The 72,089-nt window shown below is 33.4% G+C and overlaps 2 protein-coding genes across 3 annotated transcripts; one reads left to right on the top strand and one right to left on the bottom strand.

Moving 5' to 3' along the window:
* Positions 1-27,151: 27,151 nt before the first annotated feature.
* Positions 27,152-36,982, top strand: LOC115986814 (signal recognition particle 54 kDa protein 2-like). 2 transcript variants are annotated; one of them, XR_004090896.1, is made up of 10 exons: positions 27,152-27,563; positions 28,728-28,827; positions 29,084-29,237; positions 30,814-30,964; positions 31,049-31,197; positions 35,314-35,414; positions 35,512-35,669; positions 35,972-36,086; positions 36,202-36,632; positions 36,732-36,982. XR_004090896.1 is itself a non-coding variant. In XM_031110144.1 (9 exons), exons 1-9 carry the CDS (start codon positions 27,333-27,335, stop codon positions 36,528-36,530), a joined length of 1,488 nt encoding a protein of 495 aa, XP_030966004.1. In that variant the 5' UTR covers positions 27,152-27,332; the 3' UTR covers positions 36,531-36,982. The 2 variants fall into 2 exon arrangements, 1 of the variants encoding a protein (XP_030966004.1); XM_031110144.1 differs by having other exon boundaries at positions 36,202-36,982.
* Positions 36,983-46,934: 9,952 nt separating this feature from the next.
* Positions 46,935-53,049, bottom strand: LOC115987273 (glyceraldehyde-3-phosphate dehydrogenase GAPCP1, chloroplastic-like). The gene is made up of 14 exons (XM_031110785.1): positions 52,820-53,049; positions 52,068-52,162; positions 51,854-51,921; positions 51,710-51,748; positions 50,333-50,433; positions 49,234-49,346; positions 49,020-49,119; positions 48,744-48,890; positions 48,528-48,588; positions 48,353-48,450; positions 48,105-48,247; positions 47,863-47,946; positions 47,381-47,470; positions 46,935-47,251 (listed from the first exon to the last, which is right to left on the bottom strand). Exons 1-14 carry the CDS (start codon positions 52,907-52,909, stop codon positions 47,197-47,199), a joined length of 1,284 nt encoding a protein of 427 aa, XP_030966645.1. The 5' UTR covers positions 52,910-53,049; the 3' UTR covers positions 46,935-47,196.
* Positions 53,050-72,089: the final 19,040 nt, after the last annotated feature.

Genomic DNA, 72,089 nt, shown 5'->3' with positions numbered 1-72,089 from the left:
GCATCACTGTGTGCAAACTTGAAGATTCTCAAAGTCTCCAATATATTAAAACCAGGCCAGGCAAAAAAAAATAAAAAATAAAAATAAGATTGCATAGAACAAGTTCTATGGCTCTCATCAATTACACTAGGTTAAACTTTTTGTAATTGTAAGGTAGTCAAGATAATTACAACCAATATTTATTAGAGATGGTTTGGAGGTGTCCTGTTTTACATGGAATTTGGGATTGACAGATGAACTAAATAGAAGGCAGGAAAAGGGAAGAAGGAGAGACTTGTGGGGTTCCAATTTCAAGGGTGGTGCTAATCTATTTTCTGCTTTCGCTTCTACTGTGCCTGTGCCTGTGCTTGTTGTGCTGCCGCTACCTAGCCCCTCACACTCTCAGGTCTCACATATAAAGTTAGGTTTTCGCAATGAATTTAGATGATCTAATTGTATTTCATTTATATACAAAAATTTGACATATTTAATGTTATGTTTATTGTTATTGTTATTAATATTGATATAATAAAAATCAAAGTAATAATAATAATTTTTAGAACCACAACAACAATTATATTGAAGATGATCATATGCATAATAACAATGTTATACGTGATTGCTATTTTGGTCCCGAAACTTGATATCAACAACTTCACAACATCATAACAATGGTCATAAATGATTCCTTGACTTTGCATTACAGAATTAATAGAAAACATAACAATATGTTTTGTTTACATTCAAAGTAGTTGGGTAGGATGTTAAGTTGCAAGGGTCTGGTCAAGTTCTCAAATTGGAAAGAGATTTGGTCATGAATGCCAAATGTTATAGAAAATAATTCCCCCAAAAAAGCAGAAGAACCAATGCCCCAAAAAATATTAAAAAAAGACAAGCCCAACCCAAGTTTGGTTTCTTACCAAGTCTCATTATGGGTAACTCCAAACCCAACTAGACCCATTCTTTGATGATAGTTGTTGTATAGGATGTTTGTTAATTATCTATACTACTATTGAAGGGGCTTCTCTTGTTTGGATTGGATTTTTTGGTGGTTTAAAAATACCCCTACATCTTAAGTATAAACAGAGACAAAACTAAAGGATAATCTAATAAAAACACATCTCTAACTCTCACCTACAATATTTCCTACAATTAGGACCATTTTCCTGTTGGTTTTCAAACTTAACTTCAAATGTATTCTGTTTCACAATTTTAAATTTTGACAAAGATAGTATCCAAAACATAGGCAAAGAAGCTGCATAAGGCAAGCATGAACCCATTAAAGGTGATGAGGGTACCTTTCAACTTGGATGAACTGGTTTCAAGGAATAGAACATTGAAGCAGCAACTAAATTTGAAACCAACAATGCTCCTATTACTACTCCCAAATAAAAACACCACATTGAAGTATTTAGGAAGCCCTCTTTACTATGAATTTCGAAGTGAGATAAAATTTGAATAATAGACGCATCAAAGGATCCTTTTTCTAACAATAAGACCAATAACCCCAAATATCAAAGTTGTGACAACACTTCCCTTTTGCTCTACCCGATCCCCCCATCATTAATAATAATTGTAATAAAAAAATGACAATATGATTTTTCTACAAATTTATCCAAAACTAGCCTCTAAGCACAAGCTCAAATGTGTGCTTAGAGGCTAGTATGAATTGAAATATTGTTGTAGGCATTTGAATTGACTGAACATCTCCAAATGTTTCTTTTGTCTAGAATGTAAATGTTTTTTATTACTGATATTGCCTACTAGGCAGTAAAAATTCTTATTATAGATGCAAAAAATGCACCAAGATTCTACTATAGAGAATAAGTTCCACATGCTCTATCCACGACATGATCTCCATAGCAAGAATGTTTAGTAAAACATTGAGGTTGTATAAAAAGTAAGAAAAAAATCCATTGAGGTGGGATATCAATAATATTCACACAAAAAAAAAATTTAATAAAAAAAAGGTAAAATTATTACTGAACCAAAAATATTATAATAATAATAATAATATATCAAAATATGGAAAATTTGCATGATGAGTTTTTTTTTTTTTTTTTGAAAAAAAATTACATCAAATTTTTCAATGAGGATATGTAATCTAATTTTATTACTTACATATAATTTTATCTAGTTATTGTTATTGCTTTTGTTATTGTAATTGTTATTGTTATAATAACAATAATAAAGTTTGTGGCAGATTCGAATTTAGGATTGAGGTCAATCTCGATGCCATGGTTAGTTTTCTATATCGTATGTACTTTGCGTATAGTTTATTGTTTATGATGCTTTGTTTACTCACCTATTTAGAGTAATGTTCATGTTACAGACACATCTAAGAATTTGGAAGCCCATTTTGAAGAATGCTAGCACTCTAGCAAAGAAGTTCTCCATGGAAGTCACACAAGATCTATGTTTATATGTACTCCCTCAAATAGCAGCATAATTAGGTAGGATTTCTTACGATTTGTGTTATCATTGTTGCTAGGTTGAAAGTATTCTATGATATATGCAGATAGCTAATTACTGATTAATAAGCCTACAAGTTGCGTGAGAACTTATTTGGAAATACATGGTAATGGTGGAAGCATTTTTTAGATGGAAATTATGGGAAAATTTTGCTAATAATAATAGATAATTTTTCTGGGCGGTGATTGTTTAATGCAAATTGTTGGGATGGGTTTTAGGGCCAAGAAAGTTGAGAGTTATGGACACAAACTTAAGTTATGCAAGGTTACATGTATTGGTAGAATTGGTTGCGTGTTTAAGTTTGGAATAGGTGTGTATCATAGTGTTTACTAATTGAATTTGAGACATTAACATTAACTTGGCATTTGTTTAGAGAAATTAAACAACTATATGAAAGATTATGTGTTTTGTATGTTTGCTTTTGTTTACTGTGTGTTTTAATATGGATGCAGGTGGGATAATAAATTTGTGCTGTCCTACTAGGCAAGAAGCAAAGGCAACCATGAGATTTCAAAGGGTGATTGGAGATGATAATTTAAATGGAAGTTTTAGCTAGATGACATGACTAACAATTCCTATTAAGAAGAGTATTTAGTAAACCGTATATCAATGATATGTTATAAATGACTAAGTTTGGTTATATATATAGCAAAAAATTGTAAAAGAGTCATGAAGGTAAAATTGAAAAGCTACATACTAATGCTTTTGTAATTACTTATTTGAAATTCAAACCGGTTTCAAAAATATAGTTTGTGGTTTAGAGCATTTTCTGTTTTCACTAATTGTGTTTTGCTTCCATGTACCTGTTTTTAAAATACATGTAAATTTGGTCAAATATTAATTTTTATGCCTTACAGGGAGGAGTACATAAATTTGATTTTGGAAGATGTTGGAAAAGTCAATATCAAGAGGGAGAGCAAAAAATTTAGGTGGGTTCATTTTCTTATTTTCCTTTACTTTTAATCTCAGAAATGTGCATACTCTAAATGTGGTACATCTATTTTGTTATTTGTCGATTACATATAAAAAAAAAAAAAAAAATGTACAGGGTAGATTCTTCTTAAGAGATGCAACACAACAGTCACCTTTCTCTCTCTCTCTCTCAATAGTGGAAATAATAATTTCAGAAATTGTGTAAATTGGCATTATGTTGCCTTTTTAATCCCATTGAGGTCTAGCATCTTTGTTTGCTGGCAATGTTAGAATTTAGATACATCTTGGACATTAAGAACGATTAATGTAATTTATGAAAGATATTTGATTGAATGAGTATGGAATTAACTATATTCGTGTAATTAATTGTATTGGAGTGTACTTATATCAGTTATATATTTTCTAAATATGATCTCATGATATCTCATTGTATGTGATAGGTTTTATTACTTTGTAAATGATAGATTTTATTGGTTTGGTATATAATTTATACCATGATATAAATATATATATATATATATATATTTTTTTTTTTTTTTTCATATTAAGTTATTAATAGTTTTCCCGTGCATCGCACGGGTTAGCGACTAGTATTAACAAATACAGAAACTATAATGATTATAATAACTAACGATGATGATTAAAATTTTGGAGTTTTATTTAGAGTCCATAGATTAAATGGCTTGGAAGCCCCTTAAATAATAGTATAAATAATAAATTAGTTCGGTTAATGAGTGCCCTTAGGATATTTGTTAATATACCATTTTGGGAAAGTTTTTATACAACTGTATGGGAAATATAAAAAGCCGTCAAAATATTAGTAATTTTGAAAAATATTTCCAAACTTAGGACATATGTTAAATTTTTTTCATAATAAAGCTATTAATTATTGCTACTAAAATTAATTATTGTTGTTAAGTGAATTCTAATTATTATTGCTTATTAATATAACTTTCCATGATTGTCAAAACCTTGGGGATTTTTTCGTTAGCTTATCGGTAGTCACAAATTGTGATGAAAATATAGTTGAATCAAATATTTTGATGAAGCCCGATTCCTTTCCCTCATTGATGTATCCAGATCTAAAAGACTCTAATATTGTTACAAACCCAAGAAGCATTAGTAGATTTGCTAGATTATGAAAACTTTACATGTACATTCACAAGAATCTTCAAGAAATTCCATGGCTTCCATAGTCTATAAGAAGTGTGGATGCAATAGACTGCATGTTGTTAGATATACCATCATCATGTAGATTATTGAATCAGGTGAGCTCTCTCTCTCTCTCTCTATATATATATATATATACACACACACACACACATACAAGTTAAAGCGAGGGAGTCAATTTCATATAGGAGGCTATTTTAGTCTGACCAAAGGAACGAAATATTTTGATACCAGTTGATAATAGTGTACCGTTTCGGGATTACGACTATTTATATATTTTTAAACACACACACACACATATATACATATATATATATATATATATATAAATATATATATATATATATATTTGTATTATTCATGTAAGTATGAATTTATTAATTTTTATGTTTATCAACATAAAATATAAAATTCACAAATTTTATAAACCTACATATTAGCTTAAGTACATTAACCAATATTTAGATTAAATATATGTAGTTATTTATTTATATGTTCATTAACCAAAGCCCATGAACTTTGTTTTAAAAAAAAAAATTTCCTTTTTCGATAATCTTTGTTGAAAAATATTTAAGATTATAAGCCCATGTCTTTTAATATCCTAATCTCTAACTAAAGTATAAGTAGAATATATAATAGACATATATATTTTGATGATGGTCAATTGTTTTCTTTTTTAAATGTGGCATGCGGTATCATTAAAAAAAAAAAAGCATATGATGGTCATGTTCCCCTGACTTAGTCTCAACCAATACCCCACACACACACACTGCAGGAAACATTTAAAATAGATCATATAGGGACTCATACACACACTATATTTATAGGGGACCCACCTCCAACCTTTATTACTCAATCTTAAATACAAAGGAAACCTTTTACAAGCTTGGAGAAATACATAGAATTTTCTCTAAGGAAAAATACACTTTGTTGTTGTAACCCCCAACAACCTTAGAATCATATACACATAATTAATTACTATGGCAGTTACTGCCTAGTAACTACCCAGGTCTTGGATATTCTGCCACTTGTGATCTAACTTAGGACACCTTTGACTGACGTTGTCTTGGTCTGCTCTCCATGTTTTCAATCCCTACATAGCAAGTTTGATCATCAGGAAAATAAGGCACTACTTGATAACTACTTGTAACTGCCACTGCACATGTTGCACATGCACAACCTATGTCTCAGCAAATCACAAAGCATTTGCCCATCCTCCTTGAGCCCACACAACATGTTCCCCATACGTTGGGAGGCTTGGCCCATGCCCAAGCCCTCCTCCATTAGCAACATGACATGCCCACATGCAGCACTCATCAAGTAACTGTTATCAACCCATTAGCATCTGTCCATGCATCAAGCCAGAACCCTCCAGCCTAATTCTTTGCACATAGGATCTGATTGCACATCATCATAGTAGCTCAGCCCTACCTTGCACACAAGCCACCAAGCCCACACACAAGCAACCAGCCAACAAGCCACCAATGCCATGCACCACCACATAGGGTTGACACCACCTGTTGCCATCCATGATCAAAACTCACCATGGCCCCAATCTGCCATGGCTTTAGGGCATCATGTGGAGTAAGGTGCCTCTACATGCTACCCCCTCACACTACTCATAGATCCAACTCGAGCAAGGAGACTGGGCATGTCCCCCTCAAAGAGCCTTTCTGAGCATTACTAATCTGGCATGAGAAGCCATCAGTGTGTTGAGAAAGCATGCAGCCAAGTAACTGGCCTAATGTTGCCCAAGCACCCCTATTCCTTATGCCATCATTAGCAATAAGCAAAACTCCTAACAAACCACCCCCACCAGAAGAAGTTAACGTCCTCATTGGTAGGGTATCTTCAAATGCCTTCACTTCCTTTTCAAGCTACCACAGAGTTGACGTCTTCTTCCAACTTGTTTCTAATTTAGTTTCCCCTTTCCACTTTACTAAGTAATAAGTTATCATATTTCCTCCCTTTCGATAACTCGTTACCTTCTTGTCAAGAATTCTATCTACTTCTTGGTCAAACTGCACCATGATAGTAGGTGGGGCATGTCTTGCTTCATTCCTTGTAGGATCTTCCTCGTCCCCATGATAAGGCTTTAGAAAACTCACTTGAATTGTTGGTTGAATCTGCAACCTTTCAGCTATCTTCAACTTGTAAGCAACACTACCAACTCTCTTCATAATTTCATAGGGACCATCATACTTTGGAATTAATCCTCGATACACACTCTCACTTCTAAACTTCCTCCAAATCTATGGATTTAGCTTCAACAGAACTTTGTCCCTAAATTGGAACTCAAGAGGCCTCCTCCTTTTATCCACATACTTCTTCATTCTCTGTTATGCTTTCAACAAACTTTATTGTGCTTCTTGCATTAGCCATAGCAAATATGTATGCTAAAGGACATCTACCCCTTGAACGCTATTCTGCAATCTCATGAGGGGTCAAGGGCTGCTACCCCATTGCCGACTCAAATGGACTCATTCCTATTGAAGAAGATTTATGCAAATTGTAAGTAAATTGTGTTGAATCCAACAAGTCCATCCAGTTTTTCTGACTTATAGTCACATAGTGCCTTAAGTAATCTTCTAACGCAGCATTGATCCTCTCAGTCTGACCATTTGTTTGTGGGTGATTAGCAATAGAAAACTTTAGCTGTGAACCCAACAACCCAAACAAAACTGTCCAAAACTGACCAGTGAAACACGAGTCTCTATCACTCACAATATCTTCAAGCAAACCAAAGTACTTTACCACATTTCTGTAAGACAGATCAGCAGCCACCTCTGTTGTATAAGTACTTGGTTCAACAATGAACACTGCATACTTTTAAAATCGATCAAGCACTACAAAAATTGAATCCATCTCCTTCACTTTAGGCAAACCAGTAATGAAATCCAATGAAACAGAAATCCATGGACTCTTCGATATAGGAAGAGGTTGCAACAAACCAACTTCCTTTTGAGTTAATCCTTTATCTTGTTGATAGACAAGACAAGTTTTAACATGCAACTCAATGTCTAACTCCATCTTAGGCTAATAGTAAGAATGGGATAGCAAAGCATACATTCTTTCCTTACCAAGATGTCCTGCCTATTGTGGATCATAAGTCTCTTTCATCAACTCCCTACAGATCTTCCCACTAGGAACATATAGCTTGCCACCCTTTGCATACAGCAACCCATCCTTAAGCCAAAAGTGACACACTAGGCTTACAGTCACTTCTTGCACCAATTTCTAGTAGATAGCATCAAGCTTTGAACTCTCCTTGATCCTTTTCACAAAATCTTACTCAACTCTGGTCAAGGGAGCAACATACTCTTACACTTGTTTACGATTAAGTGCATCTTCACAAGACCTTTACTGACCTTATGCCCTAGGAACATAATCTCTTGCTGGGCAAAAGCACACTTCTTCTTCTTGACATACAATTTATGTTCCCTCAATCTGGACAACAACTTCCTAAAGTGTTCCAAGTGATCCTCCAGGAACTCGCTATATTTTATTATGTCATCTAAGTAAACCACAACAAAATGGTCTAACTCATAGAATACATCATTCATCAAATTGCAGAATGTGGGAGAGGCATTTGTTAAACAAAAAGGCATAACCAGAAATTCATAGGAACCATACTGAGTTACATAAGTCATCTTTGGTTCATCCCCTTCAGCAATCCTCACTTGCCACAAGCCTGACCTTAAGTCCAGTTTGGTGAAGTAAATGGCCTTGCACAATCTATCAGACAGGTCTTGAATCAAAGGGACCAGATACTTGTTCTTTACCGTTACTTTGTTCAAGGCTCTATTATCTACTCACATTCACAATAAGCCATATTTAGATGGTGAATGTAACCTGCATCAAGCAATTCAGTCAATATCTTTCTCGTCTCAACCAGCTCTATAAGGGACATTCTATATGGAGCCTTCAAAGGAGGCTTGGAACCAAGAACCAACTTGATCCTGTGATCAACAAAATACCTTAATGGAAGGGTCTTAGGCAATTCTGGCATCACATCAACAAACTCCTCTAGCAGTCCAGCAACAACATCTAAAACTTTAATGAACTTGTCCGACTTAACCTCGATCATTGCAGCCAAGTAAGTCATCTCCCCTTTCTTCAGCCCATGCTCAACCTGCATGGCTGACACCATTAGTTTTTTCCCCTTGCTAGTCTTACTATTTCTGATCACATGTCTAGCAGGAACATAGCAGGGCTGCTTCTCATCAAAGATCAACATCACCCTAATGAATGGCAACAAGGCTGCCTTTGCAACCACAAATAACTCATCACCCAAAATTACATCAAAATCATCCAATTGCATGATTAGAAAATTCACCTTTCTTGTCCACTCGCCAACCTTAAACTTCACACCAAAAGCAATTCCAAAAATAGGTTTTGCCTTTAAGTTGACTGCCTTGATCTTACTTGGACGCTTACTCACTTTCAAACCCAATTGTTGGACCATGTACTCAACAACAAAATTATGAGTAGCACCAGTATCAAGCATTACTTTAACCCCATTCCCATTCATCTCCACTTGAACATAAGACAGCCCCGTAGAAATACTTCTTGCACTAAATGCATTCGGCAATTGTAAGAGGTTCACATGACTTGGAACTTCTTCATCAGACTACCCCTTACCATCTTTAGCAACCATGACATTAAGTTTCTCATGCTTAGGGCAATCTCTTACTCGATGAGGGTAGAACTTTCCCCTTTACTCTTGTTACCCCAATTCTTCTTCTACTTATCCTTGTTCTTCTTACCATCTTTATTCTGCTTGTCTTTGCCTTTGTCCTTGTACTTACGTTTCTCATCTTCACCACTTGGCTTAGTGTATTTGTAGTCCACTAAGGCATCTACAACAGACATGGTAGTAGGTAGATCACAAGGCTGCAACCCAGACAAGAAATTGAACAACTTGTCCTACTCAGACATGTTCTTGATATCCAACATTAAAGAACTAAATCTCTTAACATACTCTTGCACCATACTAGTGTGTTTCAATTCTTCAAGGAGTCTCTTGCAACCTAGGTAATGTTGATAGGCAAGAACTGGTCCTTCAATTTTTTCTTTAATGCATCCCACGAGTCAATCTTCCCTCTACCAACATTTGCATCACCTTCCACATGGGTTCTCTACCATAACTTGGCATCTCTTGACAGATACATGCTAGTAATTGTCACTTTCTCTTGATCAAGCAGCCTTGAAGTATTGCTCCATGAACCAAAGGAAATTTTCTAAATCTTTGGCACTCTTAGCACCATTAAAGGGTTTTGGTTTCAAGCACCTTCGCTTTTGTGACCACTTCTCCCTCTCAAGGAAGTCCACTAATTGCCCTTTTCAATAAGGCAATCTCAGCCTCAAGTTGGCTTGTTATCTCTCTTATTGCCCATGCAACAGCCAACACTTCAACTCAAATTAACGCAATATCCCTCTATTTAGTAAGTTCCCTCCTTATCACAGAATTTGTTGTAGAAAGCGCATCCAATCTGGAGAAATACACAAAATTCTCTCTAAGGAAAAATACACTTTTGTTGATACTCCCAACGGCCTTAGGGTCGTATACACAGAAATAACTATTATGGCAGTTACTGTCTAATAACTGCCTGAGTCTTGGACATTCTGCCACTTGTGGTTTGACTTAAGGCACCTTGAACTGATGTTGTATTAGTCTGCTTTCCACATTTTTAGCCCCTACCCAGTAAGTTTGATCATCAAGAAAACTAGGCACTGCTTAATGATTGCTTATAACTGCCACTACACACGTTACACATGCACAACCCATGTCTCAGCAAATCATGGGGCCTTTGCCTATCCTCCAACAACCACAACATGTTTCCCCACGTTTTAGGAGGCTTGATCTATGCCCAAGCTCTCCTTCATCAACAACATAGCTCACACAGCATGCCCATATGCAGCACTTATCAAGTAAATGCTATCAGCCCACTAGCATTTGTCCATGCATTTAACCAGAACCCACCAGCCCAATGCTTTGCATATAGAATCTAATTACACATCATCATAGCAGCTCAGCCCTACTTTTCACACAAGCCACCAAGCCCACACACAAGCAACCAGCCAACAAGCCACCAATGTCATACACCATCACACAAGGTCGACACCACCTGTTTTTGCCCATGATCAAAACCAACTCTGCCCACCATGGCCCCTCTTTGCCATGGCTTTGGGGCATCATCTGGAGCAAGATGCCTCAACATGCTGCCCCCTAACACTACTCATCGATCCAACTCGAGTAGGGAGACTGGGCATGTCCCCCTCAAAGAGCCCTTAAGAGCATTACTAATCTGGCATGAGGAGCCATCAGTATGTTGAGAAAGCATGCAACCAAGTAACTGGCCTAATGTTGCCCAAGCACCCCTATTCCTTATACCATCATCAGCAACAAGTAAAGCTCCAAACAACATGTGTGGTTGTGGTTGAAGCACATAAAATAAAAAAGCTAAATGACAAAAAGAAACTAAAGAGGCACATTGAAAAAGAAACATAAGAAATACTATGAAATAAGGGGCACTAGGTGAACGAAGAAAGAAGAAAAAGTAGAGGAACAGATGCACGAATAGGATGAAGAAAAAGAAGAAGAAAGGGCATTTGGTATAGGAAACATGGAAAAAATGTTCTGGCGATAAAGGTAGTGACATGAGCACAAAAAGCTAATAAGTCACTGAGAGTTTCAGTGCTAAAACTTGATTATTTTTTTTTTCTAATTTGGTTCGGTACTAATATTTAGGTTGAAATTTGATATATACTCCAGTATGGCCAAAATGACCCGGTACAAGCCAGCATTTTAACTGGAACGAAACAAATCATTTTCTGTATCGACTTAGCCATCGGTACAAAAAATTTTGACCGTACCGACTGATACAAAATTAATTCGTTGAGTTAAAGGTCCGTGCATTGCACAGTTTTATTATAAATTTATAAAATATATATTTTATAAGATAAACAATAACAAAATAAATAACTATTATAATAACAAAAGACATAAATTGTATTGGTATAATAACTATCAATTATAAAATGATAACACTTATATAAAAATATATATATATATATATATATATATATAAAATTATGTAACATACCAATTGTGCTCTAATGAGAATTTTGTATTTTTGGGAGATTGTTGAATACTTCTTTGTACACTATATTTTAAGTGTATCATTGTTCTTTATTGGAATATTTAATGATTGATAAAAATCATATCAAACCATATTTAATGATTGATAATATATATCTATATATATATATATATATATATATATAACACTTGTAGGGGCAAAGGCCCAAGGCCCAAAATCATACAGTGGGCCTTAGGCCTCATACGGGATGGTCAACCATGTTCGAGGAGAGGGCGTAGATACCGAAAGGGCTCTCGGCCTAGTTTTTGTGGGCCTGAAGATGTTTAGAAGGCAGTCTGAGGAGGAATGTCTCCTCAGACGTAATAAATATGGCTCAAACATGCATTCTACCTACTAGAAGGACCCATCCCTACGGGCATTAGTAACAAGGATGAGTCCCACAGGCCCATAGGAAGGAAGGAAGCATAGGGTGTCCAAGGAGAGACTGCAACTACCACATTAAATGCATTACAGCTACTTTTCTAGCCACATTAATGTAGAGGGGACCTATGAACAGTGCTGCCTTGACTACCACCACTCACAGAAAGATGGGGGGATGTCTGATGGGACAAGCACTCAAGTGAGGGTCCAGATAATCAACAAGTGTAAGGCCATGATGGCTTCAAAAGGACTATATAAGAAAGGTGAGTCCCCATGAAGAAGGGGACAGAGAAAAAAGAAAATTAAAATAGAAGAACAGTGCAAGAACCATAGTCTTTGATCAAGGACCCGTATAATTCCACGCGTCTCCTCGGACTGAGAATCTATGGACATGAAGGGGATTTTCCCACTTTCAATTGTTGTATGGCCCAACTCTAGTTAGAATACACTTTGTTAAGGCCTAGTTCTATAGCCCACTCTCTACGAATTCATTGTTTCTGGGCTCCTTGGACCAGAACCCCATATTTGTTAGGCCTAGGCTCTAAATTGTGACCCTACAACACTAAATGGGCAAACTGCCTTCTTTTATAGGTCAAGTGTACAACTTTGATAATTAGCTATTTCAATTATATAAAAAAAAAAAAAAAAATCAAATTGTTATGAATAATTTATCATTAAATTTATATCAACAACAAATCTTAGGAAATAGTATGGTTAACACTTAGAATTAACCAAATCTTACTCTCTTTTTCCCACAAATGATGCCAACTGATAGTGTTGAAAAATCAATGGGCTAAACGGGCCAAGCTTCAACAGCAATTTTGTGACCTGAAAAGAAAAAAACTATTAAAGGAAACTGGGATGAAACGGGCAAGGACCCTCCAATGGTTAAGTTAGTTCTCTTTTTTGGGAAATAAGTATGGAGAGTGTATAATTGGTTTAACATACCTTAGTTTGTTGAGGGTGGATCCCTTTTATAGAGAACTTGGAGTGGGTCTACTTGTTTGGTTTCACTAATATCACAAAAGATGTGTGGATTTCGTGGAGCATTGCATAAGAGACAAGTGCACTTAGTAGAATGTGGGAGAGAACTTTGAGGAGTTTATCCCACATTTAGGAAACTGAAATCTGGTTACTCATATTGAACAATCAGGATGCTTAATATTTTTCTAAGTTTTTATACTCAAGTATATTCTGCTCTTGAACTACTATCAAGACCCTTTCAATCTCTTTGTGCACTTGCTCCTTGTTATTTCTCTAAATTTTCCTTTAGGGTTCATCCTAGATGTTGTTGGGTTTAGACGATCTTTATGGACGAACTAGACTTTGTATTTTACTATCAGTTGCCCCCTTATCCATAATTTGTCTTACATTTTTATGTTGTTTTCTAATATGTTATTTTACAAGTGGCACTTAATGATTTGTTGACAACTTGTAGATGTGGCATCATAGATGGCGTTGGATTTTTTAGTGGAGCTGATGAAACGTGGCGGAGTATCATTGGCTAAGAAGTCGAGATACTTTGTTCTTCGAGCAATCATGATACGTGGCATTTTTTTATTAGCTTGTGTCACGTTAGTGTCCCACCTGATCACCTGTAAATAGTTCAATACCTCTGATACCCTCTTCACTTCAAATTTTCTCTTCTAACATTTTTGTCTCAACTCATCCTTCGCACTTCATCTAGTTCTCTTTCATCCTTAGTCATTTTTGTCTAACTCTAGGTATCTTTTCCTCCTCATTTGTAGGTTTTTCTTCTTTCCTTTAAAATGGCTGAAATTGAAATTTTATTTTCTAGTGATAGGGATGATAAGAAGATAGACAAGTATTATGATGAGAGCAATAATAGCAATGATAATAGTAGTGATAGTGAGAATAGTATTGGAGATGAGTCATCAGACGAGCAGTATCATTCTGGGGTCCCTATAATTCCTTTAGAGGTATTCCAGGGAGAGATGAGAAAAAGGACGATGTCTAGCTCATCTGCTAGCTCCTCTTCTATTCCTTCTCCTATTTCTTTGTATGTTCCTCAATCCTCTCCTTCTCTTCATCTTTCCATTAACACCATCTCTTCTTATGCTTTAAAAATCTTGCCTACACCAAATTCTGAAAAATTATGCAAAATTAGAGGTAAATACCAAATTCTTGATGATGTACATACCCGTCTTACTATTGAGGGGGAGTGGTGTTGTACCCTCAACTCCTCATGGGTTGGCTTTTATGAAGCCTATTTCCTAGGTAGCCTTAGGCTGCCTTTGAATGCTTCTACTAGGGTGCTTTTGTTTAGATTAGGTGTTGCCCCCAACCAACTTAATCCCAATGGTTGGAGAATAATCACGGCAGTGCAAGTTTTGTGAAGAAAGGTGTTTGAAGGAAATCATCCTCTTACTGTAGTCGAATTCCTTTATTGCTACAAACCCTCTAAAATTAATCAATCCATAGGTTTTTATCAATTCTCCGCTAGGCACAATGACTGTAGAATGATTAGATCCCTTTCCTCATCTGATAGAGAGTGGAAGAAGGAATTCTTTTTAGTTTCTAGTTTCTAGGTTGGTGACCGCATTGAGGTTGGTAGGGATTGGTTTCCCCTTACAATTGGTGCTTTAGGTCGTTTTTGTCCTGAGGGTAGGTAACTTTCTAATGTTTTGTCTTATCTTTCTTTTCCTCATCTAACCTACTGTTTCTTTTCAGCTCTCACTCATCCAAGTTTAAGCAATCACCATTCAAACTGCATTTGACGAGCTCATGCTTTCCTTGATAAGATCTTTCATTCATTAGTCACCCTTAATCGTTTAGCTTCTTGGGGACTCGAAACAGAACCGTCAAAGGAAGCTCGTTCTTACGTGATTAGAATTTATCAAAGTGAGCTCTTTTCTCCCCTCATCTTTCTTTTTAGTTGGTACAAATTTTTCATAGCTTGTTATTCTTATTCATTCATCAATTTTTTTAGGGATGGCAACGATGAATAAAAACAAGGAAAAGGAGATCATTGGTAGGGAGGACGTTACTCGTCTAGAAAAGGCTACCCCTATTGAGACTCGTCTAGCTCGTGTAAGTCTAAAACCTTCAATTCCCAATTCTTTTGGAAAGAGAAAATTTGCAGCCAAGGCTGTAGACAAGTCAAATCTCCCTAGCCATCGTAATCCCAAAAAAACAAAAAATAGATCCATCCAACACAAACAAGGCTCCATTCATCAAACTTAATACTTTAAACCTTGAAGCTCCAGCTATCGATGCTCCTCCTGTTAATCAGGACATTGGACCATCTGCTAAACCTACCATAAAAGAGTCTATGACTCTTCTAAGGAGTGAAACCTTAGCTTGGCACAGATTCAAGCAAATAGTGAAGACTAAGGATGTGTCTATTTGCTATGACATGTTAATGAGGGAATTTGAGCGGTCAACGATTCATGACCTTTCCAAGGTACAAAAATATTCATTCTTATTTTTATTGAATATGTATATGTCAGTTCAAGCCCTAAATGTTTATGTTTCAAGTTATGTCTAAGTTTTTGACTGCATCCATGCAAGCTAAGGATTTGGACAAAGAAAAGAAAAGGTTGGACATTCAAGTTCGTGAACTGGAAGGAGATCTTAGATGAAATTCCAAGAAAACATGAAGCTTAAGCATACGTCTAAGAAGTTGTCAACGAAGGTAAAGGAGTTGAAAGAACTGGTGGAGGAGTTAAAGATTGACATCGTCGAGAAGGAGACTCGTCTTGACCATCTTCAGAGAACAAATGACGATTTGTCCAAAACCAAGGAAGAAATTATAGCTGAGTTCAAAGCGTCCAGCGCTTTTTCAAAGATTACGGATGAACACTATGCAACTAGTTTTAAGGATTTTCACCAAGATACTGAAGACCTTTTCCTCAGGGTTGATTTTAGCCTGATTAAGCTTCATGTAGCTAGTGAAGACTCTATTCTCATCAGTGGGTCAGACGATGTGGATGTGGAAGACGATGCAACTACCAATGACAATGTTGTTCCCTAGTCAGAAACTCTAGTTATCAACAATGATGAAGCCCAGTAGTTTTATTTCTCCTTTCTATTTTTTTTTTTAATTTTATTTAATCGTTCTTGCAAATAGTTTATAGGGTCTGTTGTTTTGGACCATGTTAACTCCATTTAAGTACATTTACTTCATCCAAGGTTTCTATATATTGGCCTTTTTTAGCTTTAACTTATAAGGGTTTTTGGACAATGGTCATCTACCCCTTTTATTTATGAAGTTAATTTCATTTATCATGTATGTTAGGACATATGTGGAACATGTTATGAACATATGTCATTTAGAATTGGCTAATCCTTTGACAAAACGCACTTTACTTGTAATTGGGTAGATTTAGGATGTGTTTAATACTTCAAGGAATAAGAGTTCAAGTCCAAGTATTGAAGCTATGCAAATCTGTCCAAGAATCAAGTGAAGAAGTGTTGTTCATTAAAGCTCCACAAATAGCCCGACAGATGTATCTATCGAGATTTAATTATTCAAAACTCAACAGATAGCTCGACAGATGTATCTATCAAGAATTATGAAATCCAGATTTTCAAATAAGTTTTTCACGCATATCCAAGCTATGTGTTTAGGTTTTTTTTTCTCACAACCCTAAACATATATAAGGATTATTTTAAGGGCCGTCTAAGGGAATAAAAAGGTTGTGGTACTTCTTGTTACATGCAAATTGTGACCGGAGACAATTTGCCCTAATTCATCTTTCTCTTGATGAAGCTGCTGCGTTTGTACGTCGTATAGTTTTGTAACCAATGAGCTTCTTGATCTTCATTGTATGGATGAACTAAAGAACTTTGCAGCCAACATCTTTCTCAAGTTGGTGTGTTAGTCACGTACTTGGATCCGTGCATCGATTGGTTAGTCACATACTTGGAGCCATGCATTGAAAGGAGAGATTATCACTACATTACAAGTCCAATTGTGTATTAAGGTAAGAGTTCAATTGTAGGTTGGTATATGATACTGGGATTCCTTTATTTGTAACTGCTTATTTTAATAATAGTGGATTCTCAGGAGTGATGACCTTAAATTCACACGTTGAGATTTTTGCCTCAGAGATTTTCTCCATTCGTAAACAAATCACCATGTCAAATTTAATTTCCACTGCATTTAGTTATTTGGTGATTTATTTGTGTTACCACGCATATTGCATGTTGAATTAACTTAATTAATTCACTTGGCTAATTAATTGGTTAATTTACCTAAAAGGTTAATACATTCTTGGCCTATCAATGTACATGCTTGTTCGTCCATAATTTGGACAATCGTTCTATCCCTTTGTTTTTTATGTTTTATTCATCCATTATTTGGACTTAAATAATTTAAGGATAATAGATGATTCTTGTTTATATCCATCATCTAGTTATTGCATGCTTATATTCATCTTTAATAGTATTTTGACAAATATATGAGGGAGGTATTTGTTCCTTCCTTTTTGCCTTAAGGTTTTATTTCTAATTTATGATATTGTGCCTTTCTTCATCTAAAGGCGGCTTATGACGAGACATCCCCGCATCCATAGATTTTATTCATCTATGGCTTTTTGCCTTTTAATTGTGGGTTGATTTCACAAAAGATTTATAAAACACTTAATAGAAATCCACACTACTTTATATAAAAGTCAACAACTTTGTACATCACATCGTCCACAATCATGGCACATGCAAACAACCAGTGCCTTCTAGGGAATGAAAATACTTAATACATAAACATGTCCATAGCACATGCTAATAGCTATTGCTTTTTAGGGAATTCAAATACTTAGGAAATAAAATACTTAAAATAAACAACTTTTAAACACATACATTTCATAGAAAATAGGGTGATTCCATGATCCTCCTCATCTATGACCTTCTACTGGTAGTACTTCCTCAAGTGCTCCGCATTCCACGGATGATTAAGCCATCATCCATCTAGGACTTCTAGATAGTAGGTCCTTCATCTCCTTAGTGGAAAGAGAGACCCTTTTCAGAATGAGGTCTTCAATATTGAACTACCTAGGCTTGACCATTACATCGTGGTACTTGTTTATCAGATTCTTATATTGTGCTACCTTCTACTCTGCATCCATTCTTACCTCTTCAATGAGGTCAAGATTTAAATGGAATTGCTTCTCATTCTCCTCATCTTTATAGTTAGCAACCTTGTAGCTTGCCAATCCTACCTCTGCAAGTATCATTGCATCGCTTCCATATGCTAACTTGAAGGGTGTTTCTCCAGTAGGTATTCTCATCGTTGTCCTATATGCCTAAAGGATACTAGGTAACTCGTTAGGCTATATCCCTTTCACCCCCTCAAGTTGAGTCTTGATAATTTTTAATAATGATCAAGTTGCAACTTCTGCTTGCCCATTTGCCTGCAAGTGAGATGGTGAGGAGTAATGATTTCTGATTCCAAGTTATTCACAGATTTCTTAAAAGGAGTATTATCAAATTGTCATCCATTATCTAAAACAAGCACTCTAGGAATCCCAAAACAACAAATAATGTTCTTCTAGATGAATTTCCTTATGTTCTGCTCGATAATCTTAGCCAAGGGTTCAGCTTCCACCCATTTAGTGAAATAATCAATGCCCACCACTAGAAACTTCATTTGCCTAGTTCTTATTAGGAAAGGACCAAGGATATCCAATCCCCATTAGGCAAAAGGCCAAGGAGCTATCATTGGTGTGAGGTACTCCGATGGTCTCTAGGCACTTTGCTAAAATGCTAGCATTTGTCACATGCCTAGACATAAGAATTAGCATCTACTTGCCTTGATGACCAATAGTAGCCTGCACGAATAGCTTTATGGACTAGGGCCCTTTCTCCGGAATGACTTCCACATGCTCCTTCGTGTATATCTGTTAGATCGTAGTTAGACTCGTCTGGAGTTAAACACCTTAGATAGGGTTAAGAGAGAACTCTTTTAATAAAACTTCGTCCATAAGAATGAACTTCGTGGCCTTAATTCTCAATTTTCAAGCTTCTTCTTTATCTTCTGGAGCAATTCATCTCTGAGATAAGACACAATTGTTGTCGTCTAATTGGCCTCTCCATCTACCTGTTGTACTTCAGGAATATCTATGCTTGGGACTTGAATGAACTCTACCTTTGTAAAGGCGGTTATACAATGCTTCACTTTGCTCAGGTACTTCTTCATGCACTCTTCTTTAGCTTCACACATTCTATTCACTTGTCCTACAACTAGCTGCGAATCACTCTGGACAACTATTGACTCAACTCCCAGTGTTTTGGACAAATTTAATCCCATTATGAGAGCTTCATATGTGGCTTCATTACTAGTTGTCTAAAACTGTAGACAAGCTACATACTCCAATCGATCTCCTTCTGGTGATTGCAAGACTACTCTAACTCCTCCTGCATGTTAAGTAGACGATCGATCTAAAGGAAGTTGGAGTAGATGATCCATCTAAAGGAAGTAATGCATTTGACATTCCATATCGTCCAAATGGAATAGTCTGCATTTGGACTACTCCAACTCCTCCTGAGTAGACGATCTAAGGGAAGTAATGCAGGAGGAGTTATATCGTCCAAATGCATTACTTCCTTTGTGCTTTTGACCAACATATCATCCATGTATACTTCGACATTCCATCCTATCTGTGGACAAAACATTTGATTGACCAACCTCTGATAAGTATCTCCTGCATTTTTCAACCCAAAAGACATCACCTTATAGCAAAACAAGCCTTGGCTTGTTACAAAAGATGTTTTCTCTTAATCTAACTCGTCCATCCTGATTTGATTATATCCTAAGAATGTGTCCATAAAGCTAAGTAACTGATGCCCGGTTGTTGAGTCCACTAGTTGATCAATCCGTGGGAGAGGATAACTATCCTTACAACAGGCTTTATTCAACTCAATGAAATCCACACACATCTTCCACTTTCCATTAGCTTTCTTCACTATTACCACATTGGCTAGCCAATCAAGGTAGTAAACTTCCTAAATGAACTTGGCTACTTTTAACTTCTGGACTTTCTCTTTTATGGCATTGTCTTATTTTAGGGTAAACACTCTTTTCTTCTGACGAATAAGGCTTATAGGACAAGGTCACATTCAGACGATGAGTAATCACACTTGGATTAATCCCCGGCATATATTCATGGCTCTAAGCAAACACATCCGTACTCTTCTTGAGAAATTGGATGAGTTTTTACTTCGTCTTCTCCTCCATGCTAGTCCCAATTCTAGTGAACTTCTCTAGATTGGATTCATCTAAAGGAATATCTTCCAATACCTCAATCAGCTCTACAACTGTCCTTTTTTTCTCAAATATTCATCGTCGATATTTGTTCATCCATGTGCAGCATGGCCAAGTAGCATTCTAGGGTTGCATACTGATCCCCTTATACTTCTCCCACACCTTATTCTGTTGGGAACTTAACAGATAAGTGGTAAGTGGATGTGGCAACTCTCCACCTATTCAGGGTTAGTCGTCCTACGATAGCATTATATGAGGATGAGTAGTCGATGACTAGAAAGTTCACTTCTTTGATAATCTGCTAGGGATAGGCACCAACCACAACCGACAAAGAAATGGTGCCTATTGGTAAAACCTTCATTCCTCCAAAACCAATTGAAGGAACAGTAGCTAGTCGAAGCAAATCTTTATCAATTTTCATCTGCTAAAAGGCTAAGTAGTAAAGGATGTCTGTTGAGCTTCCATTATCTACTAGCACCATTCTCGTCGTGTAGTTTGCAATCATCAAAGTAATAACAATCACATCATTATAGGGATGGTGTAATCTCCTTGCATCTTCATCTATGAAAGTGATTGTTGGTTTGTCCATCCTAGAAATTCTAGGTCGATGACCAATATGTTGGACTTTCTGCACTACCTGAAGGTAGATCTTCTTGGATCTTGATGAGTTAGCTACAGAAGTACCTCCCACAATGACCCATACTTCTCCCAGAGGTGGACGAGTAGTTTCTTCCATTTTGCCCTTCATTGGCAATCTCTAGTCCTTATGGTCTCATCCAACAAAGTTCCTCAGCTTCCCCTGCTTAATGAAAACCTCAATTTGCTGCTTCAAAATATAAACACTCATTTATGTTGTGACCATTAGGGGTGTCCAACAAAAACCGAGACCTGACTCACCTGCCCAACCCGTCCGATCCGGCCCAAGAACCGACCGCTCGACGCCAGTGATGGTCAACAGTGGGTCTCTACCTCCAGAACTTGAAAACGATTGGTCGGTTGGCGGGTTTTCTCCCTAAAACCCGAAGAAACCCGACCGAATAGAGATATGACCAAGTCTCAGTCTCATAATCTGCTCTTCGTCGATGTCTAACCTTCGTCGATCCTGCTCGTTGTCGATCTCGGCCTCTCCATCGTCGATCTCTGCCTCTTCATCGTTGATCTGTGCTCTTCATCGTCGACGTTTGCTCTTCGTCGTCGACGTTTCTAGCTTGTCTTCGCCTCCATCTCTCAGATTCATCTTCACCTCCATCTCTCAGATTCATCTTCGCCTCCTTGAAATTTTCATCTCTTAGGTTCAGTTATCTATGAAATTGCTGTCTATTGTTGTTTTTGTTCTCTGGATTTATGGATTTGTTCTTTGGGTTTGTAGATCTTCTCTTTGGGTTTGTAGATCTATTGATTTTGTTCTTCAAGAATCGAAGTTCAATGTTTGATCTTTGTATTTCGATCAAAATCAAAGTCGACCGTCACCCACCCGAGCTCGATCCGACTCGACCCAGTGGCTTTTCGAGGTCGACGGTGGGTCTGGAACTCCTCCACCCATTTAGATCGGGTCGGTTGCGGGTTGGGCACAAACCCAACCCGGACCGACCCATGGATAGCCCTAGTGACCATGGTTTCAGTGAAAACGACAGTATTTGCACTTATTCCACTTACTAGGATCTCCCTTCATCTTATTTGGCCACTTTAAGGATGGGTTGTCCTTAGTTTGCATTAACACCTAATCGAGTGAAGTGTTTAAAGGCATATAATTAGAATATCTCCCTGAGGATGAATCTACCATTTTACCATCTCGGTCTCTTTTATCTCTCGTCTTAGCCTTCTTTGGACAAGGGCCTTGTTCTAGGTGATGTACATACCTAGTTTCTACTCGTCAATCTTCTTCTTCTTTTTTGCAGTGATCGTGTCCTCCACAGTCGCAGTGATCGTGTCCTCCACAGTCATGAAACTCGGGGCTGAATGTATGAGTTCAATCATCGTTTGTAGCTCTTGCTCATATAGTCTATGGATGAAAAAATCCTAGGTAACCCTATTATAAAAGGCTGCCAAAAGAATTTTTTCATCCATCTCATCTACTAGTAAAGACTCCTTGTTAAAATTACTGATGAAATTCTGTAGGCTTTCATTATCTACTTGCTCTATGTTCAATAGTCTAGATGAGGATCGTATGTATTGTTGACCTTTGATGAAGTTGTTGACAAATAATTTGCTCAACTCCTGAAATGAAGCTATAGTATTTGGTGGCAATTTGCCAAACCTAATCCTGGCTGACCCCTTCAAAGTGGTAGGGATGGCCCTACGCATGATCTCATCTGGGCCATCTCGAAGGTGCATGGTTGTCTTAAATGTAGTGATCACAAGGATCTCTCATCCCATCATAAGAATAAAGAGTTGGCATCTTGAATTTTGAGGGCAAAAAGTGACTGGTAATAGACGCTGTAAAAGGAGAATCTATCCTATGGATGAGATCATCCATATGATGAGTTCTTTTCATGGAATCATTCATCTCTTCCATGGCCTTTTCCATTTGGTCCATTTCTTTTTCCAAGTGAGGCACCCTTCTAGTGACAATGCCCCTTAATGGATCTCCTCCTTTAGCGCTATTTTCCACCCTTACTTCTTTTGAGTTTTGTCTTGGTTCGTCTACATGCCTCTGTTGACATTGCCACCTCCTATTGACCTCCCTCGTCAACTCTTGGTTTTGCTATGTTAAGTTTGCCATGGCAGCCGCCATGGATTGCAAGTACTATTCGAGGTTTGTTGGTGATGCTGGTGCATGGTTTGGATGACTAGAAGCATTTCCATCCTCCTAGTGCTCTGGACTTGTAGCCATTGACCTAGTCTAGACCATACAACCCTTTTTTTCTTAGGAAACAATATGGTTAACACTTAGAATTAACCAAATCTTACTCTCTTTTTCCCACAGACGATGCCAATTAATAGTGTTAAAAAATTAGCGAACAACAATTTCGTGACCTATAAAGAAAAGAACAATCAAAGGAGACCGGAATGAACTGGCCAAAGACCTTCTGATGGTTAAGTTAGCTCTCTCTTTTGGGAAATAAGTATGGAGATTGTATAATTGGTTGAAAATACCTTAGTTTGTTGAAGGTGAATCCCTTTTGTAAAAACTTGGAGTGGGTCTACTTGTTTGGTTCCACTAACATCATGGGAGATGTGTGGATTTCATGGAGCATTGCATGAGAGACAAGTGGACTTAGTAGAATGTGGGAGAGAACTTTGAGGAGTTTATCCCTCGTTTAGGAAATTGAAATTTGGTTTCTCATATTGAACAATCAGGATGCTTCATATTTTTCTAAGTGTTTATGCTCATCTACACCTCAAGGTGGTATGGATGAGTATATTCTACTCTTGAACGACTGTTGAGCCCCTTTTAATCTCTTTGTGCACTTGCTCCCTGTTATTTCTCTAATTTTTCCTTTAGGGTTCATTCTAGACATTGTTGGGTTTGGACAAACTAGACTTTGTATTTTACTATCAATATATATTGGTAAAGTCTCATTTTATTTTTATGTTAGAGTCTTATTTGATATAATTATAGAGTTTAAATCTTATTGAAATTATAATTTCTAATCAACTTTTACATAAAAATAAATTAAAAATTAAAAAAAATAAAAACGAAAAGAAAAAGGAAAACGTGATGGATGGCTATAAGGAAATAGGAATATTTTTTTTAAATGTAATCATCAACTTAGAAATTAAAATATAAAACACACAGAGAAGAAGAATTTGTTATCAACATGAAGTGATAAAGTAATAAAATAAAAGTTGATAATAACAAATAAGATTTTATTTTATCTAAAAATTTGCTATAATTTTTTTTTGTTAAAAAAAAATTGCTACAATTTGATACGGTTGCTTAGTACCTTTTATTATAAAGAATAATAATACATGATTTGGTACAACCACTTGGCACAATTATAGCTCTTAAGCCAAACTTTTGTTATATAGTATATGATATAGAATATGATATAATTTGGTAGAGCCACTTGACACAACTACGGCTCCTAAACTCAACTTTTATTATCTATACTACTATTTAAGAGGTTTCTCCTGTTTGGATTGAACTTTTTTTTTTGTTCCAAAATACCCTTATACCCCTAGGTTCAAGTAGAGACAAAACTAAAGGATAGTATAGTAAAAAAAACATGTCTAACTTGCACTAAAACATTACTTACAAAATAGGAACACTCTCCCACTAACTCACTTCTTCAAAACAACTATACATTTTTTTTTTTTTCAAAATAGAAAAATAAGTTAAACAACCCATGTTGCTATTTTTTTTTCCTATAAAAGAAAACCTACGTTTCTAATACTTTATTATTATTCAAAAAAAAAACACCCCTAAGTTTATTTGTGATTGAAAAATATAGTAATCTCAAATTATAATGGATGCAAGTTATTAATTTTTTCTCAAAAAATAAAATAGAAGAGCCTCTGAGCACGCCCTTAAGCGTGCTTAGAGGCTGGTATAATATATGATGATATGATATGATATAATTTGTTAGGCTAGTATTTGGAAACATCATGATATAGTTGCACAAATAAAATATCTCACATATTCAATGTTATTTTGCTTACTCTACATGATTAAGTATTTATTTTATATGAGTTTCAATTAATTCAACTAGTAAATATTTTGATGGTTGTATAAGAGATATAATTTTCAATCATCATCTGCACCAAAATACAATCAGTGTATTGGTTTGATAATAAATAGTACAATCATTATAAATGGACGTCATAAATTGAAACTTTATATATATATATATATATATAAAAAGTATCTGTTTATATTTTTCCACTATATTACCATATTTTATAATATATATAAAAAAAGGTGTATTACCATATCCATAAAAAAAAAATAAAAAAAAAAAAAAGTTTATTACCATAGTTTATTATATATCAGACGAGTGTATTACAACAGTTGATATAGTTTCAAATAAGAAATAATTATTCCAATTAAAAAAATTATCATAATTTGAATAATATATATCTATATAATTAATAACATGATTCTCTTATTTGGGTTTCATCATTTTGCATAATAAAATACCCTCATGCAAACTCTTAAACTCTCTAAAATGCTTCTATATTTTAGTTAAATAATTTTAAATTTAAAATCACAAACACGTTAAAAGAGTAATTTAATTTTTTTTTTTTTAAATTCCTAAATTTTAAGTTTTTTCCTTTCTCTTCTCCAATTTAAATTTTCAAACTTTTATCAACTCTCACGTAGAGAAAGATTCTAATAATTAGGATATTTCTTGCTTTTAAATATTATAACACTAAACCCAAAATAAAAATTAAAAAAAAAATGCCTCATAGTATGCACAAAGCACATGTAATGAGCTAGTTATTTAATAACTTTTTAGAGTTTTTTTTCTTACATAAAATTTATAATTTTTTTTTTTTTGAAAACTAAAATTTTTAAGTTTAAAAAGTGTTAGTTTACCAATTTTTTTTTTTTTTTTAACTCTAAAAAAAATCTTATCTATATATATATAACTGAAACTTCTGAAACTCTCACAATTTTTCACGTTAGCACAATATTTAAATAAAATTATCATTTTATTTAAACAAATTTATTTTTGTTTAGTTTAAACTTAACAAGGAGTGAAACTCTATCTCTTTAACAAGTCCAACTTCAACTCAAACTCAATTTTATTTAAAAATAATTTTGTTTAAAAAGTGATTTTCATCTCCATACAACTATTACCCATTCCCATACCCTGGTTACGCGCCACATTACCATTTGAGATAAGAAGAATTATATAGGTTTCAGCAATATATAAGCCAAATTTGTCATTTACCCTCCCAAAAAAAAAAAAAAAAAGCAATATATAAGCGGATATGCATCAGGTTGCTTACTTTCATGGAGAGTAGTACTTAAGAATAAGTAGGTTTTGAGTCAAATATATCATATGCATGGTTTGGGAATTGTTTGTGATGCCTCAAGCTTCGCAGTGTTGTAATATGCACTCAATAATTAAGCTACGACTTTTTTTTTCTTTTCTAATAATGAAACCTGAAAACCATATATCTTGATGTAATGTAATGTATGCAAAATAAATGAGCGACTGAAATATGTCTTTGACGTTTTAATTTGAATGATATTTGTGAATGTATATGATTTTTTTTTTCATCATTTAAAGTTTAAACCTATTAAAATTTAAAACTTATTGTTTTATGAGTTCGTGTATTTTTTTTCTTATATTTCTCTTTTAAATAGTCATATATTTTTTAAACTATTTCAATAACTTATTCTTTAATTATATATATTTTTTGGCATTTTGGAAGTTTTAACATCTGAATTTGTATTAGTTTTTGCAATATTTGAAATATCTGAATTTTTTATTTATTTTATGGTTGATTCACCACCAATCTCCTCTTTCACAAGTACGTACCTTCTTTTCTCTTTCTTTTTCTCTTTGGAACACTAGCCATTCGGGTTTTTCACTCTCACTCTTTGGATTTTTAGTTTTAGTAGATATATTAGATTCCAATTGCTTCTTAATTTTTCCACTCCTACTTAGAGTTTTGATTATAGGTTTTTGAATTTCTTGAAAACATCTATAACATCTGAAATTGTCTGAAAAAAATTTTGTAAGCCATTATACATTCAAGTAATGGCTTTTTCACTTTCTAAAAATAATAATAATAATAATAATAATAGCTTTTTCATCAAATTATGACACAAATTAAAATTATACAAGAGCAAATCATACAAAATTATATTTTTTTAATCAATTTAAAATTTTATAAAATTAATTTTAGCTTACCTCACAAATATATAACTTCCGTGCTATCTACGAGTTATAAAAAACATTATTATATCTTGTTAACGTATATAGAACCACCAATACCTGAACATAAAATTCGTTTCCTACCTCTCTACCCATTCGTCTTTTCTTCTTCTTCGATCCCCCAAAACCAAAACCCTAACCCTAACCCTAACCTCCCCATTTTGCTCCGATCATTCTTCGCCGGAATTCTCAGACGCAGCGAAGATGGTGTTAGCACAGCTAGGTACGAGCATATCGCGTGCTCTTCAGCAGATGAGCAATGCGACTATAATCGACGAGAAGGTCCTCAACGAATGCCTCAACGAGATCACTCGCGCTCTCTTGCAATCCGATGTGCAATTCAAGCTGGTCCGCGACATGCAGACCAATATCAAGAAGATCGTCAATCTTGACGACCTCGCCGCCGGCCACAACAAGCGCAAAATCATCCAACAAGTACAAATTTCTCTCTTTTCTGATTGATTCTATTATTTTATTTCTGTGAATCTTTTTTTTTTTTTTTTTTGTTTAAATTTTGATGTTTGTGATTATTTTGATGAAATGATTGGCTTTTGCTACCATGAGTTTAGAGTTTAGGGTTTGCTTTGAAAAGCTAGCTAAGCTATCGAAATTCGCACTTGTTAATTGGATTTGTGTGTTATAAACCTGTTTATAGAGTAAAAAAATTAGCTGGTGATGGCATGAGTTTAGAGTTTGAAGTTTAGGTTTTGCTTTGGAAAGCTAGTTAAGCTATCTGATTTGCATGTGAAAATTGGATAAATTTTAGTGTTATTGTTATAGGAAAGTGAAAACCTGTTTATAGGGGGGGAAAATATAAGAGTGCCCAATATGAAAGAGTTGTGAGAGCTTGGTTCTATTGTCACACTAGTTTCTAGCTTATATAGTTTAGTGGATTGAGGTTTTTGTTCTATAATGATACCATGGCCTGGTGGCCCTAGACTTGGGTTATTTGGATTTGGTTTTTGGAATTCTGGAACAATTTTGACAACTTTTGAGTGCTAATAAAGGGCCAATTTAGGTACAATTCCTTAGGTGCTTTGAATTAGGTTCCCCAATTGAAATTAACATCATGGTTGTATTAACCAATGCAACAAAAATAGTGATATCTTTTCTAAGGAAAATTAAATTTTACCATGTGATTTATTGGGTAATGCAATCATATGGATGAATTTAATAGGGGGCACCCAAGCTTTAGCACCTGAGGAGTTGTACTTCAGTTTTCCTTGCTAAAAAGAAACATTGATGTATATTTTTTTTCTGTTTTTAGTTACTTGTATGATGGTATATCTATGCTACGTCAAATAATTCTATCCTTGTGTGACCATGTTGCATTATTGGTAGCAACTAAATTCTGCGACAAAGTTACTTCTTTATGTTGGGGGTTATTTTGTTAAGCCTTAAAAGAAACCCATTGACATGCTCTTTCTAGTAACGTTATGTGTCTAGTGCATTTTCTGCTATGATATGCAACTGCAATCTTCATTATCAAAATAAATACAAAAACAAAAACAAAAAAGGAAAAGGGAAAGTCTTTTTTGTATATTATGTCTTGGTATCTGCTGTGCTCTTAATCTTATTAAAGGGTCCTTTTCATTGTAGGCTATATTTAACGAACTCTGCAAAATGCTGGATCCTGGGAAGCCTTCTTTTACTCCAAAGAAAGCGAAACCAAGTGTTGTTATGTTTGTAGGTTTACAAGGTATGTTTTTTATCAGATCACTTTCATGCTTATTGGATCATTCAGAAATTGTCATATACAATCAATTCTATACAGATTGGGATTGTTTTTGTGAAGTTTCGATGTGAGCTAGCCATCTGGGTGTTGTAGGCTATGATTGATACACCGGTCCAAAAATATTTTTGCACTATTTTCATTTTGGAGTGTACTCTTTCCTTTTATCTATGTGCATCTTATTGTGTGTGCATCTTATTATCTGTGTGTACAACAAATTCAGGGTCAGGAAAAACCACAACGTGTACAAAATATGCATATTATCATCAGAAAAAGGGCTGGAGGCCTTCCCTCGTGTGTGCAGATACATTCAGAGCTGGTGCTTTTGATCAGCTGAAGCAAAATGCCACTAAAGCTAAGATTCCATTTTATGGAAGGTACTTCTTTCACATTCTACTGATTTTCTGTGTTGCAAATTGTGATTTAGAGTGTGATATTAAAGTGTGGCGATAAGATTTTGTGAAGATTTCTTTTAAAAAGAAATGAGGAAGCAAGGAAATGTCAACAGCCACACAAGCTATACTGTTTAAAAATAAAAAATTGTAGAGAAAACAATAATGAGGTGCATAAGGAAGCCATAATTTTTCTTCTACTACACTCTTAGAATGCTAAATGGCTATGCATAGATAATCATAATGAGCTTTGAAATATATTTTCATTCTTGAAATGAAGCGCATTGTATTCTGAGGATGTTATAAATATTTGCTTGTGCTATAATGAAATGGATTTATTTATGGGGGCTTCAATTAATGCTATTATGATATTAATCTGCTGCATCTAAACTTGTAATATCTCGTTACCCTTTGTGGGGGAAATTCCCTTTCTCTCTCTCTTTGGGGGCCTTGCAAATCATATGAATGGCTTTTAACTGTGTTTGATCTCATTGTAATTTACTCATCCTTGGGATGTCTTGATGTGCTCATGTCCCATCTCCTGGTCCTAAACCCTTTCAGTGCAATTGTTTGTTGTTTAGCTCCTTTTTCCACTTTCCCTTTATGGTCTATACAGCCCTTTTTCTTGTATTTTTTTTCTTTCTTATGTGCTCATGTCCCATCTCCTCGTCCTAAACCCTTTCAGTGCAATTGTTTGTTATTTAGCTCCTTTAGACCCTGTTCCGTTTTCCCTTTGTGGTCTATCCAGCCCTTTTTCTTGTGTTTTTTCTTTTTTATTTGTTTCTCTTGCGCCCCCCCCCTCTCTCTTCCCCTCTCTCCTTTTTCCCCTTTCCTCTGAATCCAAAAGAAAATGAAAAGCAAAACAAAACAGGAAAAAAGAAGAAGATGAAAGCATGATGACACAAATAACTAGTTCATCTCTCTCTCTCTCTCTCTCTCCATGAAATAGGGAGGGTTGCGGGTGGGAGTGGGATCAAGTGGGGGGCATCATTCAGTAATAAAAAATTGAACCCCAATCTCTTCTTCATGTAAAAGGTGATGTTATTTCAGTATTTCTTATGAATGGGATGTAAAGAGTGTTTTTCTGATCGGTAAATAAAAACTTTATTGAAAAAATTATTTAAAAAAACAAGAAAATAATCTAATTCCTTGTACACTTGGAAAGCAAAAGACTACCCAAAATTACATAAATCTACAAATCTAAAAGAGAGGGATGTAATAGATGTAGTTTAGTGACTGCTTATATTATGAACGGGATTTTGTCAGCTATGACATGGTGCTCTAGTTGTGCCTCTAGAGCATATAAATATATATATATATATATATATATTTTCCTTTTCTAGAAAGGAGAGAAAGAAGAAACAATTCTTTCAGTTCCATTTTTTGAATCTCTCTTTTTTGATCTCCCTAAATATTCTGTTTGTTTTGTCATTTGTTTACTTTGTTTATTATTGTTACCATTATCACTCTCATTAATAAGGTACAGTCGCCAATTACATTTCATCAAATAATGCATTCTTTTTTATTTATGTAATAATTGAGGTGGTTTTCAATGATACAGCTATACAGAATCAGATCCTGTTAAAATTGCAGTGGAAGGTGTAGAAAGATTCAAAAAAGAAAACTGTGATCTGATCATTGTTGACACCAGCGGGCGTCACAAACAAGAAGCTGCTCTATTTGAAGAAATGCGTCAAGTTTCTGAAGCAACGGTAATTTTCTGGTATTGCTTTGTTCCTACTTCCTAGTAATTTGTAGTTGATTGACTGTGCTAAGATGTTTTCTTTGCCTTCCAGAAACCAGATCTTGTCATATTTGTTATGGATAGCAGTATTGGTCAGGCTGCATTTGATCAAGCTCAAGCTTTCAAGCAAAGTGTTTCAGTTGGAGCTGTAATTGTTACGAAAATGGACGGGCATGCAAAGGGAGGTGGTGCCCTTAGTGCGTAAGTTCTATTGCAACAATTTAAGCCTATTTTCATGTTTCTAGTTGGTTTTAAATCTAATATTAAAGCTTCAATGCATGCATTTTGCTTAAGCTGTGCAGTTGCTACTCAAAAGTGGTGTTTTATACTTTATTTAAAATAGACCCTATATTTCTTTAGTAGTGGACTCATTGTGTGGCAAAGAAAAAAAGGATGGTGAGACACTCATTATGGGAGGGACATAGAGTATCATTTTTGTTATTTTTGGTAAAGAATACCGTTGAGTGGTATGTACTTTCATATGCCATTAAGTTACTCATTTGTCACATGCTATTGTATTGTATGTACATGCATAACTATATGCATGATGATTTGAGGTTTGAGTTAGCAATAAGTTGGCTGCAGCTTTATAGTTTGTTATAAAGAAAGATAAATCATCTAGGGTTGCTTCTTGTTGTTTACATTTTGATTGCTTAATCTAGCACCGTGTACTTGTTAGATGGAATGGTACCTCCCCAAGCCTTACTCTTTGTTTGGGAATTCATAAAGGAATGGAATGGAATGAGTAAATCATAAAAGAATGGGAAAGAGTAGAATGGAATGGATTGTGTTTAAGGAATGGAAAAAAAAAATGGAATGGAATGAAGAAATCTTGTTTGGATGTTTTAAAATAAAGAAATGGAAAGGAATGGAACGTACGTAACCTTATTGGGAGTAGCATAGAGAGAAAGCATTGGAATCATTTTATAACAATATTACTATTAGGCCCTTATTTTATAATAAAGGGTTGAATATATAAGGGTGTTTTGGGAATTTTAGTAAAAATTTCATTAAATTAAATTTCATTCCCTCTGATTCCTCATAGTTTTGGGGGGAATGAAAATTTGAGGTTTTAAGAGAATAGAGAAGAATGAGTATTCCTTCCTATCCATTCCATTCTATATAAACTTCCAAACAAGGAAATGGTCTTTCTATTCCCTCCATTAAAACTCCCAAACAAGGGAATGGAAGGAATATTCCAAAATAATCCATTCCATTCCATTCCTTTCCCTCCTTCCAAATGGAGTGTTAGAGCTTTGGGGTTCTAGGGGGAGTTGGGTGAACGGGTTCGAGTATTAGTGTAGGATTTGTAACCAGTATTAAAAAAAAAAAAAAAAAAGACATAATGCCTCAGTTTTCCTCTTTAAAGTATATAGCCCCATTTCATAGAGGTTTGCAACAGTGGATTTTGTTACCCAGTAGCATTAGGATTTTAGTTTATTGTAATTTTTCCAGCACCCATGGTCTTCAGTTCCTGGCTATAACTAATTCTAAGGTATCTCTTTTCTTCCCTACTTTCCTGGGATTGTTGATATTATTCTTGAAATCATATCACCCTAATTTCTAGACTACTAATGAAATATAAAAGAGTACTTGTGAAAGAAATCGTTTCCTGTGTGCTTCTAGGATTTCTAAACATGTTTGGTGGTGGTCATGGTTAGGTATGTGACTTTGGCACAATGTTTAGCATGCGGAGATTTGAAATTGACATTTCCTGATCCTTTTTTTTTTTTTTTCCCTGTGTTTGTGTATAATATAACAACATCACCTTCACTGTGCTCATTTGAAGGGGAGGATATGTCATTTGAGCTTGAACTCTTTGGCATGATCTTTCTAGTTATTGGAGAATCAGGATATATCAGTTGCGGTCTTGAGTGAGACTAGTGGAAATCTTGTTGTCATAGGTTTGTTGTGCATGCAATGCAGGACTGGGTTGGGAGTTGAACCGTTGATTTCACTTTTTGATTTGTTGAATTGTGTGAAATGTATGGAAGGTTTGGCAACATGATGGAGATTAACAATGAGTTGTTTGTTTGATACTGTCTTACTATTTTGCACCTCAACATGCTCTTGGCTGCTTTTCCTTGTCAGGGTGTCTGGTGAGCTATGGTGTTTTTTTACTCCTCATGCAAAAAAGAGCTATGCTGCCTGCAAAGTCTTTTATTGTTCACAATATAGCTTGGGAGTTCTTATAAACCTTAATCATAATTTCTCCTTTCTGCACGTGTTAAGAGTGGTGAGACAGAAAATTAGCATTAAATATGATGTTGCTAGAGAGCTATTGCATAATTTCTCTTTGTTGCACGTGTTATGAGGATTGACAAGACAGAAAATTACCATTAAATATGATGTTGCTAGAGAGCTATGATAGTTTGTTTTGTGTTAGGAAGTCAGTAGGTGTCCTATGTTGCACGGACACGGACACGGATACGGGGATACGGCAATTTTTGAAAAATAAGGACACGACACGGCGGGGACACGGCGGTTAAATAATTAATTATATTTTATATTTAGGCATATTTTTAAATATTTTTAGACATAAAATATGTTTATGTCTAAAATTTAAATTATGTAAGAATTACAAATAAGTAAACTAACATCCAAAGTAGTACAATAATACACAATATTTAACTTTAATAAATAAATAAAACTATAGCAGGACACATTAAAACAAAAATTACTAAATTTATAATAAATATTATAATTTATAAGACAAAACAAAAGACTGACTAAAATAATACATTAACTGTGATAACTGTGAGGGTGGGATTAATTAAAAAAAAAAAACGCGTTATAAGTTATAACTTATAACTAAGTGAGTACAGTGCTGCGTACACCAAAATTGATATCTGAAAGAGAGAACCAACAAAAAAGAAAAAAAAAAAAACAGAGAGAGGAGGTCGATGTCGTCGGACCTGTTGTCCACGCCGAGAGAGAGAGATCGCTGGAAGGGACAGGGCACGGCGTCACTCGACGTCTATGGAGCTCACCGATCGGCCCAATCTAGTTCCGGCGAGGGACAGAGGGCAGCGGCAAAAAAAAAACAGAGAGAGGAGGTCAGAGTCGTCGGACCTGTTGTCCACGCCGAGAGAGAGAGAGAGATCGCTGGAAGGGACAGGGCACGGCGTCACTCGACGTCTATGGAGCTTGCCGATCGGCCCGATCTAGCTCCGGTGAGGGACAGTGGGCAGCGGCAGAGGTCAGAGGGAGGGTGGGTTGAGAACTTGAGAGGTGGGTTTCTCAAAATGACTTCTCAGACTCAAAATCTGTGATTTTCTTTTTTTTTTTTCTTCCCTGCTGGCGTGTCGGACGCGTCGGTGCCGCGTCGGCGCGTGTCGGAGAAAAAAAAAAAAAAAAAAAAAAAAAAAAAAAAGAGGACACTCGCCGGACACCGGAATCCGGCGAGTCGTACCCGTTCCGGTGTCCGACACCGACACGACGCCAAAAATGGCGTGTCCGTGCAACCTAGTAGGTGTCTTGGCAATGTTTAGAACTCTTTTCCATTGTTGGAATTCTGGTGTTTTTCTACACAATGGAGGGTATTTATTCTAAGCACAGTTCAGCTATGGCTAATGTGTCATGCATTTGGTACATGTCTCTTTTAGCTGGACGTTTGAAAGGTGTTGAGCTTCCATAGTTCCATGGAAAAGACAAGATGATGCTTCTGAGATCACTCTTTGAGTAGAAGTCTATGTTCGGCTTCTGTTCATTCTTTTTTCTAATTTTTGGATTTTTAAGATATTAGAAGTTTGATTCTTCTCTTTTGATGTTCTCATGTATTTCCCATGCCCATTTGCACTATTTGATAAAATAATAATACAAAGAAAAGATAAAATTAAATGCAATGACATGCCTATTTTACATGTTTGAATATTCAACACAAAGGTTGGGTCATTCATATGGTGTGATCTGTAAATAGCATAAATTAATTAACTTTAGGTGGACCTAAGAATATAAAAAACAGTCATTGATACTCTACATCTTCTCTAAATTGCAGTTTCCATAAATTATGAAATTATAAGCTACCTTCAATTTTAGTTCAATTTCTTATGAAATGGAAACTTCTTGCTAATTTTAATAAAAGCAACTTAAAGTTAAAACTGTGTCTCCTATTTTTTGCTTTGAAAACTTAATTCTGTTTCTCTCTATAAATTATGAAATGGAATTATAAGGAATTATAAGCTACCTTCAATTTTAGTTCAATTTCTTATGAAATGGAAACTTCTTGCTAATTTTAATAGAAGCAACTTAAAGTTTAGACCGCGTCTCCTATTTTTTGCTTTGAAAACTTAATTCTGTTGCTCTCTATATGTGTAGTGTTGCAGCAACAAAGAGTCCTGTTATATTTATTGGAACTGGGGAGCATATGGATGAGTTTGAAGTTTTTGATGTTAAACCATTTGTCAGCCGTCTCTTAGGTGAGCACCTCTTTTACTGCTCTGACTCTTGAAATTTGTTAATTCAATTTCTTTGGAATGTTGTTAATATTTGCATGTCAATTATATTTCCATCTAGGCATGGGTGACTGGTCTGGATTTATGGACAAAATTCAAGAAGTTGTTCCTATGGATCAGCAGCCTGAACTTCTGCAAAAGCTTTCAGAAGGGAACTTTACATTAAGGATTATGTATGAGCAATTTCAGAATATAATGAAAATGGGTCCAATTAGCCAGGTTAGTCCCTGACTTATACCATCTCATTGATGCTAAATCAACAACAATGTGCCTTTCACTTTTATTATATATTCTTAGTTGTGTATGGTATGCAAGAAATTATAGGTGACCGCTGTTTTCTTTAGCTAGATTAATATGTGGCCACTTGGTTGCTCTGGAGGTTAATGCCGGATGGGGTTGGGGGTGTTGAGTTTCAGTGGTCATTTTGGAATATTTTACTGAAATGTGCTGTAAATGTTGAACTTCTGATTTGGATCTGGAGAGGCTGCTCCTTAATGCTGATGACTGACTTGGCTGTGTAGGTTTTCTCAATGCTTCCAGGATTTAGTGCTGAGTTAATGCCAAAAGGTCGTGAAAAGGAAAGTTCAGCAAAGATCAAGCGGTACATGACCATGATGGACTCCATGACAAATGAAGGTGAGTCAAGACTCGATGTCATTTTTTATGTGGTTTTGCTCTGCTTGCCACATGGTTGACTTTATACTGATTCAACCCATTATTCTGATTCTAATAGTTGACTAAAATGTTGCAGAGTTGGATAGTTCAAATCCAAAGCTCATGAATGAATCTCGTATGATGCGGATAGCCCGAGGTTGTGGTCGTCAACTTATAGAAGTAATGGAGATGATGGAAGAGTACAAGCGCCTTGCCAAGATATGGAGCAAAATGAAAGGGCTTAAGATTCCTAAGAAGGGTGACATGAGTGCCCTATCACGTAACATGAATGCGCAGAACATGAGCAAAGTCCTCCCCCCACAGATGCTGAAGCAGATTGGTGGCATGGGTGGCTTACAAAACTTGATGAAGCAAATGGGATCTACAAAAGACATGATGGGGATGTTCGGAGGTGGAGACAAGTAGATGTTGCCCACAGATCTATTGATGACTTCGAGCTCACTTCCAACTATGGCTGTAACAACCATATTGCCTTGTTGGACAGAAAGGCACACAGGTCCTATGCAGGTTGATACTGCTGACCATTCTGCTTTGCCAAATCAATATAAATCTAGTGACACAAAAAACTTTCACATCTGCTAATTTGCCCTGTTATGATTGGTACAGAATAAACTGACATCAATGGTTGGCTCATGCGAAAATGATATTACTCCAATCATAACTTGCTACCTTAAGAAGTTATGAAAAATGTTTGTGAAATATTTTGTAGTTTTAACATTACTCTTGCCAAATATATTTATTCTTTAGAGGGCCACATTTGGTTTAATCTCAAGCATAGTGGCATTTTGTTGTAATATGATTATATGAAAAGTGAGGATAGAAATTCTCCTTATTGTATGTATTTACTTTAGAAGGTTTCTTTTTTCTTTGCTAAATATTTATTTTAGAAGGTTAGTCATGAAATAAAAAGAACCAAAATGATTTTGAGGGTATGAGGTAGATAATCTTTCGTTAGCATGAAAAAAAAAATTGTATCATTGCAGTTTTCCACCTTATCTATCCACAACTAGTCGGGAACCGTGCGATGCACAGGAAAACTTTGCTTAAAAGTATGTTGGTCTCAAACTTTGCATAAAAAGTATAATTAAATTATATTGGTGTCAAACTGAAATAATAAATACTACAGGAAGACTTAAAATAAAAATAAATAAATAAATTGGTGTACATCTAACTAAAAGTTTCTATAGTCCTCTATAATTTCTACTGTAGGATACCAAAATTATTTTTGTATCATAGATTTTGTGCCAAATATTTGTGGCTAGAATCCTATAAATTGTTTAGATTTTCAGAAATGCAAATGCTATTATTAGAATCTATTACCGCAGTATCTCAATTGTTTGTCAATATCTAAACTTATGATCATCTTTATGTTTATGATGGACCTATCACTTTCATGCATTTGTTTAAAAAAACCTTGATCCAACTTGCAATTCGAAAGCACACAAATAGTTTGATCCAACTTGTGAATTTCTTAATCGGTTGTAAGTCGTTAACATTAACAAATTGGTTTAGCATATCAAAAGTCATTAACAAATTGGTTTTCATACCTATTATCATAGCATCACAAATGACTCAAAATTTAATGAATATAGTTGAATGCAATATGACTATTAGTGACTATGCCGTATCACATAGCATTTGATTTTTTCTTTAACATGGAAAATTCTTAAGTACTCTTGGAGTATAGTAAAATAAAGTTCTCTTCTCTTACATTCATAATAGACCCCACCATAAATTTAATGAGTGAACCCTACCATAAATGTGAGATAATGGAACACTATTCACCGTGCTTCAGGAGTACTTAAGAAAGAATTTATCCTGTAGCATAGCAAGAGGAGCACTCATTATCTTAATAGACAATCCTTCCAATGTGTAGCTCATTGATAAGATTGACTACTATCTTCAATTTGGGGAATCCTAATATAGCACTTAAAATGAGAGAGAGAGAGAGAGAGAGAGAGAGAGAGAGAGAGAGAGAGAGAGAGAGAGAGAGAGAGAGAGAGAGAGAGAGAGAGAGAGAGAGAGAGAGAGAGAGAGAGAGAGAGAGGGGTTTTGAAAGAGGAAGAGAAAATAGAATGGTGGGACTGTTGAGGTTAGACTGTACATTTCCTTTTTATTTTTATTTTTTTCAAGTGATTGTATATTTTCCTTGACCATACATCTCCATTTGTTTACACAGAAGGGCTAAATTAAGACTTGAAAAATGAGTAGGAACATTGGTTTGGTCAAATGGGATCAATGAATCCGAACTACAAACCGTTGTTTGTAAAAAAGTTGAAAGAGTGTGTGTAGTTTGAAGGGAAGCTTATACGGAGGAAGAGAGCTTCTAAGTGAGTCAGGGTCTTGGTCTTCAAGTTTCATCTATGCATGGGGGAGGAGAAAGAGAGTTTGTAAGTGGGTTAGGGTCTAGGCTTTCATCTATACGTAGGAAAGGGTCATACTTAGGTCATAATATGTATGGAATAAGTGGGCTTGGACTTTTCATAAAGTTTGGTTTAATTGTCAATAACAACCCATCTTTTAGATGATAATGAAAAGAAGTTAACATGATTTTTTTTATAACAGTAAAAACAACTTAACGAAAAGAGGTTAAAAATGCACTCCCGCATGAGGTCTCTACTTTTATATATATATATATATATATATATTGATGCGTCTCTTAATTCTCTAGGTAATACTTAATTTGATCGTCCGAAATTTACACTCAAAAGGTTAGAAACCACACATGTTTAATAAGGATTGCCCTGAATCTTCTTGATTTAAGGGGGAAAAAAAGGATTATTCTAATTTTATTTATAACAGATATATTTTAAAATAACAAACAGTAACATCAACCTAATTAATTCTAAATACAACTAGGTTTTTTTTTTTTTTTTTTTTTTTAATGCCAACAGTATTTAGAATAATATAGGAACAATTTCTTGGATTAACTGGCATCTCTAAGTTGAACGTACTTGCAACACATCGCTTCCGACCACCTTCAAGACAGAGTTATTGTGGATTAGATTAGAGGATTCAAAACATTGAACTCAAGAAAAATAGTCAGATATTTTTACTAATCTATAAACTCGACATTTATTTGAACTTGGTTTCGTACCTGATACTTATATAGAGCCCATGTTAGGGAAACCTCTCTTGAAGATCTATCAAGAGCAGTGATCTGTGCCTTGAGTGCCAATGCAAAAATCTTTATGTCCAATAATCATTTTCAACAATGGAAACTCTATCATAAAGATGAATTTCACAAAATATATGTACTCCATCTTTCTTTTTCTCTCTCAGGAGATCACTTCTTCTATGGTTGAAATGACTGTGAACCTCTACTTTATATAGGCATGCAAAATTAAACGCTTTCATTGCATCATGTAGATTATATAAAACATATTATACGTTGTTATGTGCTATGAGTACCAATACTCGTCCATATGCTCAGAATTTCAAAAGTAATCGTGTTGTTCCTTCTTGTGCAAACCCAACTATGGAAAAACTTTAATGTTCTCATAACTCCCCAAGTTCAACAAAATCGATTTTGCTAAAATTCCTTGATAAAATTATACATCTAGGATTAAAGTTAATATTTAATATTTCATGTTCCTTCCTGTCTTTCCTTTTAAAGCAAAATGCAAGGGACAAGTAATGTAATTGTGGCAGGTTAAGACCATAAGAGGGAAGTAATCATGACTGTAAAATTTGGTAGCATAACTGAGTAGTAATGTTTTTACTTTTTACTCGTACATTCACTGATTCACCTTGCACCAAAAGAGAGAACGAAAGAGGGATAGAGAAAGACAGAAATTTATGGTTCAATAATCAAAAAACTTATTTTTAATATACAATTTTAGATCACAAAAATTTGAAATTTTAACATTTAATTGATCACATAGTAATTAATCTTTGATTTTCTTGAAATTTTGCAAGTATTAAAAATATAATAAAAAAACACAATTCAACGGTTAGATTTTTCAAAATTCACACTCAATATAAAGATATACGATAAGTTTATAGAGTTTCTTTCCAAATAACATAAAGATATATGATAAGTTTATAGAGTTTCTCTCTAAACTAGTTTAGAGAGAAACTTTTTTCTTACTTACAAAGCTCAACTAATATTTTCATTTTTCACTAATATATATATCTCAAGAACACTTGCTAAAAAGTGTGAACTATGTGAAAGTAAATAGAATTTTAGTGAAAAAAAGTGAAATAATTTATGAGAATTTGATTTGTAATATTAGCATTGTAGGGATGAAGGGCCCAAATGAAGATATTAGGCCGTGGGCCGCGCCCGAGGACATATAAGTTCTAGCAAAGATAGATAGATTATTGGGCCAAGGAAGAGGTAAGATCTTAATGAATAGGTGACATTGTCCAAGGAGCGATCCCTCCTCGGCCAATAAGGTGGAGGCCTAAAGTCTGACCACCCATCAAGTACTGGACAGCAGGCAACCATGCTTGGGAGGATAAGCTTTAGCAAAAGATGAGTCAACAAAGACATGAGAAATATCTGGGAAGAAAGCTGTTACCACCACATTGAATGCTCTGCATTTAACCCCCTGGCCACATTAATATGGAAATGATACCTGAACAGTAATTTTCAGCCTTATAGCTACCTATAAAGACTTCAAGAAGGTGCTAATGGGACAAGTATTAAGGAGATTGGCAATCTAATCTACACATAAAAGGGTGAGATGAAAGAAGGGAAGGGAATATAAAAGGAAGAACTCCCTTACAGAGGGGGTGATTAGAAAAATCAGAGAAAAAACCACTGTGTAACCAAGAACTTGAGCACTTGTATAAGTCTAAGAGAAATATATAAGAACAGACCTTCCTTGGACTTGACCAAGGAGCATTTTTTTTTTTTTTCAAATTGTTTGTCTTGTTCATCCTAACTAGCCTATTGTGATCAATCTTCTAACTCATTGAATGTTCAATATTAGGCCCACTCTCTAACAAATTCATTGTTTTGGACTCATTGGGTCATTGCCTAAACCATTTGGGTTATGGACTAAACTGCACCCTTACAAGCATCATCACCCAAAATGACCAGAAATAATTACTTATATAGAAAAATGGACAACCCAGTAATCATTTATCCATCTATCTATATATTACTAAAAGTTGAAGCGTAGCATTTAATGTTACTACGCTCACGTTGAGCCACATCAACAACTACGTCATCATTTTTTGTTTCCAACTTTTTTTATATAAAATAAAGGAAGCTATTAAGGTAGAGAAAGAATGATATTAAGTTAGAAAGTGTTCTTAATATAAAATAAAGGAAGATATTAAGGTTACTTCTCTCTCTCTCTCTCTCTCTCTCTCTCTCTCTCTCTCTCTCAATTTGTTTTTCATTTTTTGTTTGATTTTTTTTATTGCATCAATTCTTTAGGTTAATGAATTTTTGTGTCAATTAGAATTCAACTTTGAGTTGATGCAATTTAGTTTTATGTTTTAAGTTGTTATCTTTTATATTTTCTTTGATTACATATTATCCTACTGCATTATACATATAGTATATAATAATATAATGTTATTATATTACATAGAATGACTTGGATAATTTGATGTTTATTGTTATATATTTTATTTTTACTCTTTTTTCTTCTCATCTTATTTTATTCAACATTTAAATCCAATCACATCCTCCATACTATTAAATTATGTAGCACAAATCAAGAAAATGGCTAGACACAAACCTACCTTCCTTTACCATACATTGGAGGAATCAAAATATTTGTGTGATAAAGGGTCATATAATTTATAATTTAGATAGCACTCTTTGAATATGTCTAGGCCTATAAATTGAGCAATTTGTAGACTTAAAAGGCTATGAGAATGAATTTTTTGAATCAAGACTAAAAAAACATGAACTACTATATATCATTTAGATAAAAACTTTTATCATAGATACATTAATTTTTTTATGCCACAAATTTAAATCACGCAAACTTAATAATTTTATCTTATGTGTTAGCATCATCTCTACTTCTTCTCCTTCTTCTAAAAAATATTATGTATCATCTTTAAAGGATGCCAACAATATTAATCTTAAGGGAAAAGTTACATAAAATATTGAGAGAAAAATGTTTATATTATAACCTACTAAAAATTCTTTTTAAATATTTAAACCTTCCTATTTTTCATATCATTGACATGTTCTACAACTACTATATGTGTTAACTTAAGTCTTAATATTCTTAAGTTGTTTCGGCAAAAAAAAATTTAATTTAAAATTTAAAAAAAAAAAAAAAAAGTTGTCACGAAAGAGGAGTTGATGTAAAGTTTTTTGCAAAATGAAATATCTGTTTTGTAAGGCCACCAAATTTGATAATTTGCAAATGATAGAACCACTCGCAACAATATTTGCATAGTTATATAGTTCCAACTAAAGCAATCAAGTATACTTTTAGTCTTCAAAAAACACATATCTACCAGTGGTTAAACGTTCATCTTGGGTAATTTTAACTTTTCATATAATTTTACCTTAATTTTACCTTTACATATTCATCTATTTTAATTTTTTTTTTCCCAGAAAAAAAAAAAAATCTTTAGTTTAGATATTTATAAGTAAACAATGAAATAATGGTTCATGAATAATAAAAAACAAAAAAATATATTATCTATACATATTTTTCTTGTGCGATTGTAACTTTACATATAATTTTGCATTTATATATTCATCTACTTTAACTTAGATGTTTATAACTTAATAATGAAATCTATAAATAAGGTAATTAAAACAATCATATTTCTACAATTCAAAAAGTCACAATTTTTTTTTCAAAAAAATGCCTATTACATTTCATTGGAATTATTTTTTTTTTTAAAATTTAATAAAAAATTTGACATACTACTAACCTAACCACTTCGTAAATTACAAAAAACTTAAGGCTCATTATTACTTTCGTTAATATATTATGGATTTCTTAATTAATAGAGACCAAACTAGAGAAATGCCTTCCATATTTCCTTGAAAATTCCAAAAAAAAAAAAAAAAAAAACCTTTGACATACCATTAGTGTAACTACATCTATACCTATTTAAGCCATCCGTGATATCTATTTCTTATTGATGACCATAAAATTTACAACTAGCAAGAGAACATACAAAGAAATAAAGAATAATGAAGGAAGAAAAAAAAAATGAAATCAAACGTCAATTAATAACCGTTATTTGGAAAATAAAAAAGGTGGTCAAGAGGAGTAAGAAATAAATAGAGATGGCTATCTAATGGACATTGAAAACTTTATAGTGCAATAAAATTAACCATTACATTCACTTTAATTAAATCAATAATCAACAATTAAATATAATATACAAAATTTAAACTTAAATAATCAAACTCTGAGTAGAGAAATTATATTTCCTATCATAACTAAAAATGAGATGTGCTTCAATAATTTAGATTATATATATATATATATATATATGTATGTATGTATGTATGTAATGTATGTATATATCATAATCTTCATACACCATGACTTTAAAAATCTAATGAATAGTTCTTCCTCTTTTTTGATATCTATGTTATACAAATCATCAACCAATAAATACATGATAATGATAAAAAAAATTTTAAAAAAAAAAAGTTGTAGACATAATTATGGAAAAATATGATAAAACTCTTTATAAAAAAATTTAAAATAAAATCTTTAAAAAAAAAAAAAAAAAACTCTTTATAAAGTCTAGGGACTAAAATAGTTTTTTTACCTAAAAAATTATCACACGCAATACGCGGGTCTACAACTAGTGTTTAATAATTTTGGTCCTCTAAGCAATGCTATCGAAATTGTTTTACATTACAAAACATTGTTGCAACTATCTTGACAATATTTCTCAATCTTCATATATTAACCTTCTCCATTCTAATCAATTTAAGCACTTCTAAAACTTGTAAAAAGATTTATGTAGATAAATATAAGAAAAAGTACAAAAGAAATATGCATTACACTAACTAAACAGTTCAATTATTTTACATTGTTTTAATTTATTTCTTATGTTATTTTTATCATGTTTTTGTATATTTAAGGAGTATCATGGATTGAAGAGCAACATATAGCCAAATTGACCAACAAAACCTAAGTGGACTAAAGTGAACCAAACTGGACTGAATGGACCTAAATGGGTAAGATGGACCGACATGAACCAAAGTAGACCAAAATGATTCTAATCATTTTAGACTCTAATTTGAATTATAATTGGATTTTTTCTCTATTTCAAATTTAAAATGATATATATGATTATCTTTTGAGCAACAACTACTAAAATGTTACTTTAGAAATAATAAATCATAACTTCAATTGAATTGTAAATTATGAAATTAGGGTTAAGAGAAAAGAGGAATAATATATATACATATATATATATATATATAGAGAGAGAGAGAGAGAGAGAGAGTTTAGGTGTTTGTCATGCCCTTAACTTAGCATATATTTATAACAAGGTTTATAGTATGTTTACAAAAATATCCTTATTAATTTGCTAATATAAAAAAATAAAAATTAAAAAATTAAAAAAAAAATAACTAGAAGTAATTTAACACTCTCCCTCATGTTTAAGTTTGAGTATAGAAATCAAATGAGTCTAGCTTGAAAGACAATTACTGAAAGGAGGCATGAGCTAAAGGTTTTATGAAAATATCATCCATCCAAACAAAGGGATTGACAATTTGACACCAAGTTGAATTGTAAACTGAGAGAGAGAGAGAGAGAGAGAGAAGCTCCCACCTTAGCATATATTTATATTCAAGTCTATAGCATGATTACAAAAATACCTTTATTAATATTCTTAGATAAAGAAATGATTAGAAATAACTTTATGACTTCCATGTAAACAAAATAAATCACGAGAAAAAAGGTAAAATCAAAAAATTAATCTAGCAAAGGAAATTTTGTGAGAAACTACATACAAAATTATTTCTAAATATACTATAGTAAAAATGCCTGAATTGAAAGGAAAAAAAAAAAATATATATATATATATATATATATAGATATATATATAAATGATAAATCCATTAACTAGTCATCAAGGGGAAAGTATTTTATAACCCGCACTCTCACCAGGTCAGCATACTGATTTGGTGGGACAAACTAATGGATGGATGACCTAAAAATTGAATTTTGTGAAACAAATACTTACCGTATTGGAGGAGTTGATTTCAGCGTCTCAACCCTCAATGCTTGACATCCTTGGATTTCTTGTAAGTATAGAGCTTACTCTTAATATTTCTAGAAAACGTAGTGCGAGGAGTTTTTACTCATCATGATATCTCTATCTGAGCTGTGAGGCTTGTACTCTTACGGAATTATTGCCATTATTATAATGCCTTTTATGAGAGCTGCTCTCCATATATTTATCAACAAAAATCAATGCCCAAATAATAGTCTCTCTCTGTTGTAGACATGAAGTTTAGTTGGTTAGATTGGTAGATAGTTCTTTTACTTCTAATAGAATCATGTTGTAAATTCAGCTTTACTATGTTTGCACTACCATTGTCATGCCTCAAGCTTAGGACATTAAAATCATGGGTAGGATTATTTACTAAGTCGCATGTCATTCAAATTAAAATTAGAACAATTTCAACTAATTAAATTATGCTGCTTGTTCATGGCATAATGAAATGTGCCTTAGCTTGATCTATAGTGTCCTTGATACTGTAGTGCAAATAATTTCAAAGCAAGCTTCTGTTTGTGAGTTAATCTTTGAACTGTTAATCATCAACAATAAAAATAGCAGATACAACTAATCCCCATGTTCGAATGATTATTAAGATGTCCAAATAATTCTTAGGATGGATCTTGTTTCTTTAATTTTTCTGAACTCAATAGATTGGATTTTCTAGGGTCATGATTCATGATCATGTTTATGTTGCTTTTAGCTTTTTATTTTGCTAGGGGTCACTTTTCCTAGAGAAGGTAGTGGTGCCTTTTTAATGTGGTATTCTCTCTTAAGTTCTCTTTTTGTTACTATAGATCTTAATTTTTTGCATGAGTGTAGTGTATCTAAGGACATTTGCTTTTTATATTTCAGAAGAGGAGGAAGCAAGTAATGATTAGAGGATTGGAGGTGATAATGTTAATGTTGAGTCAAAACATGTGTTGATGCCTATGCAAAAAAAAAAAAAAACCGTGTTGATGTTGATGATAGGTCTTTTTCTGAAATTGGCACATCCATGTATTTATTCCTCAACCTCAAGAAACCCAAGCTTTTGACCTGTGGAAAACTGCTCTGTTAGTCGCGATCACCATTTTCCCTTAAATTAAAATTTTACATCGAAGAGTCAATGGGTTCAGTTCAGTCTGTCAAAATCAAATTTGACCATTCTCTTCTTGACTTCTTCCACTAGGTATTAACCAATATAACAATGGTTTTTCTTTTGGCTTTCGTACAAAAATTGTAATTATCGTAAGGCAAATACGTATGAGAACATATTTGAGCGCAAGTGCTGGCACTACCTTTTGAGTAAAAGTAAATCTTTGCCTACGCTTATGTATATTTCAACTAAACTCTTGGGATTATACATAATACTGATACATTATCATTCTAGAGCTTTTATTTTTTTTTTTTTTCTTTTTCTTTTTCTTTTTTTGGAGCATTCTTGAAATCTCATTAACACCAAAACCGTTTTGCTAAAAGACACGGGCTCCCAGCTTTTCAAATAATACTAAAAGGCCATCAAAAGTCAAAAACAGCCTACCAAATGGGCACTAAGATACACCCATCAACCTAACTCAGAAATTCAGCCAAAACGAGAAGGCGTTGCCTGGACACAATATCAAGCTCTCAAGTAAATAAGGGAAAATTGGAGAAATTGGTTGTAGTATGGATGGCAAAGTCCAAACGTTATGTATTACTGGAATGAGCTCCTCATACATTTTTTTGAATATTTCATATTTATTTTGAAGTCGCATCATGCAATGCCTAAACTCACATTATTATGAAGTCCACTCAAACAATAAAACCGAAAACTATCAAACTTATATCCTACTCTTTTGATCAAACTTCATATAGCAAGTGCTAAAAATTGCAGTGCCATCCAACAGAAGAAAACGTCTGATGGTATTTTTTAATTGAGCGATGCTACCAATGCCATGTGCTCTATAAGGTCCAATACTCGGTTACTGTAAGGAAAAAAAAAACAACAAAAAATATGATCGGTCATACACAATTGCATGAAAATTGTTAGTAAAGGAGTTGCATTTGTCAATATCTTTGTGCGTTGGTGGCTGAGGAAGAGGGAGAAGCTGTACCTGTATCCCCACTCATTGTCGTACCATGAAACAAGCTTCATGAACGAGTTATTGAGCCCAATCCCTGCCTTTGCATCGAATATACTTGACCTGAAATGAAACAAAATCCATTGAAACCAAATGGAGATTGCAAATCTCAACGTCTTTTCAACTATAGTCTGTAAAAGCAAGCAAGGATGAGATTGACAAAGGTGCAGATCCTGGAATCTTGTGAAGTGCAGTGCAATTGCTAGGCACAAAGGTCGAAATATCAAGGAATAGAAGATGATGCATTTTCTAGTACTTTCTTAAAGAACATTATCACAGGAACCAGAAAGCCAATCCAGCACAAAATAGACAATTTTATTTCCACTGATGAATTCAAACAATTTCTATAAAACAAAGGAGGCCTCAAAGAGCTTGAAATTGCCATTTGCCAATATTTTTCACCAACATATAGAAGTAAAAGACCACAAAACAATCAAAGCACAAGAGAGAGATACCTTGAGTCACCAACAAAATCATTGGAGACAACATCCTCATCTGTGTATCCAAGAATGCCTCTCAGTGGCCCCTCTGAGGCATACCTGTATTTGAAAATTCCAAGGTGAATTCAGTCAATCATCAAGTAAAAACATCACATCATGAAAGACCCCAAACAACTGCCAAAAGAAGAGAATACACAAGATCACATAAAAAAAAATAAATAAATAAAAATAATTTTAAAAACAAAAAAACAACATACTTAATAGCTGCCTTGACGTCTTCATAGGAAGCACTCTTCTCAAGTCGACAAGTTAAGTCTACGACAGAAACATTAGGTGTTGGGACGCGGAAGGCCATTCCAGTAAGCTTTCCATTAAGCTGTGGAAGAACTTTCCCAACTGCCTGCAATACCAAAAACATTAAGTTACAATGACACTCACCACCAATATAAAGGGTTGTATCTAATGCAATTGTCCTAAATTATATTTCTTGGAGTAATCACCACACCTTTGCAGCACCAGTTGAACTAGGAATGATGTTTTGTGCAGCTCCACGGCCCCCTCTCCAATCCTTCATTGAAGGACCATCGACAGTTTTTTGAGTGGCTGAAAATAGAACACCATAAATTTGTTACAAAACATGCAACATGGTTTAACAGAGAGAGAGAGACAGAGACAGAGACCTGTAGTTGCATGCACTGTTGTCATTAGACCTTCAATGATACCGAATTCTTCATCAACCACCTGCAAAACAGGAGCGCAAAAAATTAGATAAATATCAAGAGAACAGGTAGACATTTCAAATTCATCTCCTACCAGGTTACTATTAAACATAAAAAGCAAAAGAATTATAAAAAAGATGAATAGAAGTTAATAAGCTTTAAGATGCGCAACCAGACCTTTGCTAAAGGAGCAAGACAATTGGTAGTGCAGCTTGCATTGGAAACAATATCCATGTTTGGCTTGTATGTCTTCTCATTTACTCCTACCACAAACATAGGTGCATCAGCTGATGGAGCTGATATTACAACTTTCTTGGCACCACCCTGCAGAGGCAAATCAAAAAAAGCTCAACTTAAAAATTGTAAATATGAAGAGTAAGTGATTCATAATAAAAGGAAATATATGGAGAGAGAGAGAGAGAGAGAGAGAGCATAATTGATTATCACACCAACCTTCTTGTGTGTCGAAGCCTTCTCAATTGTTGTGAAAACCCCAGAGGATTCGACAACATAGTCTGCTCCAAAATCACCCCAAGGAATCTCTGCTGGGTCCCTGAGAGAATAAGTAGTCATGGAAGTTACTCCTTAGTAGATATAACTTTAGATGTTCCCGCAATTAATACTAAATGCAGACACAAAGATAAGGACGAGATGTTAAGGCCAATACCTTTTACTTACAACTTTAATCTGTTTCCCATTAATTTCCAAAGTGGAGTCATCCAGGACCCGGATGGTTCCCTTGAAAACTCCATGAGTAGAGTCGTACTTAAACATGTATGCCTACAAAAGATGTACAGTAAGTTACTGCCAAACTATCATATCTAGAGAACTCAAACGACTAATTAGATCACTATCCTAATGTAAAAGAAGTTAATAGTCCAACTCTCCCACCTTGTGAGTAATAGAAAAGGGAAAAAAAGAAAACACAGGGATGCAACCAAATGTACACTCATAGAGTAAACCACAAGTTTCAAAACACCATATAATGTGTAGGCACCATAGCAAGCCAAGAGCTATATGGGTCCCTAATATAAGGACAATAGCACTAGCAGTCAGATGCCACTGTTTCAATCAGATCCTCTACAACTAAAAGTGCAAAGACAGCTTTCCGAGGTCCCACGTTAAGGAATAAGTACCCGGCTGCTTGTCGGAGGACCTCTTTATAGGGTTTCACACTTCCGCTCCAATTTATAGTAGCACCTCAAGAGAGTACAGGGCCTTATGTATTTATATTTTTTCTTGTAGATCAAGATCCCATTTCTCCCACTCCACTTGTTCTATTTAATTTCATTTCTAAATGGGTTTAGATCGAGATGCAAATAAAATTATGTTACAAAATTATTATATTTTATTAGATTAATTTTTGGATTTTAAAAGAATTTTTTTAGTTTTTGTTTCTAGGCCATTTAGTTGATGTGGCATATGTAAATGACACAGTATGTTTTCATTGGACCAACTATCACATGTGACATTCTTAGGTAGCATTTAACAGCCATCTAGGCACAGGCATGGACAGAATGGCTCCCAATCAAAACAAACCCTAATGTTAGAGGAGCAGATCAAATTTTTAGAACTTTAGGGAGCAAAATCAAAACTTCCCCAAATTTTAGGAGTGTAATTTGTGATTTAGACTTTAACTAAAACAGAAGGACTAACTAGTAGCAAAACCAAAATTTTTAAATTGGACTTCCATAATAATCACCAAATGTTCATCATCCAGTATCTTCAAATCTGTGATTTACAAGAAAGAAACTGAATGTACATACCATGTACTTAGCATCAATAAAAGGATCATTGACCGATACAACGTCAATACCATCCCTGGAGATTGCAACTCGAAGTACCAACCTTCCAATTCGACCAAAACCTGTGTAAGATGAGGATCATGGATATATCATCATTTGTAGGCAGAATGAAATAACTTCTGAATGATATGAGGCAATAAGAATTTTACTATTTTTAGTAGGTAAGCAAAGAAGTCACCTAGCTCATGCAATTGACATTTTAAGCGGTACATCATTTTGGCCACAAAAGACAGAGAATGGCACAAGCAACCACTAAGCCAAACTTAGTAGAACTGATAATCTAGAAACTTGAAGCCAAAATCAAGTTGACCAATAAGACTAAATAAATTTTTTCTTTATAGGAGAAACCAAGTTATACATTGTCTAGATAACAGACCATGCAAACAATCCATACAAGGTCCTACATGTATCAAACCAAAGTGCCACCTATAACGCAGGCCACCTAAATGACAAATGAATTCCCTAGTCCAATACTCATAAGTTACATTAAATAACTTGAACCAAATTTTAAGAGATCCTTCTAGAAAGGGTTGAAATCAGCAAGCACAAGGTAATGCATTTAATCTTAAAATCATCAAACCAAAGCATGAGAGAATTAATCACCATGATCCCACTAAAATTCAAACAAAAGCATCACAAAGTCTCTAATTACATTATTTTTATGGCCACAAAGAACAGAAGCTCCCATCCAACCCTAAAATGCAACCCACCAAATACCCCTTTTGTTGGCCCAGCACTCCGACCTACATCAGAAGCAACGCCCAAAGAAAATCCTGAGTGCTTACCATATTCAGAGGACATAACAGCAGATTGGACCCTATCCGAGTAATTTACCACATTGGGCATAACAAACAGAGTTTATATTCCATAACCAAGATAGATGGGACAGCTGTTATCATGTACTGAACTCTTTAAACTACTTAATAATAGACCCATAAGCAAACAATGAAAAAACCACAGAATTCTAGTAAAACTGTAAAATATCTCAACACTTAAACAATGTGCAAACCCATAAACCCCTTTATAAGTAGTTTCCTCTTTGGCATCCCAAGCCTTACTTTTCACCCGCTATTAACTAACATCAATAGTAAAAACCATAAAAGCAAAAACAATACACATAAATCACAATAATCTACTGCTATAAATCCTCACATTAACATCCAATCTTCAAGTCAACTATAAATATTCATTTAATTAATGCATAACCCTACAACTACAAACAAAAAAACAAACAAAAACAGTTTCAAACATGCTTTAACATACATTATCAACCTGCAAACCACTGTATTTCTAAAAACCAAAACAGAACACAACAACAGTACTCATAGGAAAACATACCGTTGATTCCAATCCTTGTTTTCCCACCAGTCCTTGATCCTAAACAAATAAACATAAAAGTGAGCATCACCAACAAGCACAAAATCACTAATACATCACAAAGAAATTTAAAATACAAATAATTTGTGTAATTTGCATTCATACTTGGAACTGTAGGAGGTACTTCAGTAGCAGTAGCCTTAACGGGCTGGACGCTCCTCACACTACATGTCCTGACAATTGATTCAATAATTCCAATTTCAATCACATCAAGAGAACAAGGAATTTTCATAACATATACATACACATACTGCATATACACAAACAGAGATACATACGTACATAATGTATAAAAATTAAAATTGTTGGATTACTCAACTGTAAGGAAGATGAGCCACTGGGAACAGAGGTACCGAAAAGGCTAGATTGGTGCTTCGACATGTTGAGGTTGCGACTGAAACTGATGCTTGAAACCTGAGAATTTTGAGAAGATTAGCAGAAAATTCATTAACTAATAACAATTATATTATTTTAATGTGTGTGTGATTCTTTCTGTAAATGCAGAGTAAAGAAATCAAGTTCCAATCGATATAGACATACATGATCTTATAAATAAAAAATTCAAATTCAAGCTAACTTGGACAAAATTGCAGTGATTTTAATTTTTTTTTTTATAGTAATAAAGTTTATTTTTAATAATGATTTCCTTCATTTTGCAACATTTTCTCACCAACCAAACGCCTCAGCAAAACAAATTTAAAAAATAAAATAAAATAAAATAAAACTAGTTAAAAGAAAAGTAATGAAATCAACTCTGAAATATATATATATATATATATATGATCTAAAAATCTAATCAAACTCATTAGAAAATCAGCCAAATTGAACTGGTTTTTACACTCCTCGTGGTGCTTGAGTGATGAAGTTGCTAATAACCAAAAAAAAAAAAAAAGATTTCTTTCATTTCGGAAAATTTTCTCGGCAACCAAATGCCTAAACAAAATTACATTTCCGTTTAGAAAAACAACAAAACCGAACCAAAAAAAAAATCAACAAAAGCCGAATCGAAAAAAACAAAAACTCATCAAAGTTTATCGAAATGGATTCAGTGAAGTAATAAAGAATAACAACCTTGGAAAACCGATCGGACGGTGAAGAAGAGGCCTCGATGAAAGAAGCCGTAGGTGTAGCCGCAGATCTGAGCATGGTAGAAGCAGCCATTTTTCAACAGACAAATTGCAAAGCTTTCTCTCTCACAGAGTCTCACACTCACAAAATAATATCTCTGTGAGAGAAAACCCTAAAAACGAAGCAAAGAGAGAGAAGGCTTTTTATGAAGTGTGCGGCTGAGGCCAATATATATATATATATATATATATATATATAAACAGATATCAATGTGTTATGATTTGTTTTTTGATATTTTTAATTTTTATATTTATAAATGTGAAAAATCGAGCGGAGGTTCTTAGGCAAATAGAGAAATGGAACTGAATTTTTTTTTTTTTTGTCTGTCTGTCTGACTTGCTTTGTAATTTGCCTGCGATTCGCTCTTTTTTTCTCTCTCTTTCTTTCTGTACTGCTTGCTTACTGTGTTTTAAAAAAAAAAAAAGCGCAGGTTGGCGGTGTATTCGAGGTCTTATCGTCTGGATTTATGTGTAAACCTGTAAGAATGGTGCACCGTTGGTTTTTGCCGGCCTAGGAATGGATGGTTGTGATATGTTGCTTTTCCAAACGTTGCTATGGTGGCCTGCGAGGGTTCTGTTTTTGGAAAGAAAACAGAGTTTTTTAAAAAATAATAAAATTGTCATAAAATTTTGGATGTTTTGTCTTAATAGGAAAATGAAAATTAAAAAAAAAAAAAAAAAAGTTATACAAGTTGTTATTGGTAAGATAATAAAATAATTTCAATGGTAAGTTTAAATTAGAATAAGTCGATAACAACTAATCACTTATAATTTGTTGTGAAAATGTTATAGATATAATACTTTTCTAAAAATTTAGGTCCAATATTTTATGCTCTAATGTTCTTAACCAATACAATAGAGGCGTGGACAAAAAAATATATGTTATATGCAAGGACGGAGGTATTGTTGGACCTGGAGGGCACCCCCCCGGGCGATTTAAAAAAAAAAATAGTATATAACTCTATATATATAATATATTATTTTTAACAATTTGTTTTAATAAAATTGCATTTTGCCCCCTTAACAATATTATTGATATTTTTAAATGCTATAAACAAAATATTAGCCCAACAACAAAAATTAAGTCCAAACAACACCCCAAAACAAATACAAAAAAAAAAAAATCAAAGCCGATTCTAATCTACCTAGCCTAGGAGTAGGAAACACTCAACCTACCTCACAAATATAATAAAAGGGAAAAAAGAAGGGGATTTCTAAGCCATTCAAAAAACAAAAAACAAAAAAACAAAAAAAAAAACAAAAAACAAAAACAGAAAAAGAAGAAGAAGAAAAACCTAACTAACTTACGGCTGAATACAAAGGAGAGGAATTCAGCAGCTAGCAGCAAAAGCAAAGGTATCCTCTCATAGGATAAAGCACCTAAGCAAGAGTAGGGAGTCAGAGACGCTGGGAGCCTAGGACGGAGATACTCAAAGCAAAATAAATTAGAGTAAAAAGAAATAGTTAAATAGAGGTAAAAATCTGACTCACCCATCTTTGTCTTTAGCCCATAATTTATATTCTTTTATAAATGAAAAAGTTGTCATCTGATAAACACAATACCACACGCAACAATCAACTCTTATTGCCATTGATGTTTTGTAAATTTTTTTTTTTTTTTTTTTGGGTAGTTTTGTCTATAGTGTTTTTGTCTATTAGTTAGTGTCTAATAGACCTCACACATACAATATATTAAGACAATGAGTTTCATTTTCATAAATAATTGCATTATAATATCTTAAAAAACAATAATTTTGTGTATTTTTCTTTATTGATAGTTTATTAAATGAATATTTATTTAGAGTTTCAAATTTTTTTTCTTTTTGTTTATACTTCTACCCCCTTAACTCCAAGTTTTAGCTTTGTCCCTTGTCTTTCTCGTATCGTGTCTTATGCATTAAAACACTCAGAATCTTGGAAGTTGGAACTAAGGTAGAATTTACCCAATAAACTATTGGTTTATGTCAAAATTCTGTCGTTCTATAGTTTCCCACGCCCACCTCCTCATTGCATCTAGGCACATCATACCATACTCCTCAAGCCTTCACTTCAAAAATGGTAATCTATTTTTGATGGTATATTTTTCATAAATATAAAATTCAAAAATTAAAAGAAAATATTTATTTTAGTATTGTACTTTTTTTTATTTGTTTCAATAATAATTTATTCAATCAAAAAATGAGTTAAACTTATTACACACAAATAGTTTTACACACACTCTCAAGAGCTATTGTGTGTAATAAACACTATTCGCAAAAAAAAAAATATTGTAACAAATTTGTAAACTATTTGTTATAAAAAAAATTTTTATAAAAAAACTATAAAAGACTTTTTTATGATATTTCTTTTCTAAATAGATATAAAGAAAAAAAAAATATCATTAAGGTGTTTTCTAACAACAAATTATATTTTTAAGATGTTTTTTATAAAAATAAATAATTAGAGCCAAACAACCTTAAACCCTCTCTTAATCTGAGCCAACAACTCAGGCTGATCTTCACCGTTGATCTACGTGAGTCTTAATAGAAAATGGACGGTCTAGATGCATGGGAGTATAAAAATACAATGAGATTGGAAGTAGAGGAAAGGGGTTGGTATGAAAAATGCGTAGGTGAGTCTGTCGTGACTCAAGACGCCCTCCTCGAAGGCCACGTAGGACACAGTCTGGGCCTCCTTTGGGCTTTTCCTATTTTTTAGATTTTAAGTCGGTCCTACTGGTCGGCTGGGTACAGTTTTGGCTTTGGGTACGGTTAACCCTGTTAAAGGTTAGGTTAGTGAGAATTTGAGCTAACCGATGAGTTGAATTTTGAGCAAAACAACTTAGAAGCCATACCTGGTTTTATTATTAATTAGAATTAGGTTAACTTGCACAGTTTGGGATCATTTTAATTTTATCTCCAAACAAAAATGTTTCAAGATTTGCATCCATAATCCTAACTTTAAGTATTGTTTAGATTTAAGTCATTACATTAATCTGTCATGATAATGAGTTTGTTAAGTGCTAACTAATCTAAAAATGTCTTCTTCATTTTTTTTCATTTTTTTTTTCATTCAAAACTTTGTCGTTTTTGAATCTTATTAGAGTCGTGTTAGATATTATTTTGACTAAAATTACAATTTACAACATTAAAGTTAGGGATTTGATTTTGCCTCCAAAATTTTCAAATTTTGGATTTATAAAATTTCATCCTTTTGAGTTAAGATGACATTTAAGGAACATCTCATCAAGGCGCATGAACGAAAGGGTTTAAATCCAAATGATAAGTAACGTTAGGGATATGGATCTAAATTTTAAAACTTTAAAGGAAAAAATCAAAATCACCTCAAATTTTAAGGGTATGAATTGCAATTTTGTCTTGAAAAAATATTCATGAATCATGAGGCACATTATTTTTTTGGAAAGTTCTTTAAACCCATTACAATGACAATCATAAAATAATCATATTAATAGTAATTTTGAAGTGTTTTAAACTCCATCATAACAACCGCTTGTGATTATGTGATGATAATCATATATTCATTTTAATAATGTATTTTCAAGTGTTTTAATTTATATATTTTCTTCATAAATATAAATAAAATATTAAGATTAAAACATTTGAAATGAACGGTTCTAACTGTAGAGGGTATCATATTCCAAGTGTACCATAGAAGAACCCACTATTTATTGGTCACATAATGGAGTGAAAATATTTAATGTAGTTGGACTGGAGGAAAACTATGTTCATGTATAGAATATTTTATCTCAAACAACCTAACTAAAGATGGTCTTGACAATAAAAGAATCGGTTAATTTTTATGCTCCCTATTAAGTTACAGTCCAAATTACCCCTTAAATAAGTGTAGGCAAATAATATGAAAACCCTAATTTAAATAGAAGATATAGAATAGATAGATTCAATCAAAAAAAAAAAAAAAAAAAAAAAAAAAAAAAAAAGAGAGAGAGAAAAGTTTAGGATCAATAATATAAAATATCATGGTCAATTGCTAGTAATTCAAAATACTTCAACTAATAAAATTGCTATATTTTAATTATTTAATGACGATTATTGCAAATATGATATAATTTGATATTGTTTGTCAAAAAAATCTGATGAGACTAGCCTGATATGGTAAGGAAATCTAACACTATTAGCTAGCTATATTTGAAAACGGCATTTATTATATACAAATGATGTTTATTTGTCATTGACAAGAAAGTTCATTGTTTCTGTAGTGGCTAATAAAAGTATGTTAGTTTTTCATTATCACTACTAATTATGAAAAATTGGCATATTCATTGTTAAGTGACATCTTATGAGGTCTTAGGGTTTCACTTTGCGGAACAAGGACAGCAACCTTTTCATGCCAACTGTGCAAAAGAAGAAACATTGAAAGCAAATGGCATTAAAATAAGAAAAAGAAAGTGTGGGGGGAAAAAAAGTCAAAGAAGAACAATTAACTAAAAATATTATAATTTCTAGTTGAAGAAGAGAGTGGATCACCTCTTCGAAGAAACGAATGGTCCAGTTTGTATTGAAACTCAAACTTACTCTAATGTCTCTAATTTTTAAACAATGATAGATTAACCAAATCATCTTTGGCTGCACCAAAACATTATAAACAATTATAAAACTATTGAAGCCATAAAAAATTGTGAGGTAGCTTTCAATAAATGAGTTTAACAATGACTAAACAAGCTTTAGTAGAAGTTGGGTACGGTTCAAATATTAACTTATTAAGTGTGCGTTTGTTTCAGCTTCTAACTAAACAAGTTTTAGTAAAAGTTGGGTACAGTTCAAATATTTACTTATTAAGCGTGCGTTTGTTTCAATTTCTAAAAATTGAAACGCACTTTTTGAAACCAAAAAAATAAAATGTGCGTTTAGTAAGGTTTTAAAAGTTATTTCTTCTAAAAAACTACATTTTGAAATGTGAATAAGAGTACTTTAACAATGGACAGCTCTCAGATACTTTTGCAAAAACCAATGCATGTTTCATAAATATTACCATTGGAGGCAGTATTCAATTATCAAATTGCCCAAATATTTTATTGAAAACCCAATTTTATCCTTTGATAAATCAAAGAATAACACCTCTCTGGAGCACACCTCTCTGGAGCTCACCTCACGCTAGATTCCTCTCTCCCAAATATGTTTATATATATATATATATATTTTACTCAATATTTACAACAACTAACAACAAAATCATTTCAGATATTTTCTCTCTCAAACATCTCTAAACTCAATCTCAATCAAAATACAAACTCAAAATCATAATTTCAAAATTAATCAAACCAGGGAAAAAAAAAAAAAGACAAAGCAAATTGACCCATCTAAGCCGCGGTGGGGAGGAGGACAAGTGGTGGTGGGGAAGAGTACAGGCATGCATGAACATCTGCCGGCAATCTCTGTGTGTGTAACTGTGTGAGAGTGAGAGAGAGAGAAAGCTTTTGGTACTAATATGTTCTAAAGTGGACAGTGGTAAAAAAGAAAAAGCAAAAGTAAAAGTGAAGATAGAGAGTTATGTGTGTGGAGGAAAAAAAAAGAGGAAAAATAAATAAATAAAAGAAACGTGTGAATGAAAAAACAATTAAAGAGATATGGAAAAATAAAATAAAGAATAAGAAATTAAAATTGAGAAATACTACTTCAATATTTTCACAATATTTTTACAATAAATCTTAAATGATGGATTGTTACTAGTTAATATTGATGAGAAAAAATTAATTTAAGTGGTGTGTTAAAATTAAAATCCCTTATATACTTAATCAAAAACTGATTTTTGAGTAAGTATATAAAGTAGTTGATTTAAGTATGAAATAAACTCCCTTATATATATATATATATATTTTTTTTTTTTCCTTTTTAATAATTTACCTCTCAAACTGCCACTTTTATAAGTGCTAGCCAAATATATTGCTTTTTCAAAAAGTATTTTTTAACAGTTTTTACCAAATACTCAACTTTTACAAAAAACTTAGTTTCATATCGCACTTTTTAAAACCCCCACTTTTTCAAAAAGTACAATAACAGAAAGTTGAACCAAATTCACCCTAAGTAATGATCATACGTTTAGAACTCAAAATATATAATTGAGTATAAAATTTATTTTCCTCTTGAATAACAATTGTAAACTATAAAGAATTAATAAAATAAATCAACAACATGTATCACAATTTAAAATTCTAGACTTAAATAAGATTATACTTAAAAAAAAAAAAAGGTTTTAGGCCACTTTTTTGATGCATTGAGAGATGCAACTAAAATTTCAAACTCACTCAATCGTGAGTAAAAATAACTATGTATGTTACAAGAAATTTTTGCTGCATCCAATTAGTGACAATGATTGTAACACTATAATTTTAATTTTAATGTTACAATTGTAATGTCATCTTATAATCGATTATATAATTTTTCTGTTATATCTCTCTTTGTTCTTTAATCTACCCCTATTAAAGTATATAAATATTTTACTATTTTGTATTTTCTATGTTTGAATCATTTCCCCATATAAATATTCATATTAAGTGTGTAATTTAAATCCAATATTGTATAATCAAGTGCAGACAATGTCTTTTCGACTTTGGGATGGAGCAACAAAGGCTCGTTGCTGACTTGCTATCAATCTAAAGATTTGAAAATTTGCCCAACAATTAGCTATTAAGGAAAAACCTGCAATTTTTTAGCAAATATATTGCAAATCTTCAAACCAAGACATTAATCATTTTTTGATGTAGGCAGGGATTAAACCCCAGATCTCTTATTCAACTATTAAAGACTTTACTAGCTAGTTGAACTAACTAGAACCCACATATTTTATACCTAATAATATTCTTACAAAACTTTTTAAAGAGTTAATAAAATATAAGAATGACTATCAATAATATTTAAATTATATATATGAATGATACTTTGCATCTTAGTATATCTTATAATCTAGTACATATTAATAGGCAAAGTTTAAAGAAAGTTTAATTAGAATTCAATTATGCTTTTCTCAACAAAAAAAAGAATTCAATTTTGCACCATGTGTCTAAATTTATATAGGGACCATACCATAATTATCCACTTAAGTTTGTACCATGTGTCCACTTAAATTTTTTAATCTTTGTGCCAAGTGAGTTAATGAGTGCAAAATACTAAAAATCTAATATTAATAAACTATTCTCATAAAAAAATATTAATGAAATATAATAAAAAAAATCTCATATACTTAATAAAAATCATTATACGTTCTATCTTATTAAAAATTAGAAAAAAAAATGATCATAAGTAGTATTAAATTTAGGTAAGAATTTTAATATTTGACTAATTACATTTACTTTAAAAAAAATAATAATTTGACTAATTATTTATATTTTATAATAAAAATTGTGTTTAATTTTAAATTTATCTATACGTATGCATTAATGTGTGTTATATGCTATTTTTTCTTAATAATTTGACTAATTATTTATATTTTTATAATAAAAATTGTGTTTAATTTTAAATGCATCCATGCGTTTGCAAGGGTTACATGCTAGTAATTTATAATCTCCAAAGCCATCCTACTAACCTTTTTTTTTCAAAAAAATATATATACTAGATTTTTTTTTTAATATAATTTGATAGTTATGAGAGTAAAGATTTAAACTATGGATGCCTTCATTAGCAATTAATTGAGTTAAAAGGCTCTTGGCTACTAGAAATTGAAACTACAACATCTACTACACATAACATATACACATGATAGGAGTTGAAATAATGGTGATAATTTTTTTACCATTAGGTTCAAACATAAAGATTCTTTTTTAGTGCAAATGGAATTGGATCTTAAATTTCTTATTGGACAATAAAAGAGTTTATAAATTCAGTGAGCTATAAGGCTATAACCCAGAAAATATGCTCTTAACTTGATTATTATATACATTTCAAAAGCTATCAAAAATTTACTCTCTTTATTTTTTTTACCTCAATATAAAGATTACTTGATGGCATTGGAAATAAAAAGGCCTAGAGCCACAAAAAATTGAGATTTGTTAATGTGACAGGTTGTTAATGATAAGTAAAAAAGTGATGTTATTGTTGAGTCTAAATGAAAACCAACGAAAACTTACCAACTTAATAAAAAAAATATATTGTAAAATTTTTTTGCTTGTGTAACATTACTCATTGGAAATTTGAAAAATCTCGTGACCCAAAGTGAATTGAATTTTAAGAAATGTTATATTCACAATATTTTCATAATAAATCTTAAATAACATGATATTGCCTGTGAGAAAAAAGTATTAGAAATGTTATTTTCACAATAAAGTGTCCGTTTGTTTCCACGTTTTGAGCCCAAAAAGGGCTTTTTGAAAAAAGCCAGGCCTAAAATTGCGTTTGGTTAAGCCCAAAATGCAACTTTTTGATAAAAGTTGCGTTTTGAGCATAGTGAAAAAACACGGACTAAACGTGGAAATTTTATGGACCTCTGAGGGTCCATAAATGAAAACGCACATTGCGCGTTTTGATGGGTTACCGTTGCTATCGATGGAATTACGGAAATACCCCAAATATATTAGTTCTCTCAACGCTAATCTCACGCCCCTCATCTCATCTCTCTGCTCTACCCTCTCCGTGAGAAATCAACCCAAAGAATAGAGAAATCATAACCAACCCATACTCATGAGAAATCAACCCAAAAAACACATAGAAAAATCATTACCCAAAACACAAACCACAATCCAAAACTACAGAAATCAAATAGCACAAACCCACGGCCAAACAACTATAAACACACAGAAAGACAGAAAGAAAGAAGAAGAAGAGGAAGACGAAGAAAGACCGAACCCACAGTGTTCAGTTCAGGTCGTGAGGCTTCTCAATGTTCAATTCAGGTCCGCGAGCAATTTGCTTCATATAAGTCAAGAAGCGGAAGTGTATAGCGTCAGCAGTGGTTTGTGGAGAGCTTCTGGAAATCAAGTGGAAAAAAAAATAAAAAATAAAAAGAGAGAGAAGAAATTGAGAGAGCCAGAGAGCTTTGGAATCATCAAGTGGAAGTAAAGGAAAAATAAAAGAGGAAAGAATGAAAGAATGAAAGAATGAGGAGCTTCTGGAAAGTGGAGGTGTGGAAGTAAAGAAAAAGGAGAGGATGTGGACAAAATAATGTATACGTGTGTGGTGGACAAAATACAAGAGAAAAAAAAAAAAAGAAGGAAAAGGAAACGTATGGAGGAAAAAAAAGGCAAAGTATTAGAAATCACAATTTAAAAATATTACCACAATATTTTCACAATAAATTTTAAGTAATTAGCTAATATTGATGAGTAAAAATATAATTTCAGTAATGGGTTCAAATTAGAACTAGTAACAACTTTTCATATAAGATTTTGTTATGATTCTTGTGAAAGTATTGCAAAAAATATTGTGGATGTAACACTTTTTGTTGAAAAATATAATTGTTGAGAATAAATAGAAAAAGAAAAAATAAATATTAAAAAAGAATAAATTTGATTACAAAATAAAAATTAAAAAAGTGGATAGGTAAAAGATAAATGTCACTGTTGATTGTCCAAACAACACAAAAATTTGTCTAACCTGCTAGAGATGCTCTTATATATATATTGTCATTTTTGGTAATTTATCCTTCAAACTGCCACTTTTATAAGTGCTAGCCAAATACTCAGTTTTTTCAAAAAGCACTTTTTAACAGATTTTACCAAACACTCAGTTTTTTGAAAATGCACTTTTTCAATTATGCACTTTTTGAAAACTCCACTTTTTCATTACGCACTTTTACAAAAAACTAAACCAAACTCACGCAAATTAGAAGTGACATGTTATTGCCAGTTGTTATTGATAAACAAAAATGTAATTTCAGTTGTAGATTTAAATTAAAACCAATAAAAATTTATCACCTATGATTTGCTGTTAAAATATTGTAGATATATAACTTTTCATTAAATAATTTTAGTAACAAATTCAAATTAGAATTAATAAAACTTACTGCTTTAAATTTTTTGGAAAAAATTTGTGGACATAGAAATCTTAATGAGTTTTTGGTCGATCGGTTCCAAGTGGGGACGGTGAGTTCTAAGAATAAGGTATAAATCACGCGTAGAAACAACAAAAGTCCCCCACCCAAACGTAAAGCCAACGCATATAAGGTTAGGCTTTGGGGGGCGTCCTTTTCCATGTGGATTTTGATGGGGACTTGTTGATGAGAAACGTGACATACATTGTTTGTGTTTTGGGGTAGCTGAGAAGCTGCACGTGGTGCTTAATGGGAAGGAGACCTAAAAAGGTAAAAATCTCTCTACACCTTTTAGTTTCGTGTGAGTATCAAGCAAAAGCATGGCAGATTTATGCAAAGGCATATGCTTTTTAACATGAGTTTGGTGGCTGACTCTGGCCTTCCTCTCAATAATTGAGAAAATGACATCAACCTATATTTCCAATACTTTTGGAAATGTTGAAATTAAAGGAGAAATAGAAAATAATAATGAGAATTGTAGAGAAGGAGAAACATAAAAGAGAAATAACACAAAGAAATTACATGGTTTGACTTGAAGATTTATGAAAGCATAATAGAGCATCTCTCACATTTTTTATGTGAGTTATGCATGTTAACGGATGTTTTTAAGTTAATTGTTAATTTATTAGAAAAATTTTAATATCATTTTTATAAGAAATATAAAAATATAAAAATAAATTATTTTATCGTTTTTTTTCCATAAAACATTTCTAAAAGTAGTTTATAAACCAACACCTTTAGAGTTTCTGCTAATTTTTCCTCTCTTTTTTTTTTAAATATTTATATATATGCATTGTGTTGTACAATGAACCTCCTAATATGGTATAAAATTGATATAAACTTTATATCTCTTTAATAGGAAACAAAAGTTTTGGTACCCAACTTTGGGAAATTATTGTGTACTTTCGGAATATGATAAATGCGTATTTTCTTTTCTCACATGAATGGTGGGTCTCACTAATTAAATTCATAATGGAACCCACCATTTATGTAAAGGGGAGAGTACGCATTTATAATATTCGGGAGTACCTAATAATTTTCCCCAAACTTTTCACTTCTTCTATTTTGAGTTGTTACACAGGCACAATAAAGTGTCATAACATTTTTATAACAATTAAGATGGGGACATGGGGTTTGGCTTACCTCAGTACTTTTTTTTTAACTAGAATCTCCTTTTATTTTAATGAGAAACTGCCACATCACCCACTAACTAAACAAAATGTGGAGATTAAAACTTACCACCACTTACTATTGTGTATTTAAAACAAAATGACACATTTAGTTAAAAAAGTACTAGAGGTGAGCCAAACCCATTAAGGTGTCAGCCTATCATAGGTCAAAATATAACTAAATAAAATATTATGTTAAAATTCTAGATCTACCACAATTAAAAATAAAGGTATTGTAAAAATTTTGTTAGGTTCCTAGATTTTCTCTTCTTTTATAGTTAACATGGTCGATTGTGATTAGTGCATAATAAAATTGTATTAATAATTAGATTGTGTGACAATAATATTACTCAAATCACAATTTTTCATATATCAACAAGTTGTATCTCTAATATTGTTATTTTAGAAATACAAAATTAGCATTGTTTTATTATAAAATAGTTTTTTTTTTTTTTTTTTTAAGAATAATTATACTTTTATAAAATAAACTCATTCAATGACCAACAACAACAATAGTCTTAAGGGCTTTGGTTTTATCTATCCATATATGCACAGTACAGCAGCACAAGACAAAGATTAGATGTGTTTAGCAAAAAAAAAAAAGACAAAGATTAGATGTCTCCACAGGTGCTTAATTAAATTCTATATGGCAACTCCAGTTTGACTATTGCAGATAGGACATGAAACATTATTCTTTGCTCGTCAATAATGAGATTTGAGAAAGGTTGCAGGTTAATTAGTAACTTCGTACGTACTATGAACTTTAGCTCAATTAATAAATAAAGTGAAATATCAAAAAAGAAAAGAAAAGAAAATTCATGTAGAAATGTGTTGAGGTACCATTTTTCTCCCATGCCACGTGTCCTCATTTTATTTGCCCGCTCATTAAAAATACCCACACAAACCCCACAAATTATTTTGGGTTTTCAAATATGCAAATATTTGAAAATATTTCCCCAATTATTACCAAAATTGGGCCCACACAAATACTTTCCATATTATTACTAAAATTTGGCCCACACAAATATTTCTCATATTATTACCAAAATTGAACTACAAAATTATACCAATCCATACCCATTTATCTTGTCAGCAAAACCCAAAAGGCCCAACCAATTTATTACAAAGCTCATTGCTACACAACACCCATTATAAAGCTTGTTGTTACACGGTACCTAGGGATATTCACCAAACTGCACAAACCGCAAAAATCACACCAAAACCACCCGCAAAATGGCATAACCACACAGCAAGTAATAGAGCACCACATCACATGATGTAGTGCGGTTTGCGGTTTTATAATATGAAAACCGCACCCTTTATATATATAAAAAATAAGGACAAAAGATCAATACATTAATAATTTAATACCCTAGTCCCTAGCCGTATCTCATTGTTATGTAACTTCTGTTAGTAAAAAAATAAAAATAAAAAAATTAAAATCTTATCACTCTCTCAGTCCTCAGAAGTCAGACCCTAGTTGCCACACTTCCACCAAGACTACTCATTGTCGTTGCACCAGTTGCTTCTACTATTGAGGTATTCATGTGTTCAATTCAAGTTTTTCTTTGTTAAAGTTAATCTATTGGCCTATTATACTATTCACTCAGGACAAGTTGATAAAGTTAATCTATTGTTAAAGTCTTTTTTTGTTCAATTAATTGCTGTTGCACCAGTTGTTAATTATTTTATTTTATTTTTTTGTTGATTGTTGTGTTGCCATTAGTATACTGGCACTTGGAACTTCCCATATTAGATATTTAAGTTAGATATTATTTGTTTATTGATGGGTCCTATGTTAGATATTTAAGTTTAATTTTTTTGGGTTTTCTTTGTTTTTGTTTGATATTGAATCTGGGTAAATAGATATATATATATATATATATATATATATATATAAACTTTGTTTTTTTCTTAGAATGAAGGAGAGGAAAAGGCAGATTGGGAAGTTAGCAATGATAGAATGTGATATTCTATTTCAATTTATTCCGCACCACACCACACATGTAACTGCAAAAATAAGGCGTGATGCGGTTATGGTTTTGACTAAATTATACACCGCATCGCACCACAAATGTGATCACAAAAATGAGATGCGGTGCAGTTATAGTTTTAGCTAAACTGCACCGCAAAGTGCGCTGCTAAAAATTGCCTAAAACACATCGCAAACACCCCGTCGCCACCTATTACAAAGCCCAGGAGAAATACCTGGCAATATTTGTAAAAGCCCAAATCCGCCCTTGGCAATATTTTACAAAATCCCAAAATATTATTAAAAGCCCAAATACTACTTTTGGCAATATCTTATCAAAAACCTAAATATTATTTTGGCAGCATTTTACAAAAAGCCCATTACTACTTTGACGACATTTTATCAAAAACCAAACACTATGGACAAACAATTATTCCATGAAAGCCCAAATATTATTTGACAAATATATTTGAAAGCTCAATAGTAAAACTATTATAGCTTGTTTAGACCCCAAATTTTAAAATTACGGCTTGATTGCTTTTAATCTACTAAACTAAGTGCGGAATAAGAGAGACAAAGCGCAATTAACTAGGACTACTACCTAGTGCATGGCATACATAATTAACAATTAAATGTAAAGTATAAGGAGTAAGAGAAGAGAGATGCAAATACAAGATAACATGGCAACGAGTTATCAGTGAGGAAAATTGAAGAACTCGGTGTAAAAATCTCTCCATGGCCCTCCAAGCCAAATCAATCCATTAGTGAATAAATTGGAGTATAAGAATTACAATATAGATTCTCAAAACCTAGACTACCCTCTGTACTTACTCTCCATGTCACAACTACCAACAGGCTTCATTGAGCCTTGCCTTTATTAGCTTTCTAGATCCCGCAATTAGCTTCAATTGCATCCACCAGAGAATGGCTTCATCTAATGCTTCCCATGAACACCAAGACAACACACAACACTCAAAATAGATGAGATATGTGTTTGGGCTAAGAACCTCTCATAGGATGTGTAATTAGAGAGGTACAAGTAGAGGAAAACTAAGAGAAATGTGTAGAGGATTGTGAGTGTGTAATCTCTAACTCTTAAATAGATTTTTAAGATTTTCTCTTTAAAATTATCTTTACAATTTCGTGGGTAATGTGAGCTTATATAGTGTGGGAAAAACACACAAACATGCTCGTAGTTCATCTCGCACTAACCCATTACATTGAATCCCATAAACATACAGGGAAATGATTGATGAAATACAATCAAATTCAACACGGAATTAAAGTCAACAATAACAAAATTGAAAATCACAACTTTACAATATTATATTATGCTCAAAGCCCAAAGTTAATAATCTTTGGCAACAACATATTTTGACATACTAAATTCCCTAGCAAATATGCTAACTCATGGGAAACATAAATTATTTATGACATATTACTTTTCTCATAAAGCTATTTATTCTACAAAATTTATGGGAATTATACTTATTTTACCCATAAGAAATTACAATTACCTTACATCAATAAAAGCCCATGTACATTACTGTAAGGTTGAATTTAATCAACCATCTTGTTGGTTTTATTTCATGCCAAATTTGCTTGTAATTTAACAATTAGTAACCACATGTTTAAGTGGGAATCATGTAAGGGTAGTGTGTGAGAGAGTGTGAAGAAATGCTCAAGACTGTACAGTGAAGTAGGGACTCAAAGCTGGATTTTGCGGGTGGCTTGTGGCTTGCATGCCGCTAGAAGATGCACATGAGTGAAGCACGTAGAGAAGCTGAACCGGCATGCCACCTATAGCACTACAGGACAAAAAGTTCAGACTAGCCATTCAGTTAGCTCGCAGCTTAGACTTGCGACTCAGTCAAGTCGTGAGGCCAAGTCGCCAATCCACTCTGTTATGGAAAAACTGACTCTTCACATTCCTTTCTCACTCCAGTATAAATATCCCTTATACCCACGAAATATTGAAAGCTTCCAGAGAGAATTTTAATAGAGAAACTCTAGAGAAAAATAAGATTGACTCATCCACAATCTTCACATAGAGACTCTTCAAATTCCTTAACTCTCACCCTCTCCATTGTTACATCCTTAAGAGGTTCTTTAACCAAATTCTTTTCTTACCATACCCATATCTATGAGAAGGCTATTTGGTGCTTTGGAAAGCAGTTCGAAATGAACCAATTCATATTGGTTGATGCTATGGGTTATAGCGAAATCCGATAAGTTAAAGAAGAAATAGGTTCGGTATAAACTCGTTGGAGTAGGAGTTTAGAGGGCCTAGGTACACTGGGTAGATTAGGCTTGGAGGCTCTTCTGCTGTTCATGTATCCCAACTACATTCTTTAGTGGATTATTCACCGCTTAGAGGGCGGTGGAGAGGTTTTACGCTGAGAGCTTCGGTTTCCTCTTCGATAACACATCGTTGTGTTGTCCTTGTGTTTGCATCTCTCTTCCCTTAATCTTTGCCGTTTAATTTCTGCTGTGGATGTGTTTTTATTTGGTTTAGATTGTTTATCAATTTTGTTATATGCTTATGTTCATATTCTGCACATTAATTGTTTGATAATTTGGAAATTAGGGGTCTAAACATTCATAGTGTTTTATACACATATTGAACATTCAGTTACAAACCCATGACAAAACTACTTACTTTGTAGGGACATGCAAGCCCAAGAGCTTAATGACAAGGCTCAACCAAAATAGTCTAGCCCATATGCCAAATCTCAGCAATTGAAACTCATGTGAGTAACTAAAATGGTTAGGTCAGTTACAATTTAATTTCAGCACAACTAGACTGATAGTTGGGACCCATTACAATCACTTTTAGCTTGTCAAATTAGGTCAGAGGGGGACACTTGTTAAGTTGAGATTAAACCCTTCCTTGGCAAGTTGATTTCTAATTATTTTGACAAGACATAAAGGCTGGGCTGATGTGTGAAGGCTGAAGTCAGCCATTCTCTCACTCTCTCTTCTCCAACAAATTCGGTCAAAAAGCTAAGGGAAGCCATAACTAGACCTTAGAAGCTTCTAGAATTTCTACTAAATGGCTCTTTACCTTACTGAAAATATGTATTATTTGGTTCATGAACCAAATACATGAATCCTAATGGGAAAACTTAGGGAAATGTGGTTTAAAGGGTACCAAAGAGATCTCTAGTAGAGTTTCTAACAAGGAGCACCAAGATTGACACCTAGCTTGGGATGACACAATCTACCCTAGGAACTCTGATACTTGCAAGAGATAACCAATATCACTAGCCCTAATACATGCTCTAATCTTATTGGCTGAGGACAATCTAGCATTTAATGCTTAGTCAAAACCTCTAGATGATATTACTTAAAACAACAAATACTTCTTAAAGTTGAACATACCATTCTTGGTCAAATCCTAGGATGAATCTTCTGAAGATTTATTGCTAATTATGATAGATTTTAGTTTAGATTCTTTGTTAAATACCCCCTTAAACTCAGCTATAAATAAAGGCCTTCATCAACACACCAAGACACATCACAAGAGAATGACTAATCTCTCATAACTTCTCTACTTACTCTCTTGCTCTAATTATCATTTTAGCTCTTTAATGAAGTTTTGAGGTTCTAAGTTCTAAGTTCTTAGTTCTCAAGTTGGTAATTGAGCTCTTCAGTTCTTAGCTCAAAAATACCCTTCACACTACTACTCATAAATACTTATCCATCCTCCAATAGAAAATCCTAGCAATATAGCTAAATAGTCTCTCACTACTCATTCATGCTACCAAAATGACTTCTACTACTTACTACACATACAACTATTATGAGCATACCTTTGGCATAAAAGTGACCTTGCTGCACTAGTAGGAATCTCTTTCTCCCTTCATCTCATACTAAGCTTTCTCCATCATTTGTCATAATGGATTTCATAGTATTTTTCTATTGTTTTACAATTGAAGGCTATAATGTATTTGTGACTAAAATTTTCCCCTCATGTTATTATATGGAAGACCCTCTCTCAATGGGCCCCTCCAATAATAATTTAGGAGATGTAGACACTCTGCTCAATTTATGAAATCACTAATAGCTAGAGGTTTATATAGTTATGTTTTATTTTACTGCTAGAAGCATAGCCCAAGGGCTAACGATAAAACTTTTGAGAGATTCCATTTTTTATACTTTTCGCCTAGGTTAGTCCTAGCAAGGATTATGGAAAGGCCCGAAACATTTCCTATAACAAACAAATTAGCACAAATCAAAATGCCCACTACAACGAAGAAACATCACAGCAGTAAAATATTCCAACAATAAAATTTTCTAGGAGTAAAATAAAATAAAATTGAATAAACTTTCAGCCATTAGTGATTTCATCAATTAAGCAGAGTTTCTACATCTCCAAAGTCATTTTCTGAGGGTCCCATTGAGAGAGAGTTCTCCATTATAATAACATGAGGGAAAAATTCTGTAGTCACAAATACATTAGAGCTTTCAATTGTAAAGCAATAGACAAATACTATGGGATCCATTATAACAAATGAGAGAGAGAGAGAGAGAGAGAGAGAGAGAGAGAGAGAGATTTCAATTAGCGTAGCAAGATCACTTTTATGCTAGGGCAGGCTCATAATAATTGCATATGTAGTGAGTAGTGGGGTTATTTTGGTAGTATGAATGAGAAGTGAGAGAGTATTTAGCTATGCTGCTGGGATTTTCTGTTGGAAGATAGATAAGTATTTATGAGTAGTAGTGTGATGGGTATTTATGAGCTAAGAGCTGAAGGGCTTAATTACTAACTTTAGAACTAAGAACTCATAAGTTTAGAACCTTATTAAAGAGTTGAGAAGATAATTAGAGTAAAAGAGTAAGTAGAGAAGTTATGAGAGATTAGTCACGCTCTTTTGGTGTGTTGATGAGGGACTTTATTTATAGCTGAGTTTAAGGGAGTATTTAGCAAAGAATCTCAGTTAAAATCTTCAAAAAATCCATCTTAAGATTTGGCCAAGAATGGTATGTCTAACATTAAAAAGTATTTGCTATTTCAGATAATATTAGCTAAAGGTTCTGACTTAGCATTAAATGCTGGATTGTCCTTAACTAATGTGACTAGAGCATGTATTATGGCTAGTGATCTTGGTCATCTATTGCTAGTATCAGAGTTCCTAGGGCAGATTGTGTCACCCCAAGCCAAGTGTCAATCTTGGAGCCCCTTGTTGGAAATTCTGCAAGAGATCTCCTTGGTACCATCCAAACCATATTTCCCTAAGTTTCCCTATTAGGGTTCTTGTGCTTGGTTCATGAACCAAATAATACATATTTTTAGTAAGGCAATAAGTTGTTTAGTGGTAGTTCTAGAAACTTCTAATGTCTAGTTATAGCTTCCTTTAGCCTCTTGATCGAATTTGTTGGAGAAGAGAGAGATGGTGGCTAACTTCAACCTTCATGCATTAGCATAACCATTATGTCTTGTCAAAATGATTAGCAATCAGCTTGCCAAGGAAGGGTTTGATCTCAGCTTGACAAGTGTCCCCCTCTAATCTGAGTTGACAAGTTGAAAGTGATTGTAGTGGGTCTTAGCTGTTAGTTTAGTTATGCTAAAACTGAATTGTAATTGGCCTAACCATTTTAGTCACCCACATGAGTTTCAGTTGTTGAGATTTTGCACACGGGCTGGATTATTTTGGTTGGGCCTTGTTATTGAGCTCTTGGGCTTGCATGTCCTTACAAAATAAGTAGTCGTGCCATGAGTTTGTAATATACATGGGCTTTAATTGATGTAATGCAATTGCAATTTCTTATGGGTAAAATAAGTATAGTTTCCATAAATTTTGTAGAATAAATATGTTGTAAATAATTTATGTTTCCCATGAGTTTGCATATTTGCTAGGGAATTTAATATGTCAAAATATGTTGTGCCAAAGATTATTAACTTTGGGCTTTGAGCATAATATAATATTTTTGCCAAATAATATTTGGGCTTTGATAGAATAATTGTTTGCCCAAAAATTAATAGTTTTGGGTTTTTGATGAAATGTTGCCAAAGTAGTATTGTGTTTTTTTGTAAAATGTTGCCAAAATAATATTTGGGGCTTTTGATAATATTTTGGGATTTTATAAAATAT

The sequence above is a fragment of the Quercus lobata genome, chromosome 4 (assembly GCF_001633185.2).
Source record: "Quercus lobata isolate SW786 chromosome 4, ValleyOak3.0 Primary Assembly, whole genome shotgun sequence".
NCBI classification, from domain to species: Eukaryota; Viridiplantae; Streptophyta; class Magnoliopsida; order Fagales; family Fagaceae; genus Quercus; species Quercus lobata.
Note: the sequence above shows the minus strand (reverse complement) of the source record. Positions and strands in the feature narration are given on the sequence as shown.

Coding starts and splice junctions, on each gene's coding strand:
- LOC115986814 (XM_031110144.1), top strand. CDS start 27,333: ATGGTGTTAGCACAGCTAGGTACGAGCATATCGCGTGCTCTTCAGCAG. Junction 27,564..28,727: donor AGCGCAAAATCATCCAACAA/GTACAAATTTCT, acceptor TTTTCATTGTAG/GCTATATTTAACGAACTCTG. Junction 35,415..35,511: donor ATTTGTCAGCCGTCTCTTAG/GTGAGCACCTCT, acceptor ATTTCCATCTAG/GCATGGGTGACTGGTCTGGA.
- LOC115987273 (XM_031110785.1), bottom strand. CDS start 52,909: ATGGCTGCTTCTACCATGCTCAGATCTGCGGCTACACCTACGGCTTCT. Junction 51,922..52,067: donor AGTGGCTCATCTTCCTTACA/GTTGAGTAATCC, acceptor ATCAATTGTCAG/GACATGTAGTGTGAGGAGCG. Junction 48,451..48,527: donor AACAGTGCATGCAACTACAG/GTCTCTGTCTCT, acceptor TTCTATTTTCAG/CCACTCAAAAAACTGTCGAT.